The sequence below is a fragment of the Tenrec ecaudatus genome, chromosome 10, assembly GCF_050624435.1.
Source record: "Tenrec ecaudatus isolate mTenEca1 chromosome 10, mTenEca1.hap1, whole genome shotgun sequence".
Lineage (NCBI taxonomy): Eukaryota > Metazoa > Chordata > Mammalia > Afrosoricida > Tenrecidae > Tenrec > Tenrec ecaudatus.
Window position 1 is genome coordinate 132226822 of NC_134539.1, and position 69733 is coordinate 132296554.

The 69733-nt window shown below is 56.9% G+C and overlaps 1 protein-coding gene across 1 annotated transcript; it reads right to left on the minus strand.

Moving 5' to 3' along the window:
• Positions 1–15207: 15207 nt before the first annotated feature.
• Positions 15208–34274, minus strand: NGFR (nerve growth factor receptor). The gene is made up of 6 exons (XM_075561661.1): positions 34076–34274; positions 26401–26542; positions 22912–23271; positions 19736–19988; positions 17953–18113; positions 15208–17310 (listed from the first exon to the last, which is right to left on the minus strand). The coding sequence occupies exons 1-6, from the start codon at positions 34139–34141 to the stop codon at positions 17009–17011; spliced, it is 1284 nt and encodes a 427-aa protein (XP_075417776.1). The 5' UTR covers positions 34142–34274; the 3' UTR covers positions 15208–17008.
• Positions 34275–69733: the final 35459 nt, after the last annotated feature.

The following is a 69733-nucleotide window of genomic DNA, read 5'->3' on the forward strand; positions in this document are numbered from 1 at the left end:
AACTTAGAGGGAACCTGGAAAGCTAATATTCCATGGCAGGAAAGTTACCACTCTGGTAAATTAGAGGTCAAGTCCAAGCACATGATCCTGCTTTAAACATCATTCCCACAGATTCTCCCCTAACGGCTTTGCTGCCCTAACGTGAGCACATGGTTGACTCTGTCTCCCCGTAGAAGCAGACATTCTTGCTACCCCCTCCCGCTACAGGGCGCATCCCCCTCATGTCTTCCCCCAGCGCAGGTATTAGGTTTCCTCACCTGTGAGCTTAGGGACTTTACTGTGCTTACCACCTGGTGATGTATGTAACTCCTGAATATGCATGACTTATGGCTACCTATAAATGCCCCAAGACAGTAAAGACTCCCTCTCTCTTCTCCCACCTCCATGTGTTCCACCAAGAGGGGCTGAAGTGAGCATGTTACCGTGAAATGTGTCTGCCTCTTTATTTTTACCTTCTCTCCTACCTATCCCTCCTCTTCTCTATGACTTTCCAGCTTATCACCGCACAGTTGCGCCTACGAGCCCTGCGGCTGTCAGAGGCTGGTTTGCTCTAACAGAGGACACCAAAATCTACGGGCACAACGTTGCACATCCCACTTGGGCGAGCAGTGACTGGGTCCTTAGAGCTCACGAGCCACCATCAAAGGTGCGGCCAGTGTCTCTCCCCACCTAGGGGAAAGGAGAATGATGAGGATGAAAAGCCATCTGGACACAATTTGGTCCAACCAACTCACGGACCATACTCGCATCTGTCTCCACCACCCCGAGATCGGAAGAACTAGATGGTGCCCGGCTACCACCACCAACTGCGCCCAGGAGGGTCGCGCTTGAGGGTTCAGATTGATTGGGAGAACAATGCGGATGGGGCAGGGGTGGGGGGCTAGACATCCTAAAAGAGACCAAGTTTACTGGTTGGCAATAGACTGAGGGGACCTCCTTCGTCACACTTCAGATCTTGAACCGACCTCTCGCCCCGGTGGTAGAAAAATCAGCTGTTTAAGACCGAAAGGGCAGCAACGACCTGAAGACAAAGTTCACAGGGAGGAAGCGGGGTAATTCGTGGCACGTGTGAGGGCGTCGCGATGGGTGAGCAGAAGCAAAACTCATGGAGTTGTTGAACGGAAGACTGGCGGTCTGCTCTGTGAACCTTCACTTAATACGCCATAAAAGGTTTAGGGACATATACAAAGGACTCTTAAAGCTCACTAGTAAGACAACAAAACCCCCAATGAAACCATAAGCCGGAGATCTGAGCAGATAACTCACCAGAGAAGATATACAGATGGCAAGGAGCCATCGGAAGATGACGGCATCACTCGGCATGAGGGAATTGCAAACCACAGCTTCTTAAAAGTTCAATGTGCACCCCGCCTGTGCGCTTCTCGGGAGGAACTGAGTGAGGCAAGCAGTTTCCCACGGGCCACTCACTGAAAGGCTGGAGACCCCAGGGAGAAGGGCCCGGCAGGCGGCTTCCAGAAAAGTCACCCACAAGAAAGCCTGGTGAGCGGCTCTCCCCTGTGACCCAGGAGTGGCCTTGCATGCCAGTGGCCTCGATGGCAGCTAGCAACAAGGGAGCCAGTGCTTCGCCAGAGGCAGCAGACCCGTCTGTACCAGGCTTTGCCTGTTCCTAGCAGCTGCGTTTCGGCAGGCCAAGCATCAGCCTGCTAACAGAGAGGTCAACAGTTTGAACGCACCATCTGCTCTTCGGGAGCAAGAGGGGGTGGCCTGCTCTATACAGATTGACAGCCTCGGAAGCCCTCGCAGGGCGGCGCTGTCACTCAAAGCTGGACCGGACGCCATAGCAGCCGGTGGCATAACCATACGGAGGGACACCGGTCAGCATACTAGGAATGAATTATGGGGACACTCAACAGTGCGAATGGGCCTCAAAATATGAACATTGTGTGAAAGACGACAACAACCACACACACACACGCACGCACGCACACACATTTGGTGTAAACCCAAACCAAACAAGCTCACTGCCACTGGTCAGGGGTCCATTGATACGAAGCTCTAGGAAACAGAAGCTACGCTCGGGGGCCAGGCAACAGCCCTGCCGCGGCAGGGTGGATGGAGACGGGAAGGACCGCACGGGGCCGCAGAGAAAACGGGTTCGGGATAGATCCCCTACCTTGATGACAATCAGCCCTCCCCAGGGCTGACTCTACCCCTCCATCAAAACCACCCACCGTCTCTTCCACGCTGCCTGGTGGCCAATGACTTCGCAGCAGAAGGAGGCGAGCCTGTCGAAGGCTGGCCAACCACGCGGGTGAGGCCGGGGAACCTGGGGCCCAGTACCGACGCCGCTCAGCAAGACTCAAAATGACAACCAAACGAATTTAATCTACGCGGCGTCATACTTTCTGGAAAACTGAACTCTTGACTAGTGAGGTTGGCTAAAATGACCCTTTGTTGATTGACCAGAGACCTTGTGCTGTAAGAGCAAGTAGTTCAATTTGTCTTTGAGCTGCCTTAGTCACTTCCGCGACCAGCGAAACCCACCAAACAAATAAACGGAGACCTAATCATTTACATTAATAAAAAAACAACCTGCCTCGGAATGTGGCCCGGGGACTGGGAACCGCAGCGCCGACCGCCACCCACAGCACAGAGACCCGGCCTGTATGAAACCGCGCGCCAACGCCACAGCCGATTCACTTCCCAGACCCGCCCCAAACCCCTCCAAAATCTTAAAAGAAATCCCCTCCCCAAGCCCCTGAGCTGGAATTTCCAGTGAAAACAATTTACTTGAATTTTTTTTTACTTGAATATTTTTGGCGAAGTACTAGATAGGCAGATGGTTAAATATATATAAACTAGGACAGGTTTGCAAATGATACCCAACTCCTTCTAATCCCATCTGCTAGTCCGCCCCCTGGGGAGACCTCTCGATGCCTTTATTTTTAGTTATTCGAGTTAGTACTTCCTTATCTCCTTTTTTACACACTGCCTGGTGATGGGCTGTCTGTACTGTTAGTAAATATCTCGTAGATGCTCTTGATTTGTCACCTTTACCCTTGCTCGACGGATTCCCCTTAGGGACCCATGGGGACTGATTTCCTCTCCTCTTTCCAAGCGTGGCTGAACCCCCTGCTTTCCGACTCCCACTCCTCACTCCTGTGTCATCAAGGGTTAACTCCACTTCCTGTTCAGCCAACTGTAGGCGGTATCTCCCGATGCTCCCCTTGGGAGCAGAGGATGATGGTCTTGCCCCTTCACCTGCCACGCATGGAGATGCCCTGTTGTTAGCACTGACGAGTCTTCTGTGATTTAACTGAAAGTTCATCTTTGCGACAAGAGACAACAGCCAATAGCATTGGCGTTACTATGACTGTTGAAATGTTAGTCACTGTAGAGCCAAGAGCGGTGCTTTGACTACAACTTGACCTTGAACCAACCCTTGTCCTGTTAGGGATGGGGAAACCGAGATCAGGGAGTTTCGGTGTCTTGCTAACGGTCTTACAGGCTGGGGAGAGGCAGACTCTTGGATCTGGACCCAGGTAGCTAGCTGCCCTTTGGTCTGTCCTTAGAGGTGGGCGTGAAACTGGAAGGCTGGGCGGGGTCGTGGATTTTCTGAGGGAGGCAGGAGATTTTGCTATTGCTGCAGCTTGGTTTTGGAGAGGCGGAGATGACAAAGAATCCCCAGTTGCATATTGAACACGAGGAAACGGAGGTGTTGGTAGAACATGCAGGCCGTAATCTCTAACAGGCAACTAGAACACTGGGTCTAGGAGGGAGGTGGTACCAGGTCGATCGACTGGGGAGCCATTGTGAGTAGGGCCCGTGGCCCCGGTGGCAGTGGAGGATGTTGGGAAGGGAAATGGCAGCGATTAGGAAGAGCGAAAGGAGCCTAGACCCTCTGACCTTCCAACTGGTCAGGGCCAGGCCTGCGAGAGCCAGTTCTGTGTCTCCCGGGAGGGAAATACTTCAAGGAAGAGGAGGCCCACGCTGCAGGGAGGCTGGGAACTCAGCATCAGCTCTCACGAGGAGGTGGGCCGCTTGGGGGTGGAGGGGAGTTGTGAGGGGGCTGTTGATGGTCTGTGGAAGGCAGGAAGCTGGAGTTTGGCTGTGGAGGGGCGAAGGGTGAAGGACGGAGGTTCGAGAGGGTGGCAGTGCTCAGGGAAGGTATTTATAGGATGAGGGAGGTGGGAGAGCGTTTATAGACTGAGGGGCCGGAGTCCGAAGACAGCGTCTGTCGGTGCAGGGAGACAGTGAGTGGAGTGTCCCAGTGGAAGGTGTAAGACACTCATTCACGGGGGAGGGGCTCATCCATTTATGATAGACAAAGGGATACACCCAGCCTCGAGAGAAAGAAAGAAAGAAAGAAGTGAAAACATTCATGGCCCACTTCTGGACTGGCTCTAAGGGTTCTGTTCAGAGGAGGTTCCTGCTCACAGCGCCCTGGCCTACAGCCTTCCCAGAAAGCAGAACTGAGGGGTGGGAGGGGGCTGGGCACCCCCTAGAGAGCTGCAGCCACTACAGAGGGGGTTGATCTCCATCAATCATGAATAAAAAGATGATCCCTGTCCCCCACGGCCAGCCCTCTGTCCCCCACCTTCTCTCCTCCCTTTCCCTCGGGCCACCTGGGTCAGGGTACCAACCTTGACCTCTCACCCGTGGAGGGGGCTGGGGGGGGGGGCGAGGGTGCCTGCGGCTGAGCACAAGTGGTGGTGGTGTGTGTGGGGGGACTGGGCAGTAATTGAAAACAGGGGTCTTGAGACGGGCAGAGGACGATGGCTTTCCCGGTCTAATTAGAGGGATTTTTTTTTTAACCCAGGAAACAAATCCATATGGCCTGCAATCCCTTTCTCAGGCTCTTTACCCTCCCAAAGTCGTAAATGTCGTGGGCTTTTTAGCACCGGAGGATTGGGAAGGGGGAGGGCTGGGGCTAAGGTTTCTCCACTGGAGCTGGGTCCAGGATCTGGGGCCCCCACCCACAGCTCCCTCCCTTGGCTGCTGGCAGGCAGCCCCTGTCCCTCACCCACGCTGGCCTCCCTTCTCCTGCAGGCCTCTCCTCAGGCCCCACACTCCCCAGCTCAGCCCACCCCCCCACCGCCCCGGGCCCACCCAGCCTCTGCGGGTGGCCTTCACTCTGCCCGCAGCCCCTCTGCTCTGATGTCCACTGCACTCTGTCCCTCTCTGTTCTCCCTGTGCGACCTGCTTCCACCATCAGACTGGGCAGATGTGCAACCTGTTTCCACCATCAGGTTGGGGGGACAAAATGAGAGGCAAAAAGCATGCCTTTCCCTTCCCTTTGGGGGCTGCTTGAAAAAAGACAAAGAAAAGGAAGAAAGAAAATTTGCTAGAGCCATTTTTGTCTGCTCTAAAAAGCAGACAGCGTCGAGGTTAGGCCAAAGGCAGCCAGGGGAGTGTGAGGCGCTGGCTACGTGTTTGAGACTCAGTGGCTCAGGGTTTGAAAAGGCAGGAACCTGAAAGGCAGGTCCCTGAGAGCCCCTTCAGGGCTCGCTGGCTCTCCCTCTCTGCAGAAGCAGGCTGCCAGGGAAGGTGTGAGCCGTGGGGGCTCCAGGTAAAACCAGGAGGGAGACCTTGTGTGTGTGGAGCCCTGAGGCGCATGCGGGGTGCTGAGGAAGGAGCTGCAGCCTTCTGCTGCGGAGGCCTGGGGGATTTCCTAAGGGGCCAGGGTAAGAGTGCTGGGTACTTGAAGACCCCAGGTCTCCAGTCGAGTCTCACTCTCCACCGTGCACCCGTGGTGGGCCCGTGGGTGCACCATTGTCGCTTGGAGACTCAGTTTTGAGCTGCGCCCCACAGGGCTCTCAGTGCCTGACCTTTCAGGGGCCCATCCCCAGGCGCTCCTTCTATTTGGGGTAGTAGCCAACCAATGACGGGGTTGCTCTGCCCAGGGACAGACTGACTCCTTGGTCGGAGCCAGATCCTGTTCTCATGGAGGTTGCTGTTCAGGTGCAAGGAAGAAGGGGCCTGACGTAAGGGTTCGAGGTGTGCGCCAGGGGACCAGCCCGGAAGGCAGACAGGTGTCTGATGCATTAGTCTCCAGGCCGGGAGACCAAGCTCAGAACTCCTCGGCCCCCCAGCTCCCCCACCCCACAGTCTTCCTCCGGCTCCGGCCTGGAGGCCCCGGCCAGCTCTGTCTCACAAACTGATGTTTGTGGGTGGCTTCTCCTCTATGTCCCTGGCCAAGAATGGGGGGAGGCCCGAGCTGCTGGCAGGACTGGAGCCAGAAGGTGGAGCGTGCATGGCTTTGCTAAGCTGTCAGGCTGGGTTAAGTCAAGGGCTGGTTCCCATGTCTGGCCTCTATCTGCTGGCTCCCCGTCTCAGGGCCTCGCGTCTGTCAGGACTGAGTGGGTTCTCCATGCCCGGGCCTTCTGGCTGGCGAAACTAGGAGGGGGCTCCGCTTGCTCTCTGTGGAAGAGGAATATTATCTATGTTCTCTGAACTTTCAAGCACCTACTACTTTGCATCCCAAAGATCCGGGTCTTGAGAACTCCAAATCAATGGCTTTTGTTTGTTTTCAACAAGGCACAAGGAGCCTGTCCGGTAGAATCCTTTGTGTGCAAGCCGCTCAGATTCAAGATCTGGTTTGAGAGGGAGATCTGGGAAGGCTTCCTGGAGGAGGTGGCCAAGGTTGCAGCTACAGGAGGGGGCAGGGAAGCAGGCTCCAGGGGCACAGCGCAGCCACCAGGGGCCAAGTGGGAAGCATGGGCTGGTCCCAGGGGCACCAGTGCCCAGTCTGGCTGCAGGGACGGGTTTAAGAGGGCAGGGTGGGGAATAAAGTGTGTGTGGGGGCTTCCTATGGGGACCTCTGATGCCGGGGTGGGACTCCTGGTGCAGAGGTTAAGCACTTGGCTGCTAACAGCTCCACAGGAGAAATACGTGGCGGTCTAGAAACTGTCGTGTGGGGCAGTTCTGCTCGGCCCTAACCGGGAACACGTGGACGACGAGGGGCTGGGGCTTTGGGTGGAGTGTCCACAGAAGAGGTTCTGGGGACAGCTGGGAGGGCACACGGTAGGGGACGGATGGGGGGGTGACACTCGGGCCTGGAGTATGACCATGCAGGTCCTTCTGCCCCTCTGCCAGGCCAGGTTGGGGTGGCTCTGTGCCTGGCTCCCAGTGGCGCCTGCCTCCTGGGGGGTCTGCAAGCAGAGCAGAGGGGGTGCTGGTGGCAGCATCAAGTTAAGGCAGGAGTGTCTGAACTGGAATTTCCTTTATTCATCCCCTTGTGGGTCCCAGCTGTCCCTGCCACTCTCGTGTGTGTGTGTGTGTGTGTGTTTGTGTGTGTGTGTGTGTGTGTGTGTGTGTGAGAGAGAGAGAGAGAGAGAGAGAGAGAGAGAGAAAGAGAGAGAGACGGGGGGGCTCCTGGGAGGGGAATGGATTTTGGGTAAAATTCAGATGGATCAGTTTCCCTTCAACCTTCATTCCTCTCTGAATTCCAGCCCCCATCGCGGCTCCTGCCTCACTGGACCAGTGCCTTGCCCCTCACCCCACCCAGTCCCAGCACAGCCACCTCCAGGTTGGGGGGAGGAGGGGAGGGCGGTGGGCAGACAGGAGAGGGGGCACCAGGGGGGCAGACAAGCCCCAGGTGGCTTGCCATGCACACTCAGGTGGCCCTGGGCAAATGTCTGGGTTTCTGCTCTCTTCTCTCTGTGTTCAGGGGGAGCTCTCTGGACGAAGGGGAACATGGCCCTGGCTGATGGCCATCACGGCTGCGGGAGGGCTTCGCACATTACAAAATTCTGGGCAAAAGGCATGTGATCACTAGGTGCTGCCTGTTCCGCAGCTTCCACGGTTAGCTCCCAGGCCTCGAAGGTCTTCGCATCCCAGGTCCCCTTGAGACCAGAGGTGTCCTGGGAGTTGGGCTAGGCTCCCATGGGCAAGCCTCAGCCCTGCCTCCCTGCAGACTTCGGGGACAGGTCCTCTAGGCCTGGGCTGGGGCCGCCCCTGTGTCTCAGTGGAGAGTCTGTGGATGGTGGGCAGCCTGGCCCCAGACTCCACCACCAAGTCTGGTCTGCTTGAGACAGCCTTCATGTCATGTACCAAGTGGCCTTTCCTCCTGTCAAGGGGCGGCCTGGCCATGCTCCCAGATAGGGACGCCAAGCCCCTGCCCCTGGCAGTGCCAGTCCACCATGCTCCTTCCCTTTGTGCTTGGCTGGCTAGTGGGCACCTGGTTGGGTGGGGGTTGGGGACAAAATCTGGCCTGGATAGCCTGTTCCTCCCCAGCCCTGCCCCTCACCTGAGTCATGGTTCTGGGTTTGCCCAGCCCAGGTCTTCTGGCAGCCCCCCTGGAGAGGTGTGAGGCAGGTCCCAGCTTGACAGGCATGTGGCACTCTCTGGGAACGTGCCCAGCCCTTGTGCTACCCCAGGAGGGAGGAAGGGGCCCTCCCTGCTGCCATGGCTTCTGCAGGAACCAGCTGGGATACAGCAGCTTCTCAGTCCTGCCTGGGTTTTGGGCAGATCTCATCCCTGGAGGGGAGAGGGCGAGGCCCAGCAGCTGCTTACTGAAGGGTCAGGGCGGTGGCACCTGACTGGGGAGCTAGGTGGCAGTCATGGTAGACCCAATCCCACTTGGTATTTTCGGCATACACCCCCTTCATTGCAACTGGGGTGCAAGTGCGAGCGAGCAAGACACGGGTCAGAGCTACCTCCCCTGCACACGGTGGCGGTGGCAGCATGGTGTTAAAGTAGGATGGGGTATAAAAGAGTGGGGCAGGGTGGGGCAAAAACAGGGCCCAAGGCTGCCCTCCACACTGCCCCCTGGCAGTCTAGCCTAGGTCCTCAAGGCTGTGGACTTGGCACACCCTGGAACTAGCTGGTAGAACTACAGGCCAGAGAGAGAGAGAGAGAGTATGGAGGTTGCCAGGGAAGCCCAGTCCTGACCAGCATTCTCCCATCCCAGTCTCCCCTCCAGAGAAACGCCGGACCCTCTCTTTCTCTTCTCAACACAACTTCTAGAAGAAAAACTACCAGGGCATCCCCACTGCCTTATCTGCCACCCTCTCTTCTGATCACAGCCATCTGTCCCCTGCACCCACCCCATGGCGAAGCCCAGGGCTCTGTCTATCCCAGCCCTTGCCCTCCTGGGCCTGTCTACACTGGCAGCATTGGCGGTCCTTAGGCTTCCTTGATGCGGTGGGGCCCCCACCAACTGACCCTTCTTGGGCATCTCTGCCTCCTCCCTCTCCTCTGGTCACCTCAACAAACCTGTCACATGGATTTTCTTCTCTGGACCCAGGGGACCTCCCTCTGCCTGGCAGCTGAGTCAGAAGACCTTCCAGGAAAACTGCCTTCTCCAGGGACAGCACAGGAGCCCCTCTGTTGCCAAAGCAGGATGCTGGGACCCCTCTAGACCCCTCTGGGCCATGCTGTTTCCCCTCTGATCCCGTGCCAAGTGGAGCTCGTACTCCCTGCTTGATATTTCCTGAATTGCTTCCCTGATTTCCTCCCCACGGCTGGTCTGGGGCCCGAAGCACCAACTGCCAGCTGCTCTTCTGCCTCCTCTCCCTTCCTCCTCCCGCAACCTCTCCTGCTCATCTCCACACCCCTCACGCAGCACACAGGCCTCCCCATGGCCTCTGAGTTCCCCTGGCTCTCCGCGGACACACACTGAAAGTCAATTGAAGCGGGAGCTCCCTGCTCCCCGGCCTTCCTATGCCTTCATTGCGCGTCGTCGTTGCTCTGGCTGGAATCTTGTCCTCACTCTGCTTTCCGTCCCCACAATCCACATTCTGTTGATCCTCAGAGGGAATGCTTCTTCCTCGGGGGGCCTCCCCTATCCACGCAGGTGTCCTTCCTTGTCAGAGCCCCCTGGACTTAGGTCTGCCTCACTGTGCTGTTTTATAGTGATTCGTTTGGACCAGACACATACATTTTGCTCTGGAGGGGTAACTTGGTGAAGAGGAAGGAGTCTGAGCGTTGATCTGGAATGGGGACTAGGGTAGATGTCGGTGTTTTGGGGTTCCCTTTGGGGACTGGAGCCTCAGTTCCTCACCCCCCTTTCAGTCCCCATGCCTTAGGGGTGAGCTGGAGGGAGGGGATGGAGGAGGCGGCCACCACCTTAGCCATGTCCCCTGGCCACAGAGGTGGGCTGACTGGAGCCCAGGACACATCTGGAGACTTTTGTTGGGGTGGCTCGGGTTGTTGGGGTGGCCCGGAAGAACTCATGAGCTAAGCGAACATTCCTGGAAGGGAGAGCAGGGCCCAAGGCGGTGGGAGTGAGTGGTCTGGGAGAGACAGGGTGTGAGGGTTGGGGCTTTCCGGAAGGTGCGCCCACGAGGCGCCTCAGAGTGGAGGCTGGCAGCCCCCTTCGTGGCAGCTTGCTGGGTTACAGCGATCGTCCTAGGTCTGAGGTGCTCTCTTCCCCGAGGGCTGAGCCCTGAGGCTGTGCAGGCACTTGCACCGGCAAGGACAGAGCCCGTCTGAGGAAATGAAGGCGAGAGAGGAAGAGAGAGCAACCAGGTCCTGGGTGTGTGTGTGTGTGTGTGTGTGTGTGTGTGTGTGTGTGGTCGGTGCCCCCAATCCCGCTGCGTCTAGAGCCAGCCCTCCCCTGCACCTTGCCACCTTGGACAAGAAATGCCCCATAAGCCACCCGAGTGGGGGATGGGGTTTCCCCCTCTTGGGACACAAAGATTCCTAAGTGGTAGGCAGGGGCCGCAGAGGGGAGGACCCAGATGGCCGGGTCTGTGCCCTTGGCATCGTCTTCCCGGAGGTCACGACCTCCCTCAGCTCCAAGATTGAAGCTTGGCTGTGCTGTGCCCTTGGCCCGCACATCTGGTGTGGACTCCTGGCATCCCAAGTCCAGAGGAGCAGAATGAGAACCATCTGGACTTCTGGTGGGAGCCTAGGGCCTGGGTTACCTCCGGGGCCCCAGGACTCGGACACGGAGTTCTAGGCCCAGGGCCCAAAGTCTCGAGGGCTCCTCAAGGGGGTTCAGGCTTCTGCTGGAAGCCTCAGAACGACCCCCAGCTTTGGAGTCACTCGAATACAGCCCGCAGCTTTCCAGACTGTTCTAAATGAGCTGTTCCAGGGCCAGCAGAAGACGCAAACGCAGAGCCTTCTGGGAGCGTTGCTGGAAAGAGCTGAAGAAAGGATGGTCGGGAAAGGAGGGCAGGGACTGGGAAATTCCCGGATGCTGTGGGAAGAGGGCAGACCCGAGGGATGGAGGTGGAATGTTTCTGAATGTGCATCTACAAGGGAGCCTTTGAAAAATGCTTCTGGCCTTAGCCCTGGGGTGTGTGTGGGGGGTGGGGGTGCTGACATCAATAGAATCCAGAAGGAGAAATGGGATTGATGGGGGGCAACCTGAACAAACTGGACTGGGGTACAGGGTGAAGAGGGTTCTCCAGGGTCACCTGGAGACGCGTGCAGGTTGCCATCAGAATGGAGAGGTAAGTCCACAGACCCCCAGGGTGTGTGCTGAGGCCCGGGGGGTGGGGTGGGAAGGGTACGAGTTATGAAACTCCTGAGTTATCTGGAGCCTGGGGCATGACCCAGCACAGGCAGGCCGTTGCCAAGGGGGGCCTGGTATAGCTGAGCAGGGTTCACCGGAAAGCAGGGACCCTCCTGGCCTCCACTCTTCTCTCCCCAGATGCCTGGGGACCCAGTTTTGTCCTCTGGCCTTCTGCCCGCCAGCTGCCACAATGCTGAGAGGAATCTGCTTTGCATTATCAGAGGAGCCGCCTCCCCCAGACATATGGTCAGCAGACACCCCCCCCACCCGAGCATCACGGGAAATGTCTTCTCCTGACCCCCAGCTCTGGCCCAGCCCCTCCTTTCCCTGGAGCACTGGACCATGGGCTCAGGGGGCCCGCCACCCCTGCTCAGTTGGATGAAGAGGCCTTTCACATGTGTCCAAGTGCAGTCCCAGGCATCGTTGCTCTGAATGAAAGCGCAGAGGGAGGCCAGGAGAGGGGAGAGGTGGGGCTCGGTTGAGCTGGGAAAGATGAAAGTTCTCATCCGAAAGAGGAGCGAGGGGGAGAGAGACTCCAGGGGCCCAGCCGGAGGACAATGATCTGGGGGGTGAGGCCCAAGGAAAGCGGTGCCTGAAGGAAGCAGCAGGGAGTCTGTCTTCCAAGGACACTGAAGACTCGGGGTTGAGTCACAAGCCACTCGGGCTCCTGAGCACTTGACATGTGGCCTTTCCGAAGGACACTGAAAACTTAGGGAAAAGGGAAACCATTTAACTGATACTTAAAAAAAAACCCCTGATTATATGCTGGCATACTATTTTAGCTATACTGGGGGTTACACATGGGGTTACTGACCACAAAGTCAGCAGTTCAAAACCAGCAGCCACTCCAAAAGGGACAAATAAGGCTTTCTGCTCCTGTGAAGAGTTCAAACCCACTGCCACCGAGTCTACGCCGACTGACAGTGACCCGATAGGACAGGCTAGCACCTGTAGGTTTCCGAGACTGTCACTCTTCACGGGAGTAGAAATCCTATTCACCCCAAAAATCTCACTGCCATCAAGTGTCTTCCGATTCATAGTGACAGGTAGAATTGCCCCTGTGTGTTTCCCAGATGGCAGCTCTTTACTAGAACAGAAAGCCTCGTCTCTCTCTCACGGAACCACTGGTGGTTTCAAACCACTGACCTTGAGATTAGCAACCCAATGCACAACCACTAGGCCACCAGGGATCCTGTAAAGAGTTACCATTCCAGAAGCCCATGGAGGCAGTTCTCCCCCGGCCTATTTGTAGCGTTGTTATGAGTTGGCATCAACTCAATGGCACCGAGTTTGGAGTTTTGGGGACTATATCAAATACGTGATTAAAATTCTTCCCACCTGTTTCTTTTTACTTTCCTTTTGGCATGGCTATGGGGCCGTTCCAGAGCCCTGCAGGCCCCGTGAGTTACGCGTGGGGCTGTTAACCATTCGGTCAGCAGTTTGAACCCACCAGCTGCCCTGCTCGGAAGAAGACGAGGTTTTCCGCTCCCATAAAGACCTACAGCTACGGAGCCCCCGGGGCAGCTCTGCTCTGCCCGTGAGGCGGGGTCGATGTGAAGGCAGTGAGTTTGGCTTGGGTTTTGATATGGGACTGTTTAGGTCGGGCGGCCAGCTGATTAATTCCACAAGTGTCCATCGAGTGCTGTCCAAGGGGCTGAGGGTGAGAAGGTGAGCAAAACCAGGCCCTGGGGGTGACAGCCATGCAAGCATCACTCAGCCGGGTGTCTAATTACCGAGAGAGAGAAGTGGTCTAACAGGAGGGGATGTGGCATTTTTCTGAACCAGGTTGGAGTCCAGAGTACATGGGGTACTCCCCAGAGAAGCACTGGACTGGGAGGTCACTTAGGAGAGAAGGGGAAAGAATGTTCCAGAAGAGGCACAGCGTGGGCAAAGAGCCTGTGGTCTGAGGAAACGGGGGAGTTTGGAGTACGGAGGGAAGGTTAGCTGGGGGAGCACTGAAAGCGAGGAGGCTTGGGAGCACTCGAGGTGGCTGGGAGTTGGGAGGAGTGGGCCACACTGAGCTGAAACTTCTGTGGTGCATGTCAGCCCTTGGTGGGGGGGGGGACTGGAGAAGGGAGAGACTCTCCACAGTGGGTCATGGGGGAGAAGGAATCGCAGGAAATGGTCTAAGGCCCTTCCACCCCCACCCGCATCCCCCAGGAGACAAGGCCACAGTGTCAGGCACCACCCCACCCCACCTCACCCAATCCGATGTCCTGAGGTTTTAGAATGCCCCTCTGCTCTCCACCCCTAGACTGCTCCTTCACTTCAGCCTGGGCCTCCACACAGCGAGCTGCCAGCGCCAGGGCTTTCTGAATCAGATCTATCAGTGGGGGCCTCCTGATGGAAACTCCTCAAGAGCCCCCACCCTGTGCTCTAAGAATCTGTCCAGTCTCATCAGAAGGCCCGGCCCCGTCTGGCCCCTCTCCCTCCTCACTCCTGCTGGGCTCCAGGCCTCCAGCCCCTGTGTTTGCTCTTCTCTGTCAGCCCAGGGCCCCTGCTTGAGCTGATCTTGGCCGGGAACACTCCTCCTTACCGTAGGACACTGGTAGGACTGGCGCTGGTTTGGGACCCCACCATCCCAACTACTCCTATCACGGCACAGCACCCTCTATGGGGCCTACATGTTGTGTCCCTTAGAGATTCTGGAAGACAGGGACTTATATTTCCTTCTTCCTACAATGTCTGCCCCCCACGCCAGAGGCTCTCTTAGGGCAAAGGCTGCCCTTTCTCCCAGCAGAATGAAGGCTCCCTTGGAACAGGACATGGGTCTCCCCCATCAGATCGGTGGTCGTGACAGACAAGAGGTTCTCCTCAAGGTTTCCTATTGACTCTGAATCTGTGTGCCAGCGCATACACCCACACACATGCACACACATACCCGAAGCCCCCAACTTCCCCTTCCTGTCCTCTTGACCCTCAGGGTCTGAGAGTGAGAGGGCTGGAAGATAGAAGACCAAGAGCTGCTTCTACCCCATGTCTCCCTCTTGGCTGAGGCCTGCCTGGCTGCTCTTCTTGGCTCCTGAGGTTACAAAGACCCATTGGCTGTACTCTGGCGGAAGAACAAGTCTCTCCCTGCAGCCCCATCAAGGGCCTGGCCCAACAATAGCAGAGCTTGAATGGCTCCAGCCACCACCCAGCCAGCACCCTGGGGAACTCCCAGGACCCGCCAAGCGGGGATCAAAGCCAGGCTGGTAGGAGCTGAGGTCAGGACCTGCTCTGAAGAGCTGTGAGGGAGGATTCCACCGAACGTCAGGCTCCTACACAGCCATCTGGAGCCAGAGCCTGTGTGTGCGTGTGTGTTGGGAGCCTCTGAGTTATGACCTGGCCCTCCTTGTTAGCCTCTATCGCCCTGGTGGTCAGTTTCACTTTTGACAGACGGTCAAGTTCACAGCTGGCCTGCTTCCTGCACGGCTGTTTTCACTTTCCCTGGCCAAGGTCTGGGCCAAAGGGCTCTACTTTCTCCCACCCCCTGAAATCGGCTCTGTGAGAACTGGCTGCAGCGGTGTTCAAACGTCCTCCTTGGGGAGAGAAGAACTTTCGTCCTGCCAAACCGAAGCCCACTGCTGGTGTAGGCCTTCCGGACCGAGAACCACCCAGCTCGCTTTAGGCTACACTCTTTCTGGAAGCCAGTGGCCAACTGAGGGGTTCAAGCCACCAACTTTGGGGCCAGCAGCCAGATACTTACTCACTGTGCTGCCAAGGCTCCGACCCAGCACTCCCCCGTCTCCCCCAGTGCATCCAAACCAGGCTTTCCCCAGGGACTCACTCTGCGTCCATCCTTTCTTTGCTATTTAATGTTCATCATTTATGTTTATGTGGAGGTTTCAGGAGGACCCGAGACATGATTACACAGGATTCAGGGGGGACAGGACAGGGGGGTGGCAAGGGGCCTGGAGCATACAGCCCCCTGCTGGGAGCCCAACGTTTCCATTCTAGCCCAGAGGGAGGCAGGAGGCACCCCAGAACCAAACACATGCTACAACATACTTGCCCTCCCAAAAAAAGTCTCCTCCCCGGCCTCCCCCAAAGGCCAGGGAGAATAAATACTACACGCAAGACTATCCCACACCCAGGCCCACAGGGGCGGGGCCAGCAGGTGAGCTTCCTCCCCGGGGCGCAGTCACAGAAACAGTATCTACATACTATGCCCCTAGTCCCTCAGATGGGGTTAGGAGAGCCCTGGGTGGGAAGGGGTGCCCATCAGAGCACAGGAGCCCAGGGGCTCTTGGAGTCACACCCATTCCAACACACCAGCCAAACAGCAGGGCCAGTGGGGGCAGGGGTGGAGCTGCTTCTGACACCACACGCCCCCCCCCCCCTCGGGCACCAAGCTAGGGAGAAGCAGTCTTTCACAGAGTCCTCTCCACTCAGGAGGGCGCCCCACGGGCCCCAGTCTCTCTCCGTTCCCTCTTGCATCCACACGGGCCCACTTTTCTTCATCACACGGGACGAGACTTCTGGGCTGGCGAGGGGGTGGGGGGCATTCCTCTGCGTGCAGGCCCTTGGACGGCAGACTCCAGCTCCAGTCTCAGCAGTCCTTGGCCCATCAAACCAGGGGCGGGGTGGGAGTGGGGGCGCGGGAAGACGGAGACGCAGAACTCAGTTCAATCCCCTCCCTGCTTCTCTGGCAGCTGTCCCGGGTGGGATTCGGCCTGGGAAGGACCCGACATCGGAGGGAGGGAAACAAGATAACTCATTGTGTGTGTGTGTGTGTGTGTGTTTCAGGGGGGGGGCTTAGTCCTTGACCCCCCAGGGCAGGTCCTAGGGGAAGATGATGGCCTGGGTGGCCAAGGGTCTGGGCCCGAGCTGAGGGCCCCAACACATGGGGGTGGCCCGACCCTCTGACCTCAGTGCCATACTGACATGCCCAGAGGCGGGCAGCTTCACTCTACCAACCTCACAGGGGTCAGGACAGCAGCAGGGGTGGGGGTGGGATGAGGTCAAGTCCACTAGGGTTTGGGCTTAGAGACATTTCCCAGGGGGCGCTTGGCTTTCATCAGAGAGGAGGGTGTCCTATCAACTTCTATAGAGCTGGGAGGCTCTGGGGAAGTCACTGCCTATCTCTGGGCCTTGCCACCCTGTGTGTCAAACGAGGGGTGAACAAGATGTCACGCATATACCCTCTTGAGAGGTCAGAGGTGATGGGACTTCAGAGGGGCTGAGGCCCCCACTCTCCACATTCACAGTGTCAAGTCCATGGCTCTGGCTCCTTGGTCCTCCCCTCTGAGTCTCCAGGGTCTTGTCATAGGGCCCTCCCTACTGCCGGGGGAGATCAGCCCCCAGATATGACCCCAGCAGGCCAGAGGTGGGGGGAAGGCTGGCCCATCGCGTCGTGTGGAGAGCCGGGAACAGAAGGCTTGAGGCGGTGATGAGGCAGGTCTCGGGGGGCTTATTGTGGCAGAGAGGGACTTGGGTCAGATTTTGGGGGCCACCTGGGGAGCAACAACTGGGCCAGGATGGCCTGGGCTCCAGGCTCTGCCCAGAGGAGCTCTGGTGGCTTCCTGCCCAGGGCGCGCTCCATGGGGGAGTGGCTGGAGCATCAGTCCTGGGAATGTGGGGGCAGGGTGGGGGTCCCCGGTCAGCTCACACGGGGGACGTGGCTGTGGACTCGCTGCACAGGCTCTCGACGATGTCGGATCGCTGGATGCGGCGCAGGGCGGCCAGGAGGGTGTCGAGCGTGGCGCTGTCCTGGGCGGCCCAGCTGGCGAGCAGGGCGCGGGCAGGGCAGGCCTCGTGGGTGAAGGAGTCTATGTGCTCCGGCTGGTAGCCCAGCTCTCCCGCCAGGTGTCTCCAGGTGTCCCCCGCAGAGCCGTTGAGCAGCTTCTCCACCTCCTCTCGCTTGGCCGGGGGCAGGCTGCTGTAGAGGCCCCCATCGCCCCTGAGGGCTGCCGGAACCAGAGGGTGTCAGGCCCTGCCCCCACGGGTCCCCAACCGTGGGATGGGGGTAAGGCCCGAAAGGGTCCTAGGCATTTCCCATCCCAGTGGGGAGGGCCTAGAGGCAGAGGGCTATGGAGGGGCCTAGAGATGTGGATTCACTGTCCCCCTTCTCAGGCAGTCCGACTGGAGTCCCTCCACCCCCACCCCAGCCCAGCCCAGCCCCAGCAACTAATCAAGGCCGAGGAGGAGGCCACGGGACTCCATCATCCCTGCCTCAACACAGTAAGTGTCCCTGGCTAGGGTGGCTGATTAGGGCTCATTATTAACATCTTGTTCCCCAGAAGTCCAGGGCGGGAGGCTAATTGCAGCCACTTTAGGGGGTAATTAGGCCCCGGGGGTGGGGGGGACAATTAGCTTGATGAGTCTGGATGCTCCAACGTGTCCAAGTGTCCAATGTGTAAGAGTGCCCCACCGCCCACATCAGCCCATCAGAACGACCCTCCCGTCCATTCCCCTCCCTGGGCTTGCCCATCCATCCACCTCAAGGCCTCCATGAGCCAGGCCCCTTTTTGTTCGCAGTCCTGGGGACTGGGTCATCTAGTCACTCCTGCCCTCCCTGTCCCTGCACCCTGGCACGCCGCGCTCCTCACCCTGGCCCGCAGCCGTCTGCGTGTGGGGCTGCTGGTCGTGCAGGCTCTGGCTGTCCACCGAGATGCCGCTGTCGCTGTGCAGCTTCTCGCCCTCCGGCGGGGGTGTCTGGTTCGCGGGGCGACTGTTGGCTCCCTGCTTGTTCTGCTTGCAGCTGTTCCACCTGGAGCCAGGGAATAGACCCGGCTCAGGACCAGGGCTCTCGGCTCAGCCCGACACCGGCAGCCCAGTCGAGCCGGCTGCTCCGAAAACCAAACTCTCTGCCATCAAGTCGATGGCGACGCACAGTGACCCTACGGGACAGGGTAGGGCTGCCCCTCTGGACTTCCCAGACTGGCATTGAAAGTGCAGACTGTCTCCCAAGGAAAGGCTGGTGGTTTTGAACTGCTGACCTTGCAGTTAGCAGCCCCACACCTAACCACGCAGTTCTGAGACGGTCAGGTTGCCCATCGTGACTCCGACTCAAAACGTTTGTAGAAAACAGAATGGAAAGAGCATGGAATTTTCCCATAAGCTAGTTTTTGAAGCTCTCACCCCATCTGCAATTTCCACTTCTTTACACACCCACCCAGGCCTCCACCAGCAGCTCAAGAGGGCAGAAGGGCACCCAGGGCTTGGTGCACACAAAAGGAGGTCAGTAAATGTTTATGGAATAAATGGTGCATAAGTAAATGACTTCCCAGGAATTCCACTTTTCACAATCTCCCCTTCTAAAATGCTTCCACATGTGTGCAAGGACGTATGCAGGGATTTCCGCTGCTATTCTAAGCACTAACAACAAGTTGAGTGCCAACCAAGTGCCTGGCAAGAGGGGGACTGGTGAAACAATTACAATCCATCCACATGATTGAATGATCGGATCGTCTAGATGTCCCCAGGGAAATTCTCCCCAGGGAGATTAGGTGACAATGTCAGGTGGCCAAGACGTAGCTGTATGTTTCTACTGGTTAAACAAAGAACGAAAGAAACAACCCATGTGGATGCAGAACTGTAAAGCCGTTACCCGGGTGTACTTCTAAATGCCCAGAGACTGCCTGGGAAGGATCCCGTCCAAAGAGATCCTGGGAGGAGAGGGCCAAGGTTCTGGAGATGCTTTTTGGACCTGGTGCACTGGTAGCACAGTGGTGACACGTGGGGCTGTGAAGTGCAGGGTCAGCAGTGTGAGGCCAGCAGCCACTCTAGGGCGAGGATGGGACTTGCTGCTGCTGTGAAGTGTTAGTCGTACCCTGCGTCTACAGACAGCTGTGCCCTGTCCTGCAGGGTCACTGTGACTCAATGGCAGTGGGTGGTAGCAGTTACAGACCTTGGCCTTATTTGCATCCCCCACCCCACCCTACCCCGTCCCCAAACATGTATTATTTTGATTATTTTTTTAAAGAACAAAAAGGAATTTTAAAAACATTTCAATGTCCTCCAGGCATTCTTGCACATCCCAGATTCCTGGCTGTGGGCATCCGGGGATCCTGTGGGACATGGGTGGAACGTGCGTACCGGCCCACCTAGGTAACTAACTTCATGGTGGGTGGGGCTCAGTGGGCAGTGGGGGAGGTCAGTGAGGAGAGCGACTTGGGGCTGGGGAGGTGCTGGGACAAGTCCCACCCACCCCCAGCCCTGTCCCTGACCTTATGCTGGCCCGGCAGGCCCCAGAATGGGACAGCCGGTGGTTAGCGAGGGTGAGCTCCCTTTGGGGTTGGGTTAGAAGAGTGGGTATATTTTCAGGTCAGTCCGAGCAAATGCCTCCTTGGGGGCAAAGGCGCCCACTCTCTGTCCCCCACACTCTCTTACCTCTTGAAGGCAATATAGGCCACGAGGCCCACCACGACAGCGGCCAGGATGGAGCAGTAGACAGGGATGAGGTTGTCGGTGCTGCCTTGGGGCACCACGGGCTGGGAGCTGCCCATGGCTGTGGTTACCACACCTGCCAAAGTACTGGTGACAAGCTCTGGCTCTGGAGGGCCTTCCGGCTCCTGGGTGCTGGGGGCCGGGCTGTCGGAGCCCTCGGGGGGTGTGGCCCGGGTAATCCACCGACCTGGGATCTCTGACAAGAAAGAATGACAGGAGTCAGGTCCTGTTCCATGCTGGCCCCCTCACTCTGTGCTCCTTCCCAAGTCCCCACCACGGGTCCCAGGTGCTTGTGACTGTGTATGATGTCACGATGCAGAAGAGGACCTGGGTCCGTGGCGAAATGGTCTCTAAACTTCCTTCCATGCTGGCCATAGCTGCCATACCAGAACCCTATTCTGTGTCCACTGGGCCCCAGTAGCCTGGCATAAGGAAAACAGAGAGAGAAGAGAAGAGATTAGAGAGAGAGAGAGCCTCAGCTGGCTTCACTCTGCCAAGTGTTTGAACGTCTCTGGTCCTAGCTTGCCCCATAAGACCACACTCACCTTCTCTAACAAAAGATGCGAGGGACTTCAGTCAGGTCAAAGAAGCACCTGGCCCACCCTACCTCTTTGAGAGCTGGCACGATCCCCCTTTCTCATTGCTGGTGCCCTGAGCTCAGGGTTTGGGCAGGATGGTGGAGTGGAGCTCCCAGCTCATGTGCTTCCCGGCAGCCAGTCCCCCCTCCCCTCCAGTTCTTGGACAGGGCTCAGCCTCCGTTTGCCTGCCTGGCTGGCCTGTACCCAGAGGTGGGGCTATACTGAGCAGACAGAGCCTCCTGGGCAGGGAGCAGGGTACAGATGGAGAGAGACCCTATAAAGTAGGTACTACCTGCTGCCTCAGGGGGAGGTGGTGCCTGGCCAACCATCCAGGTACTCTCATGCCATCTGGGCATTGCCAGCCTACCTGGCAGGGCCCGGCCCTTCCTGGCACCAGTGGGTGGGATTTTCCATTCTGCCACCCAGCCAGGGGCAGTGCCAGGGGTCATGGGCTCCTGACGGCCTGGGGGTACCTGTCTGGGCAGGGCTGCCCAGCCTATCTCTCCTCACTTCCCACACAGGGAGGGGGAGCAGACAGGACATGCCATGGAGGTAAAGCAGAGGGCACTGAGCTCTCTAGTCCCCAGCTTGCCCACCCAAGTTGGAGTTGGCACTGCCCACCTCTGCTGGGTCTCCTCAGCTCTGGCTGAAGAGGTTTCAAAGGCCTCCCCTTTCAGCACCTTTGGAGGGCAAAGGCCCCCAGATGTGAATCTGAGGTCCATCTGGCTGGCAGTGGGGAAAGGACTACCATTTGCTGCCCCAGCCTGCCCCTCTCCATCTCAGTGACGGAAGGAGAGGGAGTGACCGGCTCGGCTCTGTCCTCTGGCACCCCAGAAAAGTCGCTAGACCGGGAGCAGTTTCTCTTCTTGACTAGGGGCTGAGCAAGCTGCAGCGGGGCAGGGTGGGGTGGGTAGCCAACCCCAAGGCTGCAGGTACAGCTGTGTGTGGAGGGGTGTCTGTGACCATGGGCAGGGCTGGCCGAGGGACAGGGAGGCTGAAGACCGCGCTGTCCCAGGCGTGCTCCCCCATCTCTCCAGTTCCCTCTGATGGGGGTGGGGGCGGGGGGATGAGATCCAGATGTAGTCATGTCCACCCGCATTCCAGCCTGCTAAGCCCTTGGCAGGTCCTGACAGCAGTTTCCGGAATGGGAGATGCCAGGCTGGGGACTGCAAGGGGGGACCAGGTTAGTCTTCCTCAGGGCACATTTCACTGGGACACGGAACGGAGAGCGTCACCAGGTTGACACCAGAAACATATGTGTAGTGTATGTACGTGAATGTGTGTGTGTGCACTGGGGGTACAACCAAGAATCAAATTCCATTTCCTGAAACGGTTCCTGGCCCTGGAGCTGACATTTAACCCTTCAGAGGCTGACCCTGAAAGGGGAGCAGGGGCCAGGATACACACAACCCTTCGGGTCCCCTGCTCCCTCAGGATAGCTGGGAAAGTGGGTTGGTATCTGGAAGGAATCGGTGAACACCCCAAAAGGCAGAGGCTGCCCTCCCCCCAGCCCCAACTTTCCTCTGCTTGACTGTGTCTCTGACTAAGCCTCCCCAGTGACCGGTCCAGACTTGCCCACAGAACCAGCTGCCTGCTGCCTTCCTGGCTGCTAATCTGCCCTCCCTGGTAGGCCCTGGTACCTGATGCCGCTTGCCTGTCTCCTGGCCCAGGGCCCTGGCCACCGGAACTGAAGTGCCCTCCCCTTTGTCCCTCTGCAGGGAAGGCACACACAGGCCTGGCCTCATCCCAGCTGGGCAGCCACTGCCCCCGAGTGTCAGCTGGAGATCACTGGGTGAGACAGAAGGAGGGTGTGTCCCCTTCCCCCCCCCATCGGCTCACACAGCCCCCAAAGGCAGAGAAAGTCGTGTGGCCCGAATATGTGGAAATGGCAAAGTGTAGGACGCCAGCGCCCCGTGTGCACCCTGCCCTGCTCCCCCACCCTCACCCTTTCTCTCTCTGTCCCAAAGCACCTCCTTCCAATGGCCTCCCTCAGGCCCTGGGCCCCACCTCACCCTTTACTGAAGTGCACCAAAGACTGCCCAGCCTTCAGACGGAAAACCCTGAGGTGGGGCAGCCACGGGATGGGAGAGGAAAAGGAGGCTCAGAGCTCCTCCGGATGTCACCTCTCCAGATTCCACCTCCTGTCTGATGGAAGGGCGGTGGAAGGAGCAGGGAGCGGTGACCGCTATGTGCCTAGACTAGGCCTCAGAGCCCACACGACCCTTTCCTGGGGTCCTCGAGCACGCCTTCCGCAGTTAGAGAAACCTGCTTCAAGGCCCAGGCCCCAGCTGCGGCTGGCCAGAAGCATCCCAGGCCCTGTGGCCACGTGGTGCCCGCCCATGCAATAACCAGCTGGCAGCCAGCGAGATATGCTGAAACTCCTGGCAGACCTATAGTCTCAGAAGGAAATCACGCCAGGGGCCCTTGGGGAGGCCAGTACCCAGAGCCACACCAGCGGGGAAGGGCCCCAGGGGGCCCACGGAGGCTCAGGATGGGGCGCAGGCGGGTCCGGCCCCGCAGGTGCCCCTGCTGACGGCTCACCCTCGCACTCGGCGTCGGCCCAGCGCGAGCACCCGCGCAGCTGGCGCTCGGTGTCCTCGCACACGGTGCAGGGCAGGCACGGGTCCACGTGGTTGGCCTCGTCGGAGTAGGTGCCGTCGGGGCACGCTTCGCACACGGTGTTCTGCTTGTCCTGGCACGAGTACACGAGGCCCGAGCCCGCCTCGCACACTTGGCAAGCCTCGCAGCGGCCCGTCACCTCGTCCTGGTAGTAGCCGTAGGCGCAGCGGCAGACCGCGTCGTCCGCCTCCACGCAGGGCGCCGACATGCTCTGGAGGCCCACGCACTGCGTGCACGGCTTGCACGACTCTGTGGCGCTCACCACGTCCGAGAAGGTCACGCCTGAGGGCAGAGGGGCAGGTGAGGGCGCAGCAGTTAGTCCTTGACGCCCAGGTACCTCCTCCAGGGACGCCCCACCCCGTCACCACCAGCAGCGCGCAGCTTTCTCCATCTCACCCCTGCAGTGACTCCCACACTCTGATTTAGGGTTGCTGGTCCCCACGGCAGCCACTTGGGGAGGGGGTGGGCGGGGCCTGGAAGCTGGTGCCGGTAGAATTTCCAGCAAATTCTCTTAGAGTGTTCCCAGAATGATTAAGAAATAATCTGAGCGTAATTCCTACCCAGCCTTCCCCCCAGGGCCAGAGCTGGGCTGGGTAGCCAGCCTAGGCAGGGGGCCTTCCCCTAGGGGGTCACCCACTGTTGAGGTCTTTCAGGTCGGGGCTCAGGCAGAGCCTGAATGGGAAGGACAATGGTTAGGTGGCAGAAGTTCCCACCCATGGAGCTTCCCCAAGCTGCTAAAGGGCTTGGTTCTTTTTCTTTTTTGGCTTGCCTCTTAAGGGTGCATTGAACTCCAGGCAAGAAAGTTCAAGGGCGGCAGGAGGGCTGGAAGCCAGAATGTGAGAAGGAGTTGCAGGTACAGTCCTCTGCCCTTCACCTGGGAGCTTTCCCAGCTAGGGCTTGACTCACAGGCTCTTAATGAGCACACGTGAGCTTCTGAATCAGGGGAGGGCTGGGGCGCCTTGGTCCTCGCCTCCTCGTGCAGGGAGCGGGGTGGGGGCACTGAGCAACAACTCCCTGTCAGCCCAGGCAGAGAACTCCGTGTGCACCAACCTGCACCCAAGGGGATGCATGGAAGAAGTTGGACTTAAGCCGCTGAGAACCAGAGATGGTGGAGTTGCTCAGAATGTGGAGACAAATAGAAACGGGTCCCACGGGGTCAGGGGGGAGGTAGAGGCCTCTGTGAAGCCAATCTCAACCTTCTCTAAAGCACTGAGGGACCAGGTGGGCACACGACAACTATCTTGTGCAGGGGGAGCCAAGAAGGACAATTAGAGATGCAAAGGGAAGGAACTGAGTTTGGGAGAGGAGGGGAGACCGTTTGGGAGGGGAGAGAAAGGACCGGGGGAGAAGGGCCCAAGGGAGCGAGATGGCAGGTGCCAGGTCAGGCCGATCTGGGGTCCAGTCTGGCTTCCTCACTTAGCTGGTATGCCTCTGGGTGTTTTAACTTCTTGGAACTTCCTTTCCCAATGTTGTGCAATAGCGGATAATAGGCGCCCTGGTGGCGTAGGGGCTACGTGTTGGTATGCTAACCTCAAAGTCAGCGGTTCAAAACCACCAGCTGCTCTGTGGGGAAAAGATGAGGCTTTCTACTCCCTTAAAGGATTGTCGTCTTGGAACCCACAGGGTGGTTGACGAGTTGGAATCGACTCGATGGCAGTGAGCTTGGCATCATAGGGAATGCTCTCTGCAGGGGCAAGGCTGGGGCTGGGGCTGTCAGGTCTGTGAAGTCCTGGGCAAAGCGCAAGGGCTGGGTCAAGGTTGGGCACTATGAAGTGGGTGGTGACAGGCAGGGAGCAGAGAGGACCTGCAGACACGAGTGTCCAGTCATGAACAAGAGGGTTGCCCTGGTCTGGCAGGGAGGTGGGTCTGGTCACACTTGGAGGGGGAGAGGGAGCCCTGCCCATGGGAAGACCCAGAAAATTAACTGAGTCCTCCTGGGAAAGGGTTTTAGGGGGTGTGAAAAATGTGGTCTTTTTTTGGCAGAGAATGAAGGCAGGAGCTTAACGGGTTTCCTTGTGGAAACATTTTGAGGATGGAGGGAAGTCCGCTGGGGTCTCTGTCCCATAAAGTGGGGTCATAAAGGCGGCCTGTTAACACAGCTGGGGGCTGGGGAAGAGAGTCCTGCACAGCCTTAGAGCGCCTGCAACTCCTGTCCCACCTCCCTGTCCCCAGAGAGGCTATGGCCACGCCTACCACCACCCCCACCCACCCCCACCCCCACACACCAGGCGGCCCTTCCTCTCCAGTTCCAGGGAAGAGAGAGGGGTGGGCTGGAATCTGAGCGGTTAAACCACAGCTCAGCTGGGGGAGAACGGGGCGGGCAGGCGGCTGGGTGGCAATGTAGAGGAATCTCCCTACTGGGCGAGGAGACAGAGGGGGTTGCAGGATTCACAGTCTGTGGACTTGGGGAAACCCGGGAGTGGGAGGCCCCAGAAGTGGGATGGGCTATGTGGGAGTGAGGCAGGGCTCGCTGAGGGTCAGTGCAGGCAGGCAGGCGGGCGGGTTCCCAGCCTTTGCATCCTTGTGGTTGGGTAGTTGTTTGGTGCCATGGCGAGTCGGTAACGACCCAAAGCACCCTGTGCACAACAGAAAAAACGCTGCCCGGTCTTGCACCATCCTCGCAATTGTTCCTCTCTGACTTATTAGCTTCCTTGTTCCCAAGTAATTAAGGGACAGCCTGGGCGTAGTCCCCACCCTCATCCCCAGGTGCGCTCTGCAGGCCAGCTTGAGCACCAGAGGTTTCTGGGAGGAGGTGGGAACAGGGTGCTGGACCCACAGCCTGCAGGTAAGGACAGAGGATTGGGGCATCTGACTCAAAATCGCCCAGAATCCAGACCCCTGGTGAAGCCTGGGACCCACCCTCTCTGCTCTATCTCCCCCCCCACCCCAAAGATGGGCTCCTTACCATGGCTCCATCTTAACCCTCTCTTTGCTATCACCCCAGCAGGCGGATAGCATTCCAACCTCTATCCCTGCTGCATCCCACTCCCGCCCCAGAGCTTTGCTTCTTTGGTCAAGGCTGTGGTGGGTGGGATGGGGGCAGGGGGGAGGGGGCAGCGGCCTACTCCCTACCCAGGATCCCCCCCAAGGTCAGTCTCCAAGGTGATTCTCCTCCCCCTCCCCCAAACACACAGAGGGTAAGTGACCGCCATTGATTTTGCAGTGCGGATGGTATTTTTAGCTGGCCTCAGCTACTCTTTCCTGCCTGGCCACACTCTCCCAGGCCTCTGTGCTTTGGGGCTGGGAAGGGGCACTCTTTGGACATCCCCACTAGAGCCCCCTTCTCCCTCTTTGCCTCCAACACTGGGCCAGCCCCACTCCGAGTGCCCATGCAGTCATGGGCAGGGGACCCTGGGCATGCTGCTCCCCGGAGCTTAGGCCCGTCCATCCCTGCCCCCACCCCATACTCACTGTCCAGGCAGGGCTCGCACACGGTCTGGTTGACTCCACAGGGCTGGGCCACGCCCTCACCCAGATTGCAGGCTTTGCAGCACTCACCACTGTGTGTGTACATGCCCGTGGGGCATGCCTCCTTGGTACCTCCGAGGGACACCTGGGGGGGCGGATAGCAAAGCGTCAGAACGTCTAGAGAAAGGAGGGGGTGTCTTCCGAGGGATCAAACACCCGTTCTAATGCCTCCAATTGGAACCACCTGGGCCGGGATGAGCTAACCAGGGAGGCAGGCATGAAACATCAAAGCTTGGGGAGAGGAAGAGTGGAGGGCCAGTGTGCCCCACAGGCTGCTGGAGAGGTCCGTCAGCGCGCTGGGTGCTGACCTTTGACAGAGTTCATTTGAGGTACATGAACTGCTGGAGTCCCAAGGAGACATCACCTTGGAGGTGGACCCAAGGGCCAGCAAATGCCTTTGATCAGAGACACCAAGAACGCAGTTGGTCAGGTTGCGGCTTGTACAGGGCTCTTAGCCAAGCGGGTGGCAAACGCTGAAGTTCTCCCCTAGCTGAGCTGCGCACCTGCGTGGCTGCATCTCCCCAAGGAGGGCAGGCTCTTTCTATCTCGCACGAAGGCTGGCCGGGGGCCCTGCTCCAGGTCCCCAGCTCTACTGGGTTAAACACCAAAAGTAGTGGGGGTGGGGGTGGGGGGTTTCTGAAGAGCAGAAGGTGAAAGGTGGAGACTCCAGTTGGAATCTCCATTCTGCACTGGGCTTCTGGCCTGCCCTGCCTCCTCTTTCTGGGTCGCCATCTCTCCACTGACGCTGATAGAGATGGAGGCAGCTTGGTGCCAATGGGCAAGAGTCTGGTGCCCAGAGAGGGAGAAAGGGAGGCCTGTTAGCAACGAGGAGGAAGTGGCTTCCCTCACTGCCCAGCTGCCTGCTCCGCCAGGGTTTGGTATACAGCCGCCAGTCCTCCCCCTAGACCTTTGCCCCCCCTCCTCACTCCCAGTCACTGGGAGCAGTGTTGGAACCAGGGAGTCAGATTCCTGCCACTAAAGCATCTTTGCTCAGGGACGGAACGATTTAGCACCAGATTCCCTTGGGGGAGGGGCTGCTGGAGGTTTGCTTTTTATTTCTGTTCTTAAAACTCTCTCTCTCTCTCTCTCTCTCTCTCTCTCTCTCTCTCTCTCACACACACACACACACACACACACGCGTGTGCAATGTCTAATAAAACTTAGACAAAGCATCCAAAGCCTGCTTGCTGAGACTCCGAAAACCACGCAGCCCCATGAGATGCAGAGTATGGCTCGAGCAGCCCAGGCGGAGTCAGAGGAAATCTCTGTGCAAGGTCCTGAGAGGCAGCCCTCTGCCTCCACAGTGGCCAGTTCATGGTCAAGGCACTCCTTTTCCTCAACTAGCCAGAGGTCTCTCCAGGGTTTGGTGGGAGAGGAGGGTAAGAGGCACAGGTGTGGTCCCATGAAACTGGTAGGGAGGGTCTACATAGGTAGCCCAGGAGAAGCCAGGTTGGGTGTGGCCACCCTCTCCTCCCAGTGCTGGCAACATCTGGAGACCAGGAGCCTCCTGGGTTCCAGATGCGGACTTTCTTCCAGGAGGCAAGATTCCAGAGGGGTCTGCTCTGGTTCTTTTTTGTCCCTTGTGCTCTGCTTCATAAATGTCACTTCAATGGGAAAGAGGTCACCCCTCCCCTCCCAAAGTAGGCCAAGCCACCCTGTTACCCTGCGGAGTGCAAACGGTGAGCACATGAACCCGTTCACCAAAAGGGGAATTTTAGTCCACCCGAGGTCACCTCAGAAGCAAGGCCTGGCAACCTACTGAAAAACAAAACGCAGCCATAGAAGTCCCGCTGGGCCCCAGTTCTACTCCAACGCTCATGGAGTCACCATGAATCAAAGCTTGGAGCCGGCTGGGTTACAAGGTCTCCCTTCACAGTTCTTGTCCAGCTGGACAGTCCAGCTAGACTGCCAGCTCTCTGAGGACAGGGGCTGTGCTTGCCCTGGTACCTGGTTCAGAACTGGTACACCACACAGGGGGTCTGCCCTATGTAATCATGATGGAATTGAAGGACATGACAGTATTGTATGATCTCAGCCATAGGGAAATAACTTTCTGGAGAGCTGAATGTCCCAGGTCAAGAATCTGCTCCTCCGATCCCCTTGTAGAGGGGTCTAGGGGAGGAGATGAGTCAGTCAGGGTGCGATATAGCACCAATGAAGAATACAGCTTCCCTCTAGTTCCTGAATGCTTCCTCCCCCTCCCCCACACTCTCATGATCTGAATTCTACCTTGCAAGTCTGGCTAGACCAGAGGATGTACACTGGTGCAAATAGGAGCTGGAGGCACAGGGAATCCAGGGCGGATGATACCTCAAGGACCAGTGGTGTGAGGGGCGATACTGGGAGAGTAGAGGGAGAGTGGGCTAGAAAGAGGGAACCGATTACAAGGATCTACATGTGACCTCCTCCTTGGGGGAGGGACAACAGAAAAGGGGGTGAAGGGAGACGTTGGATAGGGCAAGATATGACAAAATAATAATTTATAAATTATCAAGGGCTCATGAGAGAGGGGGGAGCGGGAGGGAGGGGGCAAAAAGAGGACCTGATGCTAAGGGCTTAAGTAGAGAGCAAATGCTTTGAGAATGATGAGAGCAATGAATGTACAGATGTGCTTTACACAATTGATGTATGTATGGATTATGATAAGAGTTGTATGAGCCCCTAATTAAACGCTAAAAAAAAAGAATCTGCTCCTCCAAACCCTAATGATTTTTTTCTTTTTAACCATGGTCCCCACTGCCTCTAGAACATACCTTCCTGGCTCCCCCATGACTCAGGACCGGCCACTTATTCTGGGCTGCGAAGCAGTTTATACTCTTTATCCCCAAAGATCACACTTGGGTCCGCTGGAGTTCTCCCATCAGCTTTGAAGACAGCCTTCTGCCTGTCTCCTTCCTGCTGAGGTTTCAGTTGTCCACCCTGGCTGCCATCGGAGTGTGACCGGAAGCGGCCTCTCCCCCCACCGTTCTCATTGATTAGATGGAATCGAGCGACTCATCCACCGGCCTCCCTGGAAGCCTGTGTAAAGCCAGGTAAGCAGGGGTTGAACTAGGCAGGAGCAAGTCTCTGAATGAAATCTGTGGGCGTCTGTACCCCTCTCCTCAGTTGCCTCCTCCATCCTGGTTCATTACGGACAAGCTGAGTGACCTGGAGTTGTCTTTGGGTTTCTCTGTGCTGTGACATCCCCCACAGTAGGCACCCGCCTCATAGGATTGCTGAAAGCATTCACCGAGTAGCCAAGTCACATGCTTTGAGACCCCCTTTCCTCTTCTCCAAGGTCTCTCTTGCTTCCGTTGTGGCTCCCAGTTGGTGGAGATCAGTAGCGACCTGGGTTCTGGTGAGCTGAGCGAGTACCCCATCTACGGAACTCTCCTGAATGGCAACTGTGAGCAACGCTTCTTCCCAGAAGCCCTCGCTCCTCCCTCTCTTGCCAAGCCTTGCATTTACAGTTGAGGTCACCTAGCTACTAACCACATGCCTGATGTTCCTTTCTCTGTTTCCTCAAAGGAGTCCTTTGGGTGCTATTGGATAGCTAACGGCAAGGCCAGTTGTTCAAGCCCATTGGCTGCTCCTCGGGAGAAAGATGAGGCTATTTGTCCCCGTAAAGATTCACAGCCTGAGAAACCCTCTGTCGTGTCACCATGAGTTGGAGACGACTTGATGGCAGTGGGCATGGAATGTTCAGAAGATCTCAGGCTGCCCCGGTATGTGGTAGATACTAATACCTCACAGGGTTGCCATGAGAAGGAAATGAATAATCTACACATGCGCATCTGGTGTATAGAGAAAGGGTTTTATAAATGTTAGGAGCCAAAGATGGGTCTTGTTGCAGGAAGAGCGGCGAGCAGCTGACCTGGGGCGGGAGGTAGTGAGAGCCATTTCCAAACCAGCTAGACCCAGCGGGCAGGTGATGGTGGTGGCTGTTAAGTGGCATCAAGTCAGCTGTGACGTAGAGGGGCACCGTGTACAACAGAACCAAGCACTGCCCGGCCCTGCACCATCCTCACAGTTGCATTTTGAGCCCACTGTCGCTGTCACTGTGCATCCGTCCCCGTGAGGGCTTTTGTCATTTCTGAGGACCTGGTCCTTGACCAAGCACGGTGTCCTTTTCCAGGGGCTGGTTTCTCCTGATAACATGTCCAAAGTGCATGAGATGAAGTCTGCCCACCTTTTTTGTCTAAGGGGCATCTTGTCACTGCTTCCTCCCAAATATGCGGGCTCCTCTAGTGGTCCGCAGCACTTTCAATATTCTTCCCCAACATCACACACGATTCAGGGGTCGAGAAAATGTCCTCCACCAGGAGAAGGCTAAAAGCGTTATGGAACCAATGGAGGCTTCACTAATTCAGCAATGATATAATGAGTCTTCCCAATGAGACACAGTCCTGATCCTTGGTCTGGAAGTGGCAGGGAGCTACAGTCCTGCGAGGCAGAAGGACTGGCCAAGATGCTGAAAGGGGGAAAGACTCAAAGTCAACTTTCACTCTGTCTCTGACAGATGGGGAAACGGAGGCCCGGAGGGTCCACTCAGGCAGTGGACCAGATGGATGGCCCTGTCCTAAGGCAGGCACTGGGAAACAGGACAGATTACTAGGGCTCTGCTTATGTGCTCCCAAAGCAGGTCTGAAAAGATCGGTTTACCACAACGATGGAGACGTTTGCTACCATTTGTCTTTATTACGCTCCCGCATTTCAAACTTGGCTGAATGCTTCCATCCCATTTTTAAGAATGTTTGCAATCTTGTTATATTTCTGGGCCATTTTTAGGCTTCCCAGACTTTTAAGGGGACTGAATAGGAACATGAGATGCATCGCCTATTGAGAAAGTTAAATTCCTCATAATTGAACAACATAGACATACACACCAAAATAGCTTCAATGTGGCGAATCCCAGTTATCACAATGGATGGCGCCAGTCAAGATTCCTCACATGAATGAAGCCACAGCCTTTTCAATGGATGGAACGGGGCTGCAGGAGTTTGCACATATCTATCTGGAGTGTCTTTGGAAGTCTACACAAATGTAGGAGAGTACTGGCCCGTGCCCCACCCCTTTAGGGATGGAGACATGAGCCAAATACTAGCAAGGTGCTGCTGGGAGATTTGGAGCTGGGGCTGAGGCTCTGTGTGGAGGCAAAGGCGTTTGGAATTCCGAACTTATAGTGCCACAGAAACCAAACAAGCCACGCCCCCTGCAATGGAGTCCATTCTGGCCCGTGGTGACCCTACAGGTCAGGGGAGAACGGTCTCTGGGGGTTTCTGAGACTAGTTCCTCACAGAGGCAGAAAGCCTCATCTTTCTCTTGCGGAGGTACTGGTGAGCTCGAACTCCTGGCCTTGCCCTCAGCAGCCCTTAGCAGCCTGCTATGCCGCTGAGGCTCCAGTAAGCGGGAAGGGGGAGACAAGCTAGTGATCTGGACAGCGTGGCATACCTAGCCGAGCACCATTGAAACTGCCGCCACTCTCACTGGGGAGCTCTTCTCCTGCCTAAGAACCTGGGGGGTCAACTTCCTCATGTGTAAAAAGGTTTACTGGGGGTGGGGGGTGGGGACGGGCGGCTCACAAGGATTAAATGACGCAAGAGAAAGTCCCCAGAGGTGCACATAGTAGGCAGGCAGTACATTTTAGTATTTCCGCCTCCGAATCCCACCCCTCCAGAGAAGCGTGGAGGCGGGGGTGGGACTGGGATGGGCTGGTCCAAGGAGTGAGGACCCTTGGCTGCAGAGCCGCCCGCCCGCCCATTTGCTGCCCAGGCTGCATCCCTATTAGGCGCATTAGCCAGCCCGGCGGCTCCGGTTACAGACGTCTGAATGACAAAGTGCCTCCATTACCGGCGCGGCCCGCCAGCCTGGGCGCGCTCTGGTTTCAGCACTCTCGCCGCGGCCCAGGAAGAAAGTCGGCCCGCGGCGGGGCGCACAGCCGGCTCCGGCCCAGCCGCTGGCGTCCGAGCGGAGGCGAGCGCGGCTAGGGGGGCAGGGGGGGGCGGGGGGGGGTTGGGGAGAGCGGGAACCCCCAGGCCTGCCACGACAGCGCCTGTCGCTCCTCGCCTCTTCTCGACCTGGGCACACCTTTCCGGCCCCTGGGGGTCCATAGGCCACCCGGCTCCCCTCCGAGTCCTGCGGTGTCGGTCAGCACCCGAGCCCCCGGCCACCCCCAAGCGCAGGACGCAGCCACAGGTACTGCCGGCTCCACGGGTCCGGGGCGAGTCTCTGGGAGAGGGCTCTGCTCCCCGACCCCGTACTCCACCGGCGACTTGACTCGGGTCACGGGGTCAGCCCCCCGCCCTCTTCTCAAGAACTGGGGTGTCCTTGGGCGGGAAGCCCAGCCACGCCTCAGCCTGAACTTGCTTGTGGGACCTTGGCCCAGTTGTTGAAACGGTCAGAGCCTCCATTTCCTTCTGCTAAATGGGGGTTTGGGGGTACCGTGCTCAGAGGAGTTGAAGGTGGCCGGGACGGCGGGGACGGAGCGAGTTCATGAGCATCCACTAGGTCACATGGCCTGCAAACCCGGTCAGAACGACCTGGGGGCTCAGAAGCCACTGGGAACCGCAGGAGCAATGGGCGTAACTTTGTGGGTGGGGGCGCGCACCCCTCAGTGCGGACGCGGCTGCAGAGGATTCATGCATGCCCCTCCCCGCCGCGCCCCCTGCGGGCTGCCTCCCGCCGGCGCGACTTGGGGTCCTGCGCTGGCCCGACGACGGTCCCCCAGCAAGCCTCGCACAGACCGTCCCTCCTGGGCGACGCCCGTGTTCCATCTCTCCCGGTCGCGATGCTACTCGAACTGCCTCACAGGAGCGTAGTGAAGCCGCTTACCCTGGGGGCCGGGGAGGGATTTACTCCCCGAAGTGGGCGCTCCTTTCCCAGACCGGCTCCAGGCCGCCGGAACTGCACAACCGGCGAGGTGGCGCGGGAACCGGCCTCTGGGCTCCTGGCATCCGCGCCTCCTCTCTCAGCTCCTTCGTTCCCCCACTGGTCACTAGGCAAGCCCCGCTGCTTGGGGGTCTGCGCCTCCGTCTCTCCTCTTGACGCGCTGTCCTTTGGCCTCTCTAGCCATCTAGCCGTTGTCCCTTTCCGCTGGTCCTCACCACCTACCGGGCCTCCTCCCGCACCTCCCCCCATACCCCTCCCCTTCATTGTCTGGCCCGTCCCCATTGTCCGATGTCCGATCCCCTCTGTCGCCAGTCCCTCCAACCTCCGGCCCCATTGTTCCATCCCCTCTGCCTCCCCACTTCTCCCATCTCTGCCCCATTCGCCTCCTCTCGGTTCTGTTTCACGACCCCAGATATCCTGCCATTCAAGCGTCCTATACGAAGAACCCGGGCATCCGTGAGCCCGTCACCTCCAGCTTAGAGACCCCTCCCAGCTCCCCCCCCAGCTCCCCGCGGTGCCCAGCTGGGCGTCCCCTAGCCCACAGCTTCTCCCTGGAATCCAGGGTCCGCTCCAGGAACCCTCGACGCTCCTCGTAGATCCGCTCCTCCTAGATCCTGGCATCAGAGCCCCTCTCCCCCTCACCCAGCATCTAGGACCTCAATGTCCCACTCTTGTCTCCAGGGGGGCGGCGCCGGCTCCCCTCGAGTTTCCATCCGGGAAGGAATCGGACTCCCTTCAGGCTAGCACTCACCCCCAGGAGAAACAGCAGCAGCAGACGCGGTCCATCCATGGTACTGCCGGCGGCACCTGCCCGCATCGCGGTCTGGCGCGGCCGCGCTCGGCTTTCTGCTCTGTCCGCTCCGCGGACCGATGAGGATGCGCTGCGCTACGCTGCGCTGCGCTGCGCTGGAGCGCCCGCCGCCCGCAGGAGCTGGCCGCTGCTGCGCTCGCTCTGGCGGCGGCGGGAGGGGCTGAGTGAAGCCAGTGCGGCGGCCCCGCCTCCTCCCCGCCCCGCCCGCCCACCCCCGGAACCGCGCCCGCCCGCCCCGCGGCCTCCGGGACGAGAGCGCTGGGAAGGGGAGGGCGTGTGGGCAGTCGCACCCGTGCGCCCGGCTGCCCCTACTCCGCGCCTGGGTCCTCCGAGGCTCTGTCTATCCCAGGTACCCAGTGCCCAGCCCGCGCCGCAGCGCGCAGCGAATCCACACGGATGCTGTGGGTCCAAGGGCCAGGGCAGCCCACTGAGGCTCCCGGTCCCCTCCCGCGTGGACCGCCGCAGGGCTCACTCTCTTGCCCATCTTCCTCCGCCTCTGGCTGCAGCTTCTCTCTGGTGCGGCTCTCTGCCCTGCATTTATCAGCAGAAGTGCCCACTTCTCCACCCCCTGACCCATGCCCACCACTCTTCCTTTCCCCAGCGAGGAGCGCTGCGCTCCGTGCAAACGTCTAATAGGGAGGGAATGCTACTAGGTGGCCTGGGGTGCGGGTGCAGCGGAGCCCTTCCGGATGGAGTCTGCTCCGACATCATTGGAATTTTCAAATGGTGGGTTGGAAGGGATCACAGGTGTGCACACTGAAATAGTCTCTGAAGCTCACACGTGTGCCCCCGACATACTCACGCACTCACACTCGCCCACCTATCTGCGTGGCCCTGCCATGTGCTCTCGGGACCTTGAGGCTAGAGCGGAGGAGAGGGTGGGACTGTGGGATGGTAGGACTGAGTGTCAGGATTGGGGTTTGTAGCACACTCTGTGTGAGCCTGAGGGTGGGTACCTGTGTGCCTGAGAGTGGGGAGGCGCAGGGGAACGCATGGTTCTCCATCTGTCTTATCACACAGACAAGAAATAAGTAGTTGGTAAGTGGTCTCCTAGGTGGAAAACAAACAAACAAACATTGCTGTCTAGTCAATTCAAACTCATAGTGACAGAAATGAACTCATTTCCTGCCCACCCAACAAAGACTGGGGGTGGGGGGGCAGTCCCAGAAGGCACAAGTGGCCATCTTTGTGGCTCTCACATGGGGCATCCGTGGCTGGCCAAGAGAGAGAGGGCAGTGCACAGCTCTTTAGCAGGGATCCCTTCCAACCGGAGCTGCTTCTAAGAATGCTCCTCAGGCTTTTACGGACCTGCCTTTCCTCTCAAAGGGATTCACGAAAGGCAGAAGGGGGCAACATTCGCATTAACAGCAGCGTGGAGCTGCTTACTACCAAGAGTTTTGATGGTGTGGCGTTCACTTAAGTACCCCTTGTTGTTAATCTATGATCCCGGGTACAATTATTACCAAGGTTATCCATCTCAACACTCTTTCAAATGCCCCACAGTATACCATGGCTGGGTCTGGGTTATTAATAATTTTCATCGTCTTGATGGTGTAAGCCTTGCTCGAACAATTACAAACAGCAGTCGTTGCTATTATTAGCAGGACTCCGTGCTTAGCCCAGGACAAGACCCCGCTGAAATGCTGAGTGCTGGCGGGAGAGCCGTCTTAAAGAACGCTGCAGCAGGCGGCAGACAGGCCTGAATGTGAATGTCTGCTTCTTCCTCCAAGTCCCCTGGCTTCTTCCTGGGCCGTCTTAGCAGGTGGCTGCGTCGCGCTTGGCCTCGGAGTTCTGGTCTATACAGCAAGAATGTAAAAGATCCCGTTTGCAGGGCCACAATGCAGCCGGAGAGAGGCAGTGTCCCGTTTATCCCAGAGATACCTGACCATTCTTTATTCAAGCAGCAGGTGGTCAATTGAGCACCTGCTCTGGGACATCCGCTGTTCTGGGCATGGGGAACTCAATGGTAGCTATCAGCAGGTGCCCTCACGAAGGAGATGCTCCTGTGTGGGAGTTATTTGATGTGAAAAGTTATTTTGTAATGTTTCACCTTGGCCTGATGGTGCTATAGATCCCAGGGAATTACTTTGCCAGGATCACCAACATGATGACACGACCGTGATGACTCCGTTCATTAATGTTGCTGCCATTCCAACCATGTAGACCAGCACCTGCAGCACTATGAGCACGATGGCCATGCCCACCAGCACCGTCACAACCACCTGCACCAGATGCCAGCACCGCCGCATGACCCCGGCCGCCCCATCAACATCACTATCAGAACCTCCACAATGATCACTGAACACAATCATCACAATCACTGCCCTATTACACTGTTCTCGCACCAACACCGTCATCACCATCGCCACCACCACCACCTCTCTGCTCCACCACAGACTGTAGGAATTGCTATCCCAAGTGTGAATCGATTCTCCCTGCGTGCTTGAGTCTGTCCCAGTTCCTAAGAACAATATAGCAGAGGCCCCGATGGAAACTTCTCTCTCTCTCTCTCTCTCTCTCTCTCTCTCTCTCTCTCTCTCTCTCTCTCTCTCTCTCTCTCTCTCTCTCCCCCTTTCCTGTGTCTTTGGCACTGGCAGCTACAGCTTTGGGATGTGGCATGGGAGAGGAGTCAGAGGAGCTGACCAGCAAGTGGGACCAGACACATAGTAGAGAAGCAGTACTTTCCCTGGTGGGACTTCAGAACTGGCTGGCTGCACAGAGAGTCCCCCCACCCCACGTCCCACTCAAGGACGTGTGGCCCTGAGGGTGTCTCTAAAACAAAAGGGTTGAGATGATCCAGCAATTCTGCGTGGAGCTGGGGGTTGTTTGAGTGGGTTAAACTACCTCTTCAGGAGGCGAAATGGTGGGGGTGAGGGTGGAGGGGCGACATTGGGTCTCCCCTTTTCATCTCACCACTCTGCCTCCACCCTACCCCTCCAGAAAGGCCATCTCCGGAACCCACTCTTCCTGTTCTCCCATTTCATACAGACCCCGCCCCCTGTGGAGCTCCTGGAGGGGTGTGTGTGTGGGGGACGGGTGCTGACTGCACCCAGCGACACTGCCACAAGGGGTGACACTAATATGGCTGGCTAGATGGCTTTGGGGCCGCGTTTCAGCAGAAAGGTATGACTTTTCTAGTCAAAGGGTCCCCAGGGTTAGTCATAGCAACAAAAACACCTTTTGTGAGTCCAGCGCACACGTGCCAACATAGTCGCAAGGCTGAAACTCCAGGCTAAGTTGCTTTTGAACCCCCGACTGCGTTCTGGTCAGAGCTGTCATGCTTGCCCAGTCCCAGCGATGGTGGGGACCACCGTGTGGTGTGGCTTCATCTGCATGTGCTGCGAACACGTCACTAGCCTGCCCTACAGGCACAGCCGTTGTTTGTGTTGCTGCGGTGTTTTGATGCCGCCGATTTTGTCTGTTTTCCTGGCAGTTTAGCTGGCATCTTGTGGGAGGCGATAGCGGCAGACCCGTCTCTGTAATTTTGGGGGGAAGGAAGGAGTGACACAAGGAAAAGAAGCAGAGACATTTCTCAAAGCTTCTGCTCACTTACCAATAATGTCGTGCTAACCATATACAGATTTTACCAAAAAATAAAAGCAATAGTTTAAAGAAAGATTGCCTTTAAGCAATTTACAACGGTGTCACTTATGACCTTCTGATTAAAACTGATGAACATGACAGAGGCGACTGCGTGGTCTGGTGTTGGAGACGGTCCTTGAGGGCTGGGCTGGAGATCCCTGGGTGGCACCAGCTCCATGGATGCCCCTGAGCCCCCCCCCCCGCAGCCCCTTGCCAGAGCCCCACTCGCAGCTCCCTGTGCCCTGTCCCCAGCAGGCTGGGGAGTCAGCCTGAGGCCCGACCCACCTGCCTGCAGAGGATGAGAAATCACTTTCTTGAGCCTCTCCTTGCCCGGGAGAGCTGTGCAGCCATCCTCTCATGCCCGCTGCCATCCAGGAAGGAAATGGGGACAGATGGTCGCTTTACAGATGACAGGATTGAGGCATGAAGCAGCGAAGCCTCTTGTCCGAGGGCCCCCAGCTGGAAGCAGCAGTACCATGAATGACCACTGTCCCTCACAGCCAGACTGCGAGCCTTTACCCTAGCAGCCCTGGTGGCCTGCTAACCGCACTCCCAAACCGCCAGCCTCTCCTCGAGATAAAGATGGGGCTTTCTACCCTGCCCTGGGGGGGCGTCACAGGGAATTGGAATCGAGTCGATGGCAGTGAGTTGTTGAGCAGTTCCCTCCGTGGGCCAGAGTCTCAGAGGTGCTAACCTCTGCCTGGCCCTGCCCTTCAGTGCCCTTCAGATTGCCCAATGCCCCACACCCCCACCACCACACGCCCCCCCCATACTTTTCCACCTACCCTCTCCCCCCCCACACACACACATTCACAGGGTCTGGGTTCGGGGCCAGGTCAGAGGGCCAGAGACAGACCAAGGGAGTGATGGTTGCTTTGATGGAAGGCATGGCTTCTGAGCTCTCCCTGAGAGCTCTCAGTCTCCTGATTTGGGCAGTGTCACCCTCCTGCCCCCTAAGTCCAACATCTGACCAGAGCAGGGCTGAAGGAGAAGAGACAGCAACTTCTGAGGGATGGGCAGAGGGAGCCAGGCGGTGCTGTGCCTCCCCAGCTGCACCCCAGCTGCCCCAGCAGGCGGCCAGGTGAGGTAAGTGAAACCTGCTGCCCTCCCCATGAGGAGCGTGGACAGGCCCCTAGGGGAGTCGGCTCAGCCCAATCACTGCACGGATAGCAATGCTCAGAGTTGAAATCTACTTGATGGCAATGGAATTATTATTGTGTCTCCTCCTGGGGAGCCACAGTGTGAGTTTGAGCCCATCCCACTTCCATTTCAGAGCCAACTGCAAGTGGTTCCCACTACCCACGATCCTCGACCTCTTGCCAAACCAATTAAAAACAAATCACTGCCCTCAAGTCAATTCCAACTCATAGCGACCCTACAGGAGGGGGCAGAATTGCCCTTGTGGGTTTCTGTGACTGGAACTCGTCATGGGAGCAGAAAGCCTTGTCTTTCTCCCAAGCTGTAGGGACTGAATTTCCTGCAGGGTCCTGCGTCTTGGAAAAGAGGTGCTTATGAAGGCACTGCAGGGCCCCAGGGGGGCCGCTTGGATTGAGGAGCTCCAGACATTGAAGGAAGGGACAGGGCAGGGGAGACTCAGGGGACTTCTTGTCACAGGGCCGGTGATTTCTTGCCAATGTTAGGAGACTCTGCGCCTGCCCTCTGGTCTGTCCTCCTCTCTCTGCCACACACGTCTTCTCCTGGACCCTGCAGAGGCCCTCCTAACTCTCCACTGCCCAGCCTCAAGGGCACGGAGCTGACCCGCAGTTCTGCAGGCGTCATCCTTTTCTCTGCCTCCCTGTGGGTCCAACGGCCCAGGACAGAGTCCAGCTGTTTTCCAGGCACAGCCAAACAGGCCCGCACCTGGGCTGGAGGAGTGTGGAGTCTCCATGTGGAACGATCAGAGCACAAGGCGCAAGACCTCCTAGCTGCCCATCTAGCATCCCTTCATTCACTGCATCCGTCCTGTCCCTGCTCGGGAGCTTCAGTCTCCAGGCTGTCAAATGGGTGCACGATGCCATCTCACAGCACGGTGGTGGGTGGGTGGGTGGGGGGGTGTCGGTCAAGGAGGCATCTGGAATGGCTGGGCTCTGAGAGCCAGAGGAGCTGGGAGGATGTCCATTAGGTTGCTGCCAGACTTCTGGCTGGACAACAAGGGCTAAGATGACATTTCAGCAGTGGGAGGCCGAGGCTTGGGCCCTTCCTGCTGGAGATAAGCGCTGGAGCTCTAACAGGCCCCAAGCAGCCATTCCCACGGGAATCACTGCGGGAGGAGACGCCCCAGCCTCCAGTTTATCTTCTCTCTGGCGCGTCCGGGAAGCAGGGTCAAGTGTAATTGTCTGGGTGCATTTCCCGGTGGGGAGCATGCAGGTCCTGGATGGGCTTCCGCTTTCTGATCCAGGGAAGGCCGGATCAGGGCTCTGGGATTGGGAGGAGCTGACGGGGGGGGGGGGGGGGGGATCAGATCCCTTCACTCTCAAGACCATGACTGGGCTGGGGTCCCCCTCATGTCCAGAGCCGGCTGAAGGTTTAACAGAGAGTCAGCTTCTGTCGATGGTCCTCCCCACCCCACCCACGCTGGTGGGCTCTCCTCAGAGGCAGAGGGTGCAGCCCAGCCTGGGGGAGCTCTACCCTTGCCTGGAAGCCCCCACTCTGAGGAGAGAGGTACAGTCTCTAGGCTGCAGCCTCCTCTCCCGAGGACCACAGAGGTCAGTCTGGAAGTCAGAGAGTAACTCCAAATGCCCCGTGTTACACTGGGGGTGAGCTGGGGTGGGGGGCAGAGACGCAGCCATGACCTGGCTGGGGTGGCAGGGTGCTTGCTAGTCTGAGGGGCTTCCTAGTCTTTAAAGCTGAAGCCAGGGCACAAAGCACTCCCAGTGACCCAGTCTAGGCCAGGAGTCAGAAGGGACAGCCCCCAGCGGGAGACACCGAGTCCCCGAGATGCACATGCTCCAGGTAGCACTGGGGGCTGGTGGCAGAGAGGCCGCCTTCAAGAGTTTCAGTGCAGCTTAACAAAGGCGACCGTGCCAGCCAGGCAGGAGGCTGGGGTCTCACCCCATTCATTCCCTGTGAGACAGGGGACCGGTCACTGCACCACCAGGCTGTGGCCCCCACCTATGAGGGAGAGAACTGACCTTCCCAGACTGCCCACTGCTCTGCTCAAGTCCCTGGGGAGTCTGAAACCAGGCCCAGCCCAGGCCCCAGGGTGCCTGGGGGAGGGGAGGCACACGGGGAGGGGGCGCCTCCTGGAGGAGTCAGTGAGGCCCCAGCAAAGTGCTGAGTCGGCACTCAGAGCGCAGGCACCTCCGAGCCTGTTCCATTATTCATCCCTGTAAGAGGCTCGCCCTCCCCCCTCCTGACCCAGGCCAATCTCAAGAAAAGCCTTTGTCGTGTACCCCCACCACCACCACAGCACTCCCCCCGCCCCCCCAGCTGGAAACTCTTAAGCAAAAAGGTCGTCAAGATGATTAAATGCGAACAGGTTTTCAGCTCTTTTTCCACTTTAATTAAAAATGGGCTCTCTGTTCAGAGGAAGCTGGAGGCGGAATCTCGGTTCCCGAAGGCTCCAGGACTGCAAAGTGAGGGGAGACACAGGTGTCTGAGGGTGGGCCTACAGCGGCCTGGGGTCAGGGGCCTGGCCCGGAGCCCGCTGGGTGTGCACATAATGGCCTGCAGAGGGAGCAGGGGCCGGAGCAGGGGCTGGAGCGGAGCAGAGGCAGGTGGTGGGCAGGTCAGCACCACGGACCTGAGTGGGGGTGCAGAAGGAGTCGGAGGCCCCACCCCACCCCGGTCTGAAGGAGAGACATAGATCTTATCCTCAGACAGACCCCAGCCTGAGGCCAAGGGCAACAGGTCACCGTCCTCACAAAGGGTGTGGAATGGACTTGGGGAGCTCTGCCTGAAAGAGGGGGCTGCTCCCTATGGAGACGGGAGAAATAAAAGGATGGTGGAGCACAGAGGGCTCCCAGCAGGGGCGCTTCTGGACCTCAGAGGTGCTGAGAGGGAGTGGGGGGCAGCTGTGGGAAGACTGTGGCCCAGCATCTCCTGTTTAAAGGGCGGGGAGAAGGAGGGCCACTGGGAGTGGGCGGGAAGGAGGCCTGGGCATCAGGAGGAGGCAGGAGGGAAAGGGATTCGGTGGAGACACCTGAGAACATCCGCAGGAAGTGGGGAGGGCGGGAAGCTGGCACAGCCACTGGGACAGCAGGAGCCCATGGGCTTCATCACGGGTCCCATTTCCGGTCTGGCCCAGCCTTTGGCCAACCCTGGGCTGGGGCATCCCTCAGGGTGTCAGAGAGGCCCATGGCATTTGAAGCTCCTCCCGGTGTTCTGGGCCGCTGCTGCGCTCCTGCAGGAGAGGGGGCTGCCGAGGGGCCCAGAAAGGCCGCCCACCATTTCCTGTACTTGTACTGGGGTGGTCCCACCTGCCCTCCACACAGGCCTTCCCCAGCTGTGGTCCGAAAAGAAAAGTGACCCTTTCCTGGAGAACCACCCGGACATCAGGGGCAGCCAGAGCCCACCCAGCTCCCAAACTCCTCAGTAGGGCATCCAGGGACCCCCAGAGCCCACCTTTCCTCCCATGTCTGCCCAGTCTGAATCCCACCTGCTAAAATGAAGGGTGCATTGAAGAGGGGGAGGCTGGAGGGCTTCTGGAGGCAGTAAGTATGTAGAGCCAGGTGAAAGAGAGGAGACCCTCAGTGCAGCAGTGATGTGAAAATCCTGGGGAGTCCTTTGGGGGTCAGCTTGGGGGCGGAGTGACCAGTGAGGTGGCGCTGAAGACCCCTTTCTTCTCCTTGAAATATCCTTCCTGCCCTGGAAGGATTCAGGCCAATGCTCCTACTTTCCGGGGATACTCTCCCCAAACCACCTCCCCTCTCCTTCTACCCGGAGGGGCCTCGTCTGGCCTCTCTCTGGCGGCTTTGGAGTGGGCATCCACGCTCAGACCTTGGGTGCTGCCTGCCCCACCTGCGGTCCCTACTTTGTAGGCTCCCAGGGTAGGCAAAGCCCCACTGCAGAGCCGTGCCATGCCCCGCAGCCTGGCACCTGGAAATTTGACCAGGAGATGGGAGAGGAACTGGCTCTGAGATTGGCTGGCTGGGAAAGACCTGCCCTCCTTGACCGCCTGAGCCCCATACTTCTCAGAAACAGCGACTCACCCAAGAGGCCTGCTTCTTCGTTCTACTTTTAGAAAACCCTGGGACTCCGCTGGCAGGGAGTAGCCTATTTTGACAGCATCCAAATGGAGCAGCATGGGGAGGGGCCGCCGACGGGGCGGACGGCAGGTCTCTGTTGGCGGCCCCGTCTTGCCGGGAACTCGCTTTTCCTCCCCAGTGTTAATTATCAAAATTAACCGAACACTATAAATAACCCAACTCGGAGACTTGAAGAGCCTCACTTCTAATTAATTCATTTCCAATCAAGACACTTCTAGGCCCCCTACCCTAGCATGGGAGGGATGGGAACCTCCTGGTGTAACTCTGCCAATTCCGACTCCAGCCCCTCTCCCAGAGTTGCGGCAACACAAAGAGAAGAGAGCGAAGGAAAAGAAACTATGAAAACCCTCTGCTCGCCTGGAGGGGGGTCGCCTATAAATAACTCCATGTTGGTTCATTGGATGGGTGACATGCATGGCGAGATTGGCTTTTGTTGGGAAGAGGAGGGGGGGGAAGGGGGTGGAGACTTCCATCTGCTGCCGCCTTTACTGGGCAATAAATTCTACAGCAAGACTGTGGGCACCACCCAAGGCCTCCGTGTGGGCTAGCTAGCGCTGGGGAGACTGATAGACTGATCGATGGAGGGGGAGGAAAGGTGGGGGAAGAAAGAGGGAGATGGCAGGACCTGGGATAAATGCAGGGAGTGGGAGCACACCCAACAAGAGGAAGAGGGGGTGACAAGAGAGGAGGGCAGTTGGAAGGGGGCAGGGCAGGAAGAGCGAAGTGACAGGGAGCAGCAGGGTGACAGTGCTGTCCTCTGAACCACGCTGAGACCCTGGCCAGAGACCCAGGCGGCCGCTCAAGAGCTGGGGTCCAGTTGCCTCAGACCAAGATTCTCCATTTTCCTCCCCCAGGGGGACTGGCATCCTTGGAGAAGTTATGTGGCTTACATGTCCCACACATCGCAGGTTGGCCCCAGTTCCTGGCTCCCTGCCATGAGGGATAGGGACCCAAGCCAAGGGCTTCTGGTCGTCCTACGGATCTGCTGGACCACAATCTCTCAACCTGGGGAGAGGGAAGTTGGGGACAGAGAGAGTCAGAGAAGAAAGAAGGGAGAGACAGAAAGGGAGAAGTTTCCTGCGGGTCCAGAGACAGACAGGCAGAGGGGTGCAGAGGGAGAGACAGAGCTAAAGGTAGAGAAAGGCAAAAGAAGAAAGGAGGGGGGAACAAAAAGGCCCGAGTGAGACTCCGAGCTCCCCAAGAGGTCAGGGCTGAGAGCCGCCTCTGCCGATCTTGAGGCGTATATAAAGGGACCCTAGAGGTCTGGTTCTGGCTCAGTGGGTCTTAGTTCTTCGGTGCCCCGAGGACAGGGCCAGCAGAGGCTCAGGCCTGGGAGGCCAGGCTGGGGACAGTCCAATGCCGTGGGAAGCCCGGCTCCGGTGGAGCTCCCTGGTTCCTCCCCTTCTCTGAGCCTTGTCTCCCTCCTCTGCGAACTGGTGGCAGTGTCTGCCCTCTCCTCCTCTGCAGGGGGTTGGTTAGATGTGGGCAGAACTCTTGACCAGGGGTGGGTGTAAAATGAGCACTTTCCCCAAGGCTGGGATTCTCCCTAGGAGCAGTACTGGCTGAAGTATTAGGAGTGCGTCTTCTGGTGGGTGGTCCTTATCCTGCACACCTCGCCCCATCAGCTTCGGGGACCAGCCACTTTGCTCAGCAGGCTGAGGCTCCCTGGAGGGCCTCCCAGACAGGGCCTTCCTGGATAGCATCTCTTCCGTCCTCCACAAGGGTGCAACTCAGCTTCTCCCCCTCCTCTGCGGGTTCCATGAGGTTCTGCTGTGGAGCCTGAGGCCTGGGAGCTGACTACAGCCAGCATCAGTCTCCTCCCCTCCCCACCCGCCCTTCCATACAGCCCACCTGGTCCTCCTCCTGCGGCTTCAACTCCCTCAACTCCAGCTGAGATGAAGGGATGGACCAGGTGGAAAGAGTGGCTCGTTCCCATCAGCATGCTGCCCCTGCAGCCTCCCCTTTCAGCACTCCCGGAAAGGGGCTGCTGGGAGCCAGCCCGGGGGCAATCTGATCTCCATCAGCCCCTTCTCTGGTTCTCATTACGCAGCCCAGCAGCTTCAGAAACGTGTAATTTCCCTGGCGGCTTCGCTCTCCTTCCTCTGCCTTTTGAGGTCCCTCTCCAACCCAGTTGTCCTGAAGGCCCCTCCTCCGGTGGACCAGCAAGGGGAGATGGAATCACCCAGGCTTTACGGTATGACCCCCATGTTAGCCCACCTCTGGTTCTCTGCGGACAGAAAGACTCTGGTCTTGCCTTCCACAGCAAAAGAACTCGCCTTGCGGATCCCTCCTCCACCACACTGGGTCCCGACAGCGGGTCCCTGCTGGGATGCCCAGTGCCCACCGGGTTCCTGGAGAAAGGAGTACCAGCAGTAGAGCAGAGAGACCACAGCCCGAGAAAAGTCTCTAAATCCCGCCTGCCTCATCACCTCACCAGGATGCCCTTTGGGATGGACTCGCCCACCTCCCCTCTCATCCTTCATCACTCAGCACAGACAGCACCTCCTCCAGGAAGCCCTCTGCACTCCTGCACACTGTGCTGTGATGGGTGCCTTCTCCTCACCAGGGCGCTGAGACCCTTTGGGGCGGGACACAGCAATGTCTGCCCTCTCCACCTGGAGAGAGTGAGTGAGCGCATGGATAAAGGAAGGAAAGAATGAATCAGCACCACTGTCCCCAGTAGAGGGACCAGGAAGTAAAGGGTGGCGGAGTCCCCTTATGGACTTCACAGGGCCGTTAGGAAGCTCCCGTGGTAGCCGACTGGGGACAGTACAAGAGTGTGGGATTGCTACACTGTCTGAACTCATGCAGGTGCTTGAGGGCCAGAGGACCAATTGTATATTTGTGCCTTTTCCAAAGCACTTCCTTTAGGTTTGAGGAGCCCTGGAGGCATCGTGGTTACCTGTTGGGCTGCTAACTGCAGGGTCGCCAGTTCAAAACCACTAACTGCTCAGCAGGAGAAAAATGAGGCTTTCTATTCCCATAAAGAATTATAGTCTCAGAAATCCACAAGGGCAGTTCTACCCTGTCTTGTAGAGTCACTATGAGTCGGCATCCACTTGATGGCAGTGAGTTTGGTTTGGGGTTTTGTTTTGTTTTTTGGTCCTTTAATAGTGGTTTATTGTGTTTACAGTTCATGAGTGGACTTTTAAGGATTCTATGGTGCTGGCAGGGAGGGGGTCCATAGACAAATAGAAGCGATCAGAGTGAGGGTCCCCATCACCCCTTCCCAAGCCTCCTCACTGCCCCCCATATCCCCAAGGACAGTGGGCCTGGTTGGCCTGGATCTGCCTCGGGAGGAAGAAAGCACCCTACTTGCAGGGAAGGGAAACTGCAGAGCCCACGTAAGCTTGATTAAGTGTCTAAATGGACAGTGCTGGGCAGTGCCCAGATGGAGCATGGCAGACATTATCCTTGCCCTCTGGGGCTTCCGGATGATCCAGACATACAGACCGGGGCAGACATTGGAGAGAGGCATAAGGAGACACAGACCCAGAGGTGCACATGTTTGTACAAGGTAACCCTCTTTCTTCTTCCTACTGGGTAAACTTCTATTAGCCTTTCAGGGGCCAGTTCATTTGTCCAATCGGTACTCCTTTGTTATGGGCCCCTAAGCCCACAGCACCCCTTTGCCCTTCTTTTGCTTTGGGGCCACCTCTTTTCCTCCCAGCTCTTTTCTGGGGGGAAGCTCACGTTCATGTCACGGTCACCCTTCCATCTGCTCCAGGGACAGTCATGTGGCTTAGTGTCCACACACTCCTGATCATGTCCAAGGGTGGGCTCAGCACTACATCTGCCCCTTGAGGGGAAGTCAGTCCTGGGCTTTCCCTGGGACTTCTGGGAAACAGGTGCTCTTGGCCTGGTGTGAGGGGGTCCAGGCTGGAATACTGTTCACCTTCTTGCCACCCCCTTGGGCAAGCTAAGTGAGAGGAAAGGCAACACAGGCACAACCCTGAACCAGGAGATGCCTCCCGGGCAAGACTGAGCACCTGTGTCTGGTTTGTCTGCACCGTGACCCTCACCCAACTCCAGAAAAGTTCCCTTATTGAACCATAAATCCTCATTTTGGCTTAAGCCAGTTTAAGATGGATTTCTGTCGCTGGCAATGCACAAACTTCCTGACTAGATGCATAATTCATTTGTCAAACACTTAACTGCGCTTCCGCTCTGTGCCAGGCATGATGCTCAGTGCAGCATTTCAAGGATGCCCAGGGCTGTGCCCCTGCCTGCAGGGGGTTCAGCCTCCCCCCTACCCCCAAAACCTGCTGTTCCCCTGGCACTGCCTGGCCAGCTCACATAGACAATGAACCCTGCCCCTGCCCCTGCCCACCACCCCAGTCTGTTCTCACTATCTACTCCCTAAGGATTTAGTACCACCTATCCAAAGCAGAGCCCCGGTAGCTTAGTTGGTTGTGCTTTGGGCTACTAACTACAAGGTCAGCAGTTCAAAACCCCCAGCCAATCCTCGGGAGAAAGAGGAGGCTTTCTACTCCCATAGACAGTTACAGTCTTGAACTGTTGAATTGTAGACATGGCCGAAGTGCCAATAAAGCAGTTTTAAACAACCAAAAAACAGTGACAGTCTTGGAAACCCACAGGGGCAGTTCTGCCCTGTCCTAGACGGTCTCTGTGAGTCGGAGCTGACTGGCTGGCCGGGAGGAGAAGGTATTCTAGGTAGGCTCTGCAGGCCTCCTATTGTCATAGGCTCTGCCTGCGTCCGTTTCTGCTCTTGGCGAGGGGCGCCATGCTGGCGAATCCCAGTGCGCAGGACAGCGCCGGTGCAAGAGCGCTGCGCATGCTCAGTGAGTGACTATGTGAATCTCTGTGTATCCGGGCGAGGAAGTGGACAGTCAAGAAGGACAGTATGCTGTAGAGCCAGCAGCAGAGGAGGTGGGCCTGGAAGGTTCCAGAACTAAGTGGGACTCAGCCAGGGAAGTCAGCCCACGGATCAATAAGCCTTCCGGAAGAAGCCTGCCACCTGCTCATTTGCACTCCAAGCTCCAGCCCCAGAGAGCCCTGCTCTGGGCCGCCTGTCACATCTCTCACTCTCCTGAAGTGTTCTTGTTGCCTGGCCATGACCTAGACTTGTGTGTCCAGTGCAGGCCTGAGTGCGGCAAGGAGCTAGTGGACCTGCATTCCACACAGCACCCTGTTCTAGACTGTGGAGAGGTAGGAGCCCACAGACGGACGGCCAGGCCACAGATGAGCAGGCACTCCGTCTGACTCCTGCTCTTCCGCCACCTTAGAAAGGAATGTCGCCCCCTCGCATGTCCTTGGTTTCAATGCTGTTGCAGAATGGGCACTACTCCGGGTGGGAGCCGGGCCGGGCCGTGCTCCTCCCAGCCCTAGCCCTGCCTCAGGAGGGGCTCTTGGAGCACTCCTTCCCCCTGCTTCCTGGCCTCTTGAGCCCCCACCGCAAAACTGAGGGGACAGCTGGCTGTAGGATGCCCCTCCCAGCTCCTACAAGACAATTTCAGTTCAAACCCACACTCTTCCTGGGAGACAGAGCAATCCCCTCCCCCTCACAGATGGGGCAGCTTGCTCAGGATTCTGTCAATGTCCAGTGGTCTTTTGGGAAAGCTTTGCTCTTTCTGCCTTGGGGATAACTCTGGCAGGAGGACCTCAACAGGCAGCCAGCTCTGCAGCCTAGAGAAGTCATTGCCCACTGTCCCTCAGGGCGTCGTCCCCAAAGCCAGTTCCCTGTTCTTGCGCTATTGCCCTGCCCTGACCTTCGAGGGTAGCCGGGGCCAGCAGCCTAGTCCCCCTCCCTTGGTAGACCTAGCCTCTACGGAGCCCACAGCCCCTGAGGTTTTCTCCTCTGCAATCTGCCTGCGCCCCCACCTCTCTCTCTTCTCTTTCCTTTGACCCCCCCCCCAATTCCTCGTTATTGCCTCTAGTCCTCTCCTCCGCAGTCCTTCTCCAAGCCCCTCTCTGGCCTCTCTTTCCAAGGTGTTTCTCCTTTTGTGCTCTCCCCAACCTCCCCACCACTGTTCCTCCCTCTTAGACTGCCATCTCTTTGATGGTGGGCATCATTCTTTCTCCTCTTCCTCCTCCTCCTCCTCTCCATTCTCATCTATTTCTCCAGCCCTCCCACCTCCCCACTGGGTGTGTCCTCTCAGCCCCTGTCTGCAGCTGGGTACATTTCTGTAAACAATCGAGTTTGTAATAAGTTCAATTGTATTACATCCTTATTAGAAGCTTATAGCATTTGGGCAGAGGGACTTGGGCAGCTAAGAGGCTGCTATTCTGAGTGCCTTGAAGTGCAGTGCCTCCTGTTTTCATATTAACTCGAGCTCCACGTATTTCATTATCTGCCCACACTGCCCCCTCTCAACGGAGCCCCAGCATCCTCTCCTCCCTCCGCTCCCAGGAGAGCTCCTGTTACAGGAGAAGGAAGGAAGGATGCAGGCTACACAGCAAGCAGCACTTCCCTGTTGACAGAGAGCTCTCCGATGGGAGAAGTGGAAGGAAAGGGAGGCAAGAGGATCTCCGGGGCGCAGGGCTGTGGTTGTTCGTGAGGCCAATCTTTCCAGCCCCAAACCTGGGACCCCGGAGGCCTGGGACCCACAGACACGGGTCTCCAAGCCCAAGACTCTGGATAGGGAGTGGGAACAAGCAGCTTCGCACATCTGGAAGATGCTTGCCCAGCTCCATTAGCCCCGGCACCAGCAGGGCCTGTTTGATGTTTGATCTTGCCCTCAGCCCCTCAGCTAGGAAGCCAATGAGATGGCAGGGACCCCTCTTTGAGACACCTCCTGCCACCAGGCTGGCTCCCTTCCCCAGAGCCCCTGACAGCTCAAACTAACTTCCAAAGCATAAATGAAATGCCAGAAAACCAAACACTGAAACCCCCCACCACCACCACCACTCCAACCCCCACAACAGTGGAGCCAGAGTCAATTCCCCATGGGTGGGGGTGGGGCACTGGAGCCTCCTGCCCGCCTGTGCCCCTCCCGGTGCCTTTCTTGTCTGTCCCTGGCCCCAGGAGAGAGGCAGAATGCCAGACCACAGTCACGCGTTTTTCGGTCCTTTTTATTTTGCAGAGGGCAGGTAATTGTTGGAGATTGTTTTGGAGGGGTGGGGGGTGGGGCGAATCCTGAAGACCTAGCTGAATGGCAAAGCGTTTCTGGGTAGCGAGGAAAAGCGGTGGCTGGCGAGTGGAACAGGCTGGGAGAACATACCCATCATGCACTTACTGAGGCATTGGAGATGCTAAGGCTGGGCGCCTGGGATCGGTAAGCAGAAAACTGCCAAGCGGGGAGACAAGAAGAGGCAAGGCAGCACAAAGGGTGAAGGCTCCGATACTGCCCGGAAGCGGAGACTTCATGGGGGCAGTGACACTTGAGCAGGGCCAAGAAGGATGAAATCAGGAGTGATCCAGCATGGGACCTAGGATAAAAAAAATTAAAAATACTGGGGTGCAATAAGGCATGATGTCTTGGGGTGAAAAACCTAGACCCAAGAGTCCCAGGGAAGCAGTGGTTCAATCCTCAGCTGCTAACCAAAAGGGCAGAGGTTCAACACCCCTGCTGCTCTGCAGGAAAGAGCTGAGGCAGTCTGCTTCCACGGAGAGTGGAGCCTGGGAATCCTATGGGGATAATTCTACTCTGTCCAGCAGCCTCGCTGTGGAACCACCTCGACTTTACAGGACCAGGTTATGTTTGGGGCTCTCCGCTTGCTTGTTCAGCATGGACCCCGGAAGTGGTGGTCACACAAGATTGTGAAGGCACTAAAGACCACCGAAACATGCACTTTAAGCAGGCGCGTGCATGTTCTGTGAATTTGACCTCGTTGAAAAAGTTGGACTGACTCATGGCTCCCTTCATCGGCTAGGGAAAGACATGAAAAGAAATTTATAAATGATCGAGGGCTCATGAAGGAGGGGGAAAAAATGAGAAGCTGATACCAAGGGCTCAAGTAGAAAGAAAATGTTTTGCATACAACTTTCTTCTTGTTCCTAAATGCTCCCCCACACCCCACTATCATGATCCCAATTGGACCTTACAAATCCGGCTAAACCAGAGGATGTACACTGGTACAGATAGGAACTGGAAACACAAGGAATCCAGGACAGATGATCCCTTCAGGACCAGTGGTGACAGTGGCAATACTGGGAGGGTGGGGTAAAAAAGGAGGAACTGATTACAGGGATCTACATATAATCTCCTCCCTGGGGGGCGGACAACAGAGAAGTAGGTGAAGGGAGATGTCGGGCAGTATAAGATATGTCAAAATATTAATTTATAAATTATCAAGTGTTCATGAGGGAGGAGGCAGTGGGGAGGAAGGGGGAAAATGAGGAGTTGATGCCAGGGGCTTAAGTGGAGAACAAATGTTTTGAGAATGATGAGGGTAATGAATGTACAAATGTGCTTTACATAATAGATGTATGGATGGATTGTGATAAGACTTGTACGAGCCCCCAATAAAATTATTTTTTTAAAAAGAAAAAAATGTTTTGAGAATGATGATGGCAACAAATGTACAAATGTGCTTGACACAATGGATGGATGGATGGATTGCGATAAGAGTTGTACGAGTCCCCAATAACATGCTTGAAAAAAAGAAAAATTGGACTGCAGCAATGTGTGTGGGGTGGGTCCAAGGGAGCGGTGGTGGCAAGAAGCTTGTGTCTATCAACCCCTTCACGCTTCTGTGCCATTAGACAACATGTAAGGCACCTCCTAAAGTCATGATCTCATCTATCCCTCCCCGGGGCCCTTGAGAGGCAGGGCTGGCCTGGTCATGGTAGAAATGAGAAGCCGGGGCTCTTCCACACCAAGCGACAGACCCCGAGTCGCAAGACTGCCCAGCGTGGAACCAATTCTGGGCAGTGTCTTGGTTCACTTGCAGCCTTTAGATTAGGTGGGTGGGAGTGGGGGCATCAGAATGAGCTCTCCAGGGACCTGGTCTGGACCTAGTGACCGTGGAGGAGCCCCGAGATTCAAGGGAGCCGCTTGGACAGGCTGATGGGCCATGGGAAACTGAACAAGAAGGTGCCCGGACTGTGTGTGGATGGAACGGAGCCACACCAGGATGAGCCGGGAGAAGAGCAAGAGAAAGGTCTGCAGGCTGCATTCAGGCACACGGAGGGGAATGCGGCGTCCCTCGGCGCGGTGGGCGCATGGTGTGAGGAGCTGTGGATGGTGGGCTTTGCAGCGGGAAGGGGCTGGGCTTTCCAGCACTGACTACTTCAGAGAAGCAGGATCGGAATGCCCTGCTGTTTAGCACAGTCCCCTGTACGTGGCGTGTCTCATGAGAAGATGGGGCAGAACACAGAGCTTCAGGGAAAATAAATATTTGGGGAATAGCTGCTATGCCAGGAACCGAGAAAGAAAGTTTCTACATGGGTTCACGTTTTCCCCAAGTTGCTGGAATGACTCAACCCCTCTAGCGAGATCATGTCTTTTGAAGAAGGTTCCCAAGAGATTGCTAAATTCGGGAGTTTGAGAAACATGCTGACAGGAAGGAAAAGGTGAAAGATGGCTGGCACTAGCATTGAGCGGATGAGACTCATCGACCAAGGGGGCAACTGCAAGTGTGGTCCAAGTCAGGAGAGTGAAGGAAACTTCGAGCATCTTATCTTTTACTGCAAACAACCCTAAAACTTCGAGGCCTCGGGCTATTGCAATCCTTTGTTTTCTCTATGAGTTTCGTGGGTTGGGACACAGAAGAGCTAGGTGGTTCTGGCTAGAGGTTTCTCTGGGCTGCAGTCAGACGTCACCTGGAAACTCAGGAGGGTCCCCACTCCAGGTGGCTCACTCCCATGGGTGGCCAGCTGATGACAGCTGTTGTCTGGAAGCTTGTTTCTTGGCACAAGGTCCTCTTTATCGGACTGCTTGCCTGTCTCCACAACACGATCCCTGATTCCCCCAGCAGCCCTCCCCGAACCCCTCGCCAGCAAGAGATCCAATAACACGTACAGATGAAGCCACGTGTCCTTTATGACCGAGCCTCAGAAGTCACCTACTATGATATTTACAGTTATGAGTGGTGCTGCTATCTTCAAGGTCAAGAGTTCAAAACCACCAGCCGCTTGAAGGGAGACCGCCTAGGCTTTCTAACTCTGGTAAAGGAGCCCACAGGGGCAGGTCTACCCTGTCCTACAGGGTTGCTATGAGTCAGCATCCACTCAATGGCAGGGAATTTGGTTGGGGGTTGGTGTTTGGTGGGAGGGGGCTACACAAAAGACTGAGTCCAGGGAGGTCAGAGTTCAAATCCGTGGGGGATGTTTTGCAGGCTGGGGACCACCGAGGAAGACCTGATCACATTCACTTGTAAGTGGCAAAAAAACAGAGGCTCGCCCAACGTTCACTGCCGGTCACCCAACGCAGGGGCTTGCACCCTGATTTCCCCCTCTCTGCGCCTCTGGTTCAACTTTCTGTCACCCTGAGCCCCGGAGAGACGAAACCGCTTGCTGTAAAGCCCCAATCCTGGTGCCCCCAGCTGGGAGGAGGGGCAGGGTACCAATCAGGCCTCCCAGGACCACGGAATAAACATAATCACATGTTTGCCTCAGCAGAAGGCGAGCTCCCAGGCAGGAGGGGGAGGGAAGAGCCCCCTTCATCTAAACATGTTTCTGCCTTGATGGGCTGTGTTTTCCATTGAAAACCACACTTGGGGTGGCTGAGAAAAAAAAACCTAATTCCGGGGACATTTTTCGGAAATTCAACCTGTTGGGTATTTTTGCCCCTTTCCTGGTGCCCCCAGGACGTGGGCTTCTCCCACCCCTCCCAGCCTTAGTGACTCACTCACAGGGTGGTCCCAGACCCGGGGCTCATGCTCTCTGAACCCCCACCCAGGAGGCTGGGCCGCTGCCAAATCTCTCCGGTGTCGGGAAAGGAAGTCGTCCTGGTTTAATGTCAGTTGGTTTGGTCTGTCGGCGAAATCTGCGCACCCAAAGCCCTAAGACAGGGGCTGAGCTTGCCCCTTGGGCGACCTCTGTGAAAGGGTTGTTCGACATCCCCCCAGAGGGGTCGCGACCCCCAGGTTGAGAACCACTGCCTTAACTGGTCGCCTGCAGAGAAGGGCCATGCATTCCTCCTCAGCTGGCGGAGGACAGGGAAGAGATGGTCAGAGGCTAGCAGAAGACAGTGATGGGAGGGGGCCCTCATTCCTCCTTGCCCTTTCCTCCAGGGCCCCTTCCCAGTTTCCCTTCTCCCAGATACAGAGCTGGGGCTGAGGAGGAAGATAACTAACAAGCAAACAACCAACTCACTGTCATGGGACTGATGCCAACTCGGCAGCGCTGTAGCGCAGGGTAGCATGCCCCTGCGGGTTTCCAAGACCATCGCTGTTTACAGGAGTAGAAAGGCTGGGGGGCTGCAGGGCTCAAACTGCAGCCCTGGTGGTTAGCAGCCCAATGCCTTAACCCCTCTGCCACCAGGGCTTCTGGGAAGAAGGTCAGGGAAATCAAACAAGTAAACTAGGAAGATTGGGAGCAGCGACGGGTGGTGATAGGTCTCCAAACCCCCTTCCTTCCTTTTGTGGACATTGCCCCACCCGCTTAGCCTCCAACCCCCCCGGCCCCCCGCACTCAATAGACGGCACAGAACAAAGCACTGCTGAGCTGAGAGTTCCCTTGGGCTCAGTGTTCAAAAGGAGAAACTAAGGCTGAGAAGAACACGGTGGGCTTCAAGATGCCCATGTAGTCAGCTGTTCCTATGGGGATAGGCACCAGGCAGGGCTGACGTTGAATACCATCCAGGTCAAAGGTCACTGTGTTCTTCCCGAAGCCTAACCCTCTTGATTCGGGGTGGGGGGGAGAGAGAGAGAGCCAGAGGAGGCGGGGGAGGAGCACTGGAGATGGCCGGCCTCAGGTATGTGGAGGAAGCTGGAGGCTCGTGGGCAGGGGACCCCCAACACAGCTGGTCCCAGGGGGCTTTAGACGTGTGGAACCAGCCCTCCAGGCTTCTGGGAGATTTACTCCTCCCGTCTGGCCCCACTGCCAGTGGCAGGTCAGAGCCTTCCCCTGTTTGCTGTGGCCACCAAGCCATGAACTTGGCCTCCTCTCTCCTGACCCCTGGCTTCCTTTGTGGTGGATGGGGGGAGGGAAACAGATCCTGTGGGAGAGCTGGGGTCAGGCAGGCCATTTAAGAACTCCCGTTGCAGCACAGTGATGGCTGTTAGTTAGAAGCACTTCCTGGCAGAGCAGGTGGTGGCCCTGTGGTGCGAGGCCACCCCCAGCTGGAGGGGGACAGTGCTCTCCAGAGACGGTGTCCCCTCCCCGCCCCCTCCCCAGGGTGGTGACCGGATATGGTGCTGTGGAGGGTGCTACGGCTGCTGCTAATGCTTTATTTAGAATTGATTCTTTTTCACACGTGCCCATGGAACACTGTCCAACCGCCTCTCAGGGTCCTCTAAGCCATGCCCTTTACGGAAGCAGGTCACCAGACAGCGCTCCCATGGGGCACCAGGATGGGTTTGAATGGCCAATCTGTAAATGAGCAGCCAAATGCTTACAGGCGGTGCCACCAGGCACCATATGGAAGGGGCCAGATTCCAGAAAGCTCACTGCCACCGAGTCCACGCTGACGCATGGCAACCCTATCGGGCAGGGCAGAGCTGCCCCTGTGGGTTTCCCAGACTGTCACGCTTTCCAGGAGTAGAAAGTCTCCTTTCTCCTGCGGTGCAGCTGGTGGTGTTTTGAACTGCTGACCTTGCAGTTAGCAGCCCAACCACGAGACCACCTGTGGAAGGAGGCCCATTCCCTCTCCCCTACAATGCTTCACCTGCCCACCAGCCATTAGTCCCACTACAAAGTGACAGAGAACCTCACCTAGGCAGGACGCCCTCCGGGAATCGCCATCCCTCTGTCCCTCCGCAGCTCGGGCTCTTGGCTTCCTGCTTGGGGAGGTAGTGGGTGAGGGGAGGGTGGGAGAGAAGGTGGCCAGGGAAAGGACAGGCTGGCCATGGGGTAGTGCCAGCTGCCCAGCTGTGGGAGGAGGGCGTGAGGAAGACAACAATTTCTAAAGAGAGACACGATCCAGTAAGCAACGTTGGTGGTAAGGCCTGCCCCTTAGTCCTGCGTACATCCTTCCGAGGGTTGGACAGACCCAGACACCTAAGGAAAAATCCAGCTGGTGCAGAATCCCCAGAACCTGTAAACTGGGTCCTAGAACTGGGGAGATTACCCCAGATTATCTAAGTGGGTCTCCTGCTTCATTCTTATTATTTGGATTTTAAAATCTAAATATATGACTAAGAATAGCCAAACAAATCTTTTCTTTGGGTTCTAAAGTCAGAAGGGTGTTAAATTTTTTATTTCAAAGTGCTTATGGTTTGGGTTTTAAACACTTGAGGGAAGTTTTTTTTGCAGCAGATTTTTCCAATGCAATGGTTTTTGTTTGTTTCCAACATATAAGAAAAGGCTGTATATCAAGAAATAATTATATGTGAAGAAAACATCCTAGCCCAGTCCAGATGAAGTCCAGAAATCCCTCTGCAGCCTCATGCAGCCTCATGCAATGGTGCAGAAGGCAGGGAGATCAGGGGACAGTGGGTGGCGTCTTGGGGGCACAGTGGCGGTAGACCCATCTGCAGGATGCGTAGCAACTAGGGTCAGTCAGCAGGAAGGTGAAGGCCGAGAGAGAGAGCTGCAATATGGTTTTGATTTCTTCTTCTTTTTAATTTTGCTTCTCCCTCCTTTCCCTCGCCCCCCCCCCCTTCCTGTATGTAGCCATCAAACACAAGGGTACTTTTAAAAGACTGAGACAGAGAGCATCGTAAAGTCGATGATGGCAGATGCCATTTGGTTAAAAGGTAACACCTTATCATTTGAACTCCCTTTTGACCGATTTTAACGTGGTTTCAGTTTTTAACAGTTTCTCCGTTCTTTTGATTGATTGTTTGCTTTTGTATGGTTTTCTGCGTGTGAAACTCAGGATAGGTAACTCTAGTGAGACAGTAGCTGGAAGAAGAGTGACCTGGGAGCCTGGCAGGGTGATGGTAGCGGGAAGTGGGGAGCTGACAACAGTGAGCAGGAGAAAGACGAAAAGGTACCCACCGACCTAGATTGTGGGCAACTCCTCTTAACACGGCTGAACAACGAAAAGGCGTGACGTGTGAACTGCGTGCCAATAGGCCATCTTCAGAAATATGCAAGAGAGTCCAAGAAGGGGCTCTCTGACAATGGAGGCAGAAAGAGAGCCACGGCTGTCTGCGGCAGGCTGGGAGGAGAATGTGCCGGAGCCGTGGCATGCCGGTGGCCTCCAAAAGATGGGAAAGGCAAGAAACCATCCTCCCTGGGAGCCCAGAAGAAACTCCAGCCCACCAACACCTGGGATTTGCCCATCTTGGACTTCTGACCCCCTGACTTTTAGGGCAACACCTTTGTGATTCTTAGGCCACCTAGGAGCTCTAGTGACACAGGGTTTAAGCACTTAGCTGTCACCTAGGGTCCTTACCAGATGTGGCACTCTGCTCCCAGAAAGGTGGCAGCTTAGAAAAAAACATGGGGCTGAGGAAGGGGGATGGGAGTCCAAGGGTCAGTTCTACTCCGGGTCCGCTAAGGGTCTTGGAATCGCCAATAGGTTTGGTTTTACATTTGTGGTGATTAGTTACAGCAGGACATGAATCTAGCAACCCTTCCGAGCACCTCCCCCCAAAGAGACAGACAACGGTACGTTTTCTTCTTCCTTCACGCAACGTACCCCCTGTCCTGAGGGGGCTACTCTAGTCTCGGCGCTCCCCAGCCGCACCTGAGGCAGACTCACATTTCACTGTGTGTGGGGAGGGGTGCATTTTAAAACCAACAAAGGAGAATGGATGGGATAGGTATATGAGTTTGATGACAACAAAGTAGGCTGGTGTCCACAGCGCCGGCCCGGCTGCCTCCTTGAGGAAGTGACCCCGAGCTGACACCTATGACAAAAAGAAGTGGGGGCCGGGGCACGGGTGGGGGGCACCCGATGCAGAAAAACTATCAAGTGCGAAGGCCCTGAAGTGGGGGTGAGGCTGATGGGTTTTGAGCCAGAGCAGGAGGCAACGGTCGAGGGGACGGGGCGGCGGGGAGGGGGATCGGTGGTCAGTGGGGTCAGAGAGGTAGCCAGGTCAGGCCAAACAAGGAGGAAGGCATTTCTGCAAAGTGAAAGCCACATTTTCTGTGATGGAAAAGCCGGGACAAGGTTTTGAGCAGGAGCGTGACGGGCTCTGATTTGTTTTCAAAGCTCCTTCCGGCTGCCGCGGAGAGAATGGATTGTAGGGGCCCAAGTGGAGGCCAGGAGGCCAGATGGGCACTGGCAGTGTCCAGCCAGGCACCACGGACGGCCGTGGAGACAGGGGAAAGAGACTGAGTCCGGCCTGGGGGTGGACGGAGAGCCCCCAAAGCCTGACGGCGTGTGACTGAGGATCAAAGGGAGGAGCAGAGAAGACACCTGGGTCTTTAACTGGGGGTGCCACTCACTGGGGGCTGAGTCCTCCATTCATCCCCTGCTGTGGCAAGCCTGGGCTGCCCAGGGCGGGGCTGCCGGTCAGTGTTCATTCAGGTTTCTGCCCGGCTCCAGATGGTCTGCTCGTCTGTGACAGCAGGAGGTATGGCTCAGACCTGCCTTGAAGGATGGGGGACTTGGAGAGCTTGCGCCTTCTCCCCGTGTGCGTGGCGATGCTGGAGAGAGGGTGGGGAGGGTCTCTGTGGCAGGGACCTGCACCCCACAGGCCAGGCTCCACTGGACACGTTTGCCCTAGGGAATGTGACACCCGGGGGTCTGGAGGGTCTGGGCCAAGACACTGCCAGAGCTCTGCAGACTGTCTTTCACTAAAGGTGGAAGGGCTCAGAGTAGGTAAGTAACTTGTCAAAGCCACACAGCAATGTCTCAAACAAACCTGGGGGCTCTCTTGCCTTGATGAGGCACCAGAGGACTATGCCACAGATCCGTTCCCCAGCCCCATGTGGCCCTTCCTTATATCTCATGCACCCCCCTCTCACTTCCAAGACCCCTTGTCCTTCCACCTGCCCCAATCCCCACTTTCTGACTGTGCCCATTCTCTCTCTGCCCGACCCCCAGGAAGCCACCCACACGTGCTTGGATCTGCCCATGTCACTCCCTGGGACACAGCCCCCGCCCCGGCTGCCCTCAGAAGCGTTCCGATGACGAACACCTTTCTGCAGCTGGGGTGCCCAGTGGGGTCAGAACCATCAGGCAGCTCCATGTCAGCATCCCCACCCCCATCCCGGAGCCCCAGGCTGTCAGTCGGGATGGATGCCGGGCAGCAGTCCCTTGGACCGGATCCTGGGTCTAAAAGCCTCACGCAGCCATCCTGGGCTGGAGGCGGGGGAGGGACACAGGGGTCCCCCAGAGCCCAGCTCCATGCCGGCCGTGAATCAGTCGGCCAGCAGAGCCAATTAATGCAGACAGGAGCCCAGCGATGAATCATGAGTCCATTAGCTGGACTAGCTCACTCCTCCCCTCACCCAAGTGGGGTCTTGGTCCTGAGAGGAGGGGGTCCTGCCTCCCGTGGGGCAGCCTCCTTCAGCTCAGAGCCCATCCCCCTCAGGGCTGCTGAGAAGATGCTCAATCCATGGAAGCTGTGGTAGAGAGGGCAGCACTCAGATATTTGCATGGCATGAGGGCATCGGATGCTCTCTGATGCTGGCCCATGTAACCCCACCAGATGGGTCCAAGCTGAGAAGAGACCTGGCCGGTGAACCTAGACCCAGGTTAGGAAGCGAGGGATGGAGGGATCAGACTGGTGGATCATCGGGTCAAATGCAATGTGAGCACTGGGCCAGGCACCAGGAATCCCCAAGCAATGGCCCATCATATAATCCTGTCTACACTGCCGACAGAGAAGGGCGTTGACGTCCACCAAAGGTATGGGGCTTGGCAGAAACCTGCCTCAACTGGGTCAGAGCAACTATCTGGTCAACCTAGACAGTGCCTAGAGCCCTTGGGGGGAGAGGGGAAAAGGAGGAGGAGTAGGAGGAGGAGGAGGAGAGGCAATGTGTGTGGGTGGGAGGGAAGTCTGCTGTATTATGTTGTCCCTAAGCTGGACTCTGGTGACTGGTCAAGGTTGGTATGACACCAAGCCCATGTCTGGCAGTGGCAGTGGAGGAACAGGGTGTCTGTCCTGTCTGAACTTTCGTAGAGCTGGGGAATTAGAGGTGACAGTGAGCTATCGGAGAAGAAGCAGAGAGAAACAGCCAGAGCTTTGGATCTGTGTGACACAAGCTGGCCCGCTGACTTTATCTCTGTGCATCCTCCTGTTCTTTCCCCCATTTTATAAATAAACATGGAATGGGGGGGTTTCATTCCTGATTCCAGATGGATCTTGGCTGAAATCAGAGAACGCCAGAAAGATGCTCGCTTGTGTTTTATTGACTATGTCAACGCATTCAACTCTGTGGATTGTAACAAGCGATGGATGACATCGAGAAGAAATGAGCATTCGAGACACTTCCCGGGACTCATGTGAAACCTGTCCATAGACCAGAACAAGAAGACATTAAAACCAGGAAGCGTGTGCATCAGGTGGTAGCCTTTCACCATATTTGTTCAATCTGTATGTTGAGCAAGTCATCGGAGAAGCTGGACCTGAGGAAGAAGACCGCGGTGTCAGGGTGGAGGAAGGTTCCTCAGTCACCTGCGATGTGTACCTGACCCACCTGCCTTGCCGAAAGTGAGAACTTGAGGCCCTTCTGGAGGCGGGTCAAAGGACGCAGCCTTCAGCACGGATTACAATTCAGGATAAAGAAAACAAAGCTTCTCAGAACTGGATCCAGCGACAACACCATGAGAAACAGAGAAAAATTTGAAGTCAGGGATTTCATTTACGTGGATCTGCGATCAGTGCTCATGGAAGGAAGCGGGCATCAATAAATCAAATGATGGAAAAGAAAGAAAGAAACCAAATGATGTTTAATTGGGCAAATCTGCTGCCCAAGACCTCTTTAAAATGTTGATGAGCAGTGTGTTAGTCTGGGTGTATTAGAGAAACAAATCCACAGAAATTCATATGTGTAAGAGAGAGTTTTACATAAAGGGGAGTGCACATCAAGAAAACATCCCAACTCAGTGCTGCGCAAGCTCACAAGTCCAACATTAACCCATATGTCTGACGCCAATCCACAAAGTCCTCCTCCATCTCACAAAATACACACAGTGATGCCGACTGCAGGAGGAAAGCCGAATCAGTGAGTGTGTAAGCATCTCAGCGCTGGCAGGAGTCTCCACACAAGTGCTCCAGCACCCAGGGCTGCATCGGGGCAGGTCTATGTGGCTTCTCTTTGGGGATGTTTTATAGGAAGTGAGCCTTGCCAGCTGAAGCAGGGAACTGGCTAAGGCAGCTGCACCCTGGTCCAAGCATCAGAAAGCAAGACACCTGAGAACTCGAAAGGCAAGGCTCACGGAGCCATTTATCCCTCTGCCCTTCAATTAACCCCACATGTGTTTATCGGCCAGGTTGGCACAATAAACTAACGACCTCAAGCAGCAATGTCCTTTTGAGGACTGAGGGGTGCCTAACCCAGGCCACGGCTCTTTTCAGTGGCCTCCTAGGCACACAGAAGTGGCCTCCTAGGCTGGACAGGGAATAAAGAAGGTCAGAGTGGAACCAATGCGCTTGGATTATGGTGTGGGCAAAGAATATGGAGAGTCTCTCGGACTTCCAAAAGGAAATGAGTCTGTCTTGGAGAAGAACAATCAGGTGCACTTTAGAAGTGAGCATGGTAAGACTGTCGCGTGTACTGAGGACATCCTGCTTGGTGGAGGTTCGGTGACAAAGAGGAAGACCCTCAGTGTGGTGTACTGACACAGCGATGGAACGATGACCTCACACATAACGATAACTGAGAGGACCACCGAGAATCGAGCAATGTTCTATTCTATTGTTCATAGGGGTGCTACCATCACCAGCCACGTATGCATGTCAATGTAGAAAAGACAACTGGGACTTAGAGAGATCCAAGCAAAAACACAGGGTTGGATTTGAACCCAGATCTGTCTGCCTTGAATGCTTGAGCTCTTAACCTCTGAGCCACATCACTGAGTCTATCCTGAACTCAGTCTCATTCATCCAGATGTCCACTTGACATCATAGATTACAAATTGGGCTGCTAACGACAAGGTCAGTAGTTCAAAACCACCAGCCACTCCTCAGAAGAAAGTCGAAGCTTTCTGCTCCCATCAAATTTACAGCCTTGGAAACCCACAGAGGCAATTCTACTTTGTCCTTAGGGTCACTCTGAGTCAGAATTGGGGACCCACTGGGGACACTCTGGAGCACAGCTCTGCCGCCACGCACCTCGTCCTAGTGAGCTGGACTCCACTGGACAGCAACTGGGGACTGGCTAGGAAGGATAAGCATACGATGAACCACAGGCTCAAATCTAGCCCACTACGTGTGTTTGTGCAACATGGAGTCAGGACGACTGAAGAAGAATCCATGCATTTAAGCTGTGATGCGGGTGTCTCCTACTGAAGGGACCACGGACAGCTGAAAGGACAAATCGATCTTGTCTTGGAAGAAGTACAGCAAGGATGGCGAGACCTCGTCTCACGCCCTTTGGACATGTTGCCCGGGGAGACCGGTGCCTGGAGAAGGACCTCCTGTTTGGTAAAGGGGAGGGGCAGCGCCAAAAAGAGGAGGACCTTTGACAAGCTGGACTGACGCCGCGGCTGCAACCGTGGGCTCAGACACAGGGACAACGGTGAGGCCGACGCCGGACCGGGCGCTGCTTCCTTCTGTTGTGCACGGGCTCACGGTGAGCCTGAGCTGGCTCGGCAGCACCTAGCAGCAGCAACAATAACAACAGCAAACTTTGTGTAATTAGAAAAACAAGTACTATCGGAATACCGCGGTGCCCATTTGCTAAACTTCAAACGTTTGATGGGAAAATGCCATTATATTTTTATTTAATTTTTTAAGGGAGGCCCCCCAAAAAGCAGGCTCTGTTGCTTTCGAGGTAAAACCTGAGATTCTCCTCGCAGTTGGGCCCAGCACACTTTTCTAAACCCATCTGTGGCCACTTTCTTCTCCACCTCAGTGAGCTCGTGGCCATGTGAGATTGTTCCCTTTGCCCAGCATGTTCCAAAGATTCCTGAAGTCACCTAGGCCAGGGGCATCCTCTCCTCACCTTCACCGGCTCCTTCCAAGGTGAGTTAAGCAGTGAAGCTTCTCCTGGCTGACCCAGCCCAGCACAGCACAGCCCAGCACAGCCCAGCACAGCACAGCCCAGCACAGCACAGCCCAGCACAGCCCAGCACAGCCCAGCACAGCCCAGCCCAGCACAGCCCAGCCCAGCACAGCCCAGCCCAGCCCAGCACAGCCCAGCACAGCCCAGCACAGCACAGCCCAGCACAGCACAGCCCAGCACAGCACAGCCCAGCACAGCCAGGGTGAACGGCTCCCCCCTCTGAGCTCCCAGAGGCACTTTGCTCAAACTGCTAACCCAGCACTTCTACACACAGGAGTGCAGAGAGCCGGGTTCTGTCTGCCCCCACCTCCCTGACAGTCCTGGGGGCAGGGGCTCAACTCAGCTTTGCTAGCAGGGCCTGGCACATTAGAGATGTTCAATAAAGGTGATGGATGAGTGGACTGTCCTCACCCCCCTCCTTGTTCTCTATCCTCCAACTTCCTTTACTCCTGGCCTCGATCCCAGGTTGAAACCATCCAGTGAAGGAGTCTTGCTGGAAGGGAATCCTGGGAGCTGGGGCATGGGCCTCTTGACCCTCGGAATGGAAAACGGTTGGTGTGGGCAGCCAGATGGACCGGCCACATGGAAAATGGAGATTGACATCAAGGAATCCGGGTTCTGAACCAAGGTGCAAGGCCTTGGACAGGTCTTTTCTGTGGGCCTCCGGCTCCTTCCCTGTTTACTGAGCGTCTGCACGGGGCACAGACGAGATCTCTACAGCCCCTTCTAGCGCTCAGGTTTGATGACATGCTTGCTTATGATTCCCAGGTTCACAGAGGACCCGGAACAGCTGACATGGTGTGTGCATGCGAAGCAAGAGCCATCTCTTGGAAGAACGAGTGACCAGCAAAGTCGCACACTGAGATGACTTTAACAGCACAGCTCCACTGAGGGTGAAAATCGAGTCTGTCCAGAGAAGAGATCAGGAGAAACTCGGGAGGTGGAGCCCGCCAGGGAATGAATGGGGTGGGCGGGGCCTCCTTTCTGCATCCTCTCCCAGGGATTGATTGTCTAGGAGTCTCCATGGACAGAGCAGCTCAGGAGGACCAGAGGCCAGGAAAGAAGCCATGGAGCCGGGAAGAGCCTGGTGTTAGCATCTCTGGGAGAAGGACAGCGAGATCGGGCTGAGGTGTGTCTGTGTGTGCGCACACGCGTGCAAGAAAATATGGCAAAATCAGGAGAACTCCACCAGGTTAGACACGAACCGCCAACTTTGCCGATAGCACATTTAAGGAGGTACATGCTCCAGAAGGCAAGTCCCCGCTTTCTGGAGTCCAGCCCTGGGCTCTCGGCACGGCTTCGCCACTGGCCTGGAGTTGGGTAACGGAGCATGTCTCTCTGGCTTTCCTGGCCTCTGCCTCCCTGTATGTAAGATGGTGGGTTCTTCTGGACCATTCCTAAGGGGTGTGGACGTGACGCGCCACGGGGAGCTCGCATCAAGGTCCTGCCATCCGCAACACCTGGACCCTGGTTTCCACGCCTCTGTACTCCTCCCCAGAAGAGCCCCCAGCCCCCTCCTTAGTTCATTTGTTCCCTCTGGCAGGGATCAGCTGCTCAGACAGGCCTTAAGACAGCGGTTCTCAACCTTCCTAATGCCGCCACCCTCATGTGGTGGTGACCCCCAACCATAACATTATATGCGTTGCTACTTCATCACTGCCATTTTGCTTCTGTTAGGAATTGGGTGACCCCCAAAGGGGCCGTGACTCACAGGTTGAGAACTGCTGCCTTAAGGCCTCTCCCCGGAAGAACCAATGTCATTGCCAGCAAGCCAGCGCTGACTCATGACGACCATGTGTGCATCAGAGTGGCACTGTGCCCCGTGGGGTTGGCCGTGGCTGCTTCTGTGGAAGTGGATCACCAGGCCTTTCTTCCACGGTGCCTTTGGGTGGACTCAAGCATCCAACTTTGGGGTTGGGTGTGCAGCCAAGTGCATTACCTGATTGTACCACCCGGGAGCCCACGGTCCCTCTAAGGGGCTGGTTTGGGCAGCTCAGGCTGGCAAAAGCAGAGCTGACTATCCTTCATTCCAGGTTCCCATCTCCAGGTTCATCCTGCCCTCAGGTCCCACTCACCCCACAGAGGGAAGTGAGGGTGCCCTGGGAGGATAGGAAACAGTCGATCTGATGGTAGTGGGGGAGCTCCAAGGGCCCTGTGGGGGTGGGCTTGGGAGGAGGATCCTGGAGCTGAGAGAAACCACTCTGGTTCCATGGCAGCCCCCACCCCCACTCCCGGAGTGAAACGCTCCATTTGGCAGAGCAGGAGGAGGTGCCAGCTTGACCCTGACCCTGGAAGGGCTGTTCCCTTAGCAGTGAGTCCCTGGCCCACCCCTTTGATCACCTCCCTGCCTGCTTCCTAAGAGGCTGTTAACATCCTTCTTTACGGGCCTGGGGACCAAGCCAAGACTTTCACCTCATCTGGAGGCCGGAGGCGGCTGCCTTTGTACTTCTCCCATGCCCAGCGCCTACCACGGGGTGCCTACTCCCCCCCCCCACCCGACACAAGGACTATAAGTGAGCGGTCCCCAACTGCAGACGTGTTAGGGGATCCAATGTGGGGAACAGTTTAAGCTCATAGGGGGCTGCCAATCATGCCAATCATGGCAGATGGCAAGGGGCAGGACACACTCCTCAGCAGAGGCCTGAAGGGACAGTGGGCAGGACAGAGAGGAGTGGGGCTCTCTGGAGGACTTCCTGGAAGAGGAGGTATGGCGAGGATCAGGAAGAACCAAAACTAGGGCAAAGGAAGGCAGAAAGGTCTATCGTGAGAGGGGAGGTGGGGAAATCGGGGTGGGGGGGGTGTCTCTCCATCCCCAGCAGAAAGCCCCCAGCCTTCTGCTTCCAGAAAGGGTGGTAATGGGGATTAGGGGTATGGGGATTGGGGGTATGGGGGTTGGGGGTATGGGGATTGGGGATTGGGGAATGGAGATTGGGGGTATGGGGGTTGGGGGTATGGGGATTGGGGGTATGGGGGTTGGGGGTATGGGGATTGGGGGTGGGAAGTCTCAGAACCTGTGGATTTCTCGGTAAAGCGGGTCGGACACCTGTCTCCCGGAGTTGCTGTGGGGACTCACTAAGACCCCACTCCGTACGTCAAGATCCTGGCCAGAGATCCTACTCCCTCACCACTCGCTTCCTGTCCTCTCTTCATCATCTGTCCCCCTGTCCCCCCCTCCCCATCTCCAGCTTCTGGCCTCCACTAGCAACATCTGCCTCTTTCTCTGCACTAGGTCCCCTTCAGGCCCTGAAGGAGGGTGGGGCGGAGGCCAGAACTTGGACAGGGGCAGCGGATGGAAGGATCTGGCTGTGTGTCTTCCTCACCCCCACCTCCCCTGGGCCTCATTCAACACCGATTTGCCATGAATCTCCTCCCTCCCCCTCCCCAGCTCCCCCCAACACACACCTGTTTTCTCTCTCACTCCTCGGGGGGAGCCCCTCCAGGGGCCCCAGTAGAGACCTCTGCTCAACTTCCTCCAGTCTTCCCCTCACTGGCTGCCCATGATGGATTCTCCAGTTTTGTTTAGAAAGTTCTAGACAATTCTGTCTTCTACTCTGCCACGTATCCAGGTTGCTTCCGTGTGAAAACCATCAAGCTCTCTCCCAGTTCACTGGGCAAACTCTTCCCTGAACGATCGGGGAGAAGCAGTGCCGTGCTTATCCGTTGACGTGGCCCACTGAAGGCCCCAGGTTAGGACTCGGGGTCCCTGGGCCCCTGTCTGAGCCAGGCCAGCCAGAACTCCCTGGACAGTGCCTCCATGTTGCCCTGGGGAAAGAGACAAGGGTTCTGGGGAGGGAGGGTCCCTGGAGCCCTGGGAGCAGCCTTTGTCTTAAAGCCAGCAGGGTCCCCGCCTGGGCAGGGTCCCGGTGGCTCTGGGGGATGGACAGCTCTCAGCTCAGACTCGGTTCTCTACAGGACAGGGCGGACGGCCCCCTAGGATGTCCAGGGTGGCAAATCTTTACTGGAGCAGACGGCCACATCTGTGTGTCACAGAGCAGCCTGTGGGCTCCAACTGCTGACCTTTTGGTTAGCAGCTGAGTGCTTAACCGCTGTGCTACCAGAGTCCCCCCTAGGGAATAACCTCCTCCCCCAACCAAGCCCACTGCCATGGAGTCGGTGCCAATTCACAGCGGCTCTGTAGGATGGAGCGGAACAGATACTGAGGGACAGCCGCATCTCCGTCCCATCAAGTGCTGGTGCCTTTGAACCTCCAACCTTGTCGTTAGCAGCTCAGGGAGGGCATAGTCCGGAATCTAGTTGGGGAAAGTTGGCATCAGGGTTGTGTCCTTTCACCATGGTTATTCAATCTGGATGCTGAGCATCTAAGCTGAGAAGCTGGACAACGTGAACAGGGCACCAAGACTGCAGGAAGACGCATTACCAATGTGGGATCTACAGGTGAGGACCGGAAGCATGGACTGCTCAAGGTCAAAGTCTTCAGCATGAATTCCACCTCACTATAAATCCTCACAACGGGACCCATAGACAACAGCATAATAAACAGAGAACGGATTGGAGTTGGCAAAGACTTCATTTCACTCGGGCCCATCATCAACACCCGTGCAGGCAGCTGTCAAGCTATCCAACGCCATATTGCACTGAGCATGTGGAGGATGTGGCAGATATATGATTTCATGTCAACTGGAAAGTATATCAGAGAGGAGGGGTGGAATCCAACCTGTTGATCGGGTCACAGCCGATGGTGCCTCCTTGTGGGTGTGGCCTTCTCATAAGGAGGGTCCTGGGAACCTCCCCTTCTCCTTTTGCCTTTATCTGCCTGCTGGCAGGCCACTTGGAGACCTGATGCTTCCCCCACCATTGGGTCCCCATGACTTTGCACCCACCAACTTGTGATAGTCCTACATTCTGCATCATTGCTTGTGACTGCTCGAGTCTGGAGAGGGGCTTGAGCTAGACTGGGCTGGGATGTTTTCTTGGGACATAATTAGTTCTTGATATAAAGCTCTCTGTTAGACAGATATGAGTGTCACTGGGTGGTTTCTCTAGTCACCCCAGCCTCACACAGAGGACTGAGGGTGTCAGATCGCAATCATGATCTTCTCAATCACCACATTTGTCTATGGGGCAGTGATTAAGGAGGACCAAAGGGGACTTGATGCATGTGGATTACGGTGTTGACAAAGGATACTGAAGGCCCAGCGGGTTGCCAGAAGAACCCAGGAGGCTGCCTTGAAAGAACACAGCCAGAATGCTCCTTGGAAGCATTTTGAGGAGGGTGAGATTTCATCTCTGGCACGTTAGACACGTGATCAGGCAGGAGACAATTTTGGAGAAGGCTACACTTCTGCTTGGTGGAGTAGAGGGTCAGTGAAAAAAGGAAGAACCTTATTGAGAGAGATGGATGCAGCCGCTGTCCCCAGAGCCAAGGGACTGGAGCTTTCGACAGTGTGGTAGATGGAAAAGAAACTACTTTAACTTTAGAGCCAAGCCTCCATAGCGAAGCTGCAAAGCCCCGTAAGGGATGAATGCTGAGACCATCAACTCCATCAATGAGACCTTAAAAACAACCAAGGATCACCTGACTTGGTTTCAAATCATCTATTGATTTCTGAAAAGAGAAACGAGAGGAAGTCAGCCAAAGTCTTGGGTGCCCGCTGAATGAGTGCTCGGAGCCTTCTCAGAGATGTGTGCACTGCTGCAGCACAATGCGCAGCCCTCGGGCCCCAGTGGCCCCCAAATGAACAGTGCAACGCTCAAGGAGGACTCTGGTGGCATGGTGCCAGATTGCTGCTAACAGAACCAGCAGTTCAAACCCACCGGCTGCTCTGCAGGAGAAAGATTTAGAAAATTGGCTGGCTACCATAAAGGGAACAGCCCTGGAAAGCCCATGGGACCAGCTCTAGTCTGGCTTACGGTGCCACTAGGAGTTGGAGTGAACCCGATGGCTGGGCTTTTGTCTAGTTAAGGGTATTAGCCAGCCTCCTTCTCAGACGGTGTCTTGGCATCCAGGCCGGGCCCCTTCCTCACCCTGTGAGCTGTTTTGCCACACGGGCTGCCGCTAGATGGCCAAGAGAACAAGGCCGCCCACATCACTCTTGTTTGCCTCTCCCCAGTTCCCACTCAGAAGCCTCTATAGCTTCTCTCCCTGGTTCCCCATTTGCTTGCTTCAAAAGGCCCAGTGGTCCTGGACCCTGTGGAAATGCCCTCACGCCACTCTTAGACCCTAAGAAAACCTGGACCTCAGGCCCTCTTTCTCTTTCCACCTGTGACCTCTCGGCGGTGGGCTGGCCTCTGGAGGTGCCCTGTACTCCTGGGCCCTGTGAGTTTGTTCAGTTCTTTACTCCACAGCTGTGACTTGAACTTCAGGGCCATGTACAGAGTCCGGGCGGCACGTGATTGCTGCCTGTCCCCTCCAGCCTCGGGGTGACAGCAGCGTTGAACTCAAACACGCTCAGGACACCTCCGTGCTCTGGGGCCTCTGGTCCACTCGGCCATCTTCCTGCAACCCTGATCAGATCCTCCGGCTCTCACCTCCAGTGCCTGCAGGGACTCCCCGCGGCCACAGAAATCACCCTCAAAGCCTGACCTGGGGCAGAACGGTCCTGAGAGATGCTCCTGCAGGGACCGCTGAGAAATCTGACAGTGTCAGGATGCCACCGGGGCCGTCTGTGTGACACAGCTTCTCCGAATGCATCCCATCACACACAATCATTCTGACAA

What these genes read in the sequence shown, in the direction of transcription:
- NGFR (XM_075561661.1), bottom strand. Translation starts at nt 34,141, where the DNA reads ATGCGGGCAGGTGCCGCCGGCAGTACCATGGATGGACCGCGTCTGCTG. An exon ending in GGCCGACGCCGAGTGCGAGG is followed by an intron (nt 19,989 to 22,911) that starts GTGAGCCGTCAG and finishes CTTTCTTGTCAG; the next exon opens with AGATCCCAGGTCGGTGGATT. An exon ending in GCCTATATTGCCTTCAAGAG is followed by an intron (nt 18,114 to 19,735) that starts GTAAGAGAGTGT and finishes CCCTGGCTCCAG; the next exon opens with GTGGAACAGCTGCAAGCAGA.